General features: G+C 35.4%; 2 protein-coding genes and 1 non-coding gene across 3 annotated transcripts; all 3 read left to right on the top strand.

Moving 5' to 3' along the window:
- The first annotated feature begins 27,561 nt into the window (after positions 1–27,561).
- LOC112750100 (uncharacterized) lies at positions 27,562–31,725 on the top strand. The gene is made up of 7 exons (XM_025798645.2): positions 27,562–28,283; positions 28,983–29,123; positions 29,214–29,579; positions 29,781–30,023; positions 30,180–30,272; positions 30,989–31,189; positions 31,277–31,725. The coding sequence occupies exons 1-7, from the start codon at positions 27,957–27,959 to the stop codon at positions 31,487–31,489; spliced, it is 1,584 nt and encodes a 527-aa protein (XP_025654430.1). The 5' UTR covers positions 27,562–27,956; the 3' UTR covers positions 31,490–31,725.
- A 2,455-nt stretch (positions 31,726–34,180) lies between these two features.
- Positions 34,181–35,697, top strand: LOC112750099 (metalloendoproteinase 2-MMP). Its single transcript, XM_025798644.3, has one exon. It carries the CDS (start codon positions 34,368–34,370, stop codon positions 35,487–35,489), a length of 1,122 nt encoding a protein of 373 aa, XP_025654429.1. The 5' UTR covers positions 34,181–34,367; the 3' UTR covers positions 35,490–35,697.
- Positions 35,698–49,622: 13,925 nt separating this feature from the next.
- LOC112753581 (small nucleolar RNA R71) lies at positions 49,623–49,730 on the top strand. The gene has a single exon (XR_003177962.1). It is a non-coding gene; the product is annotated as a small nucleolar RNA R71 (small nucleolar RNA).
- The last annotated feature ends 22,359 nt before the right edge of the window (positions 49,731–72,089 follow it).

Here is a 72,089-nt window from a genome sequence, read left to right as displayed (position 1 = left end):
TTCAGAAATAAAGCCTCTAAGGCAACAAAGTCTAAAATAGAAAGGTGAGAGAAATTACTACAACAAGTAATCAAAATACAAGAGTGCATAAAATCCTCTGCTCCGTCACCATCTCGCAACTCACCGAGGTGGGTTACGACTTACATCTGAAAAATAACAACAACATATGGTATGAGAATCGGAGGTTCTCAGTATGGTAACAGTGCCCAATATATAAGATATAAGGTTTCGGGACACCAAAGTCAATCCTAGAACTTCACATTCCAGATATTCAAGCTTAACAAGAATAAATAACTTAAACCATAAACCATAAACAGAGTTATCTAAACTTAGGGGATTTCTAACTAATATCAAACCACACTGCTGTATCTCATAGCCTTCGCCAACCTAACCTCCGTGTGATCCCATCGCCACCGCCTTCTGATCCTCCTCAATACCAAACAAACACAAGTATACGTAAACAAGTAATTCACAGGTAATATACAAATACAACAAGTAAAACAGGAAGCAAGTAGGCATATTATACATTTAGACAAACTGCAAGTAATCAAAGCAAATAAGCACATAAGAGATGCATATGTTGAATGCCTATCCTATTGGCTCGTGATATCACTTGTCGGTCCATAAATGCCAACCCGACACATCCTTTCAGATGTCGCCTGATGAGCGGATATTTTATACGCTTTTTGGGGTTAATTTCATATAGTTTTTAGGATGTTTTAGTTAGTTTTTAGTTTAATTCTATTAGTTTTTAGGAAAAATTCATATTTCTGGACTTTACTATGAGTTGTGTGTTTTTCTGTGATTTCAGGTATTTTTCTGGCTGAAATTGAGGGAGCTGAGCAAAAATCTGATTCAGGCTGAAAAAGGACTGCTGATGCTGTTGAATTCTGACCTCCCTGCACTCAAAGTGGATTTTCTGGAGCTACAGAACTCGAAATGTCCAGGGCTTTCTAGAAATATATAATAGTCCATACTTTGCACGAGGATAGACGACGTAAAATGGCGTTCAACGCCAGTCCTCTGCCCAATTCTGGCGTCCAATGCCAGAAAAGGATCAAAAGTTGGAGTTCAACGCCAGAAATGGATCCAAACCTGGCGTTGAACGCCCAAAACAGCCTTAGGCACGTGAATTGCTTAAGTCTCAGCCCCAGCACACACCAAGTGGGCCCCAGAAGTGGATCTCTGCACCATCTGTTACAGTTTACTCATTTTCTGTAAACCTAGGCTACTAGTTTAGTATTTAAACAACTTTTAGAGAATTATTTTGTATCTCATGACATTTTAGATCTGAACTTTGTACTCTTTGACGACATGAGTCTCTAAACTCCATTGTTGGGGGTGAGGAGCTCTGCTGTGTCTCGATGAATTAATGCAAGTATTTCAGTTTTCTATTCAAACACGCTTGTTCCTATCTAAGATGTTCATTCGCGCTTAACTGTGATGAAGGTGATGATTCGTGACACTCATCACCATTCTCAACCCATGAACGTGTGCCTGAAACCACCTCCATTCTATATCAGATTGAATGAGTATCTCTTAGATCTCTCAATCAGAATCTTCGTGGTATAAGCTAGAATTGATGGCGGCATTCATGAGAATCCGGAAAGTCTAAACCTTGTCTGTGGTATTCCGAGTAGGATTCAAGGATTGAATGACTATGACGAGCTTCAAACTCCTGAAGGCTGGGCGTTAGTGACAAACGCAAAGGAATCAAGGGATTCTATTCCAACCGGATCGAGAACCAACCGGTGATTAGCCGTGCTGTGACAGAGCGCGTGAGCGTAGTTTTCACTGGAAGGATGGAAGGTAGCCATTGACAACGGTGATCCACCAACACACAGCTTGCCATAGGAGGACGTGCGTGCGTGAACAAGAAGACAGAGGAAAGCAGAGATTCAGAAGACAAAGCATCTCCAAAACTCCAACATATTCTCCATTACTGCATAACAAGTAACCTTTAATCCATGCTCTCTTGTTTATTTGCAATTCACTTGATAAACATAATTGACTTCCTGACTAAGATTTACAAGATAACCATAGATTGCTTCAAACCAACAATCTCCGTGGGATTCGACCCTTACTCACGTGAGGTATTACTTGGACGACCCAATGCACTTGCTGGTCAGTGATACGAGTTGTGAAAAGTGTGATTCACAATTTGTGCACCAAGTTTTTGGCGCCGTTGCCGGGGATTGTTCGTGTTTGGACAACTAACGGTTTATTTTGTTGCTTAGATTAGGAAAAATTTTTCTTTTTTTGGTTTAGAGTCTTTTATTATTTATCCCTTGTTAAGACACTTTAAATTTATAGCTCAATTAGTTAGAACGTGGTGTTTATGTTCATGGTAATTGGCTATCATATTTTTAAAATCTTTTTCAAAAATATTTTTTTCTATTAAATCCTGTGCCAAACTTTAAGTTTGGTATTTTCTTATTGATTTTTCAAAAAAAAAAATTTTGAAAATTTATTTTGGTTTTCTAAAAAAATTTTAAGTTTGGTGTTCTTCCTTTGTGTTCTTGTGTTCTTGTGAGTCTTCAAAGTGTTCTTGAGTTTTCCTTGTGTCTTGATCTTAAAATTTTTAAGTTTGGTGTTCCTTGGTGTTTTCCCCCCAAAAATTTTCGAAAATAAGGAACCTCAGATCTAAAAATTTTAAATCCTGTGTTATCTTATTGTTTTTCTCTCTCCTTTAAAAATTCAGATTTTTATTTCAAAGTTTAAAACCTTTTTCAAAAATCATCATATCTTTTTCAAAATCTCCTAACCACTTTCTCTCTCCTCACTTTTTCGAAAATCTTTTACTCATTTTTATTTATTTTATTTTGATTTATTTTATTTTCGAAATAAATTAATAAATAAATAAATAAAATATTTTTTCTATTTTACATCATCTCCCTTTCTCCATCATGGACCTAAGCGGAAATGAACAGTCCAGGAGGACTCTGGGGTCATATTCTAACCCCTCTACTGCTTCATATGGGAGTAGTATCTGCATACCCTCCATTGGAGTCAGTAGCTTTGAGTTGAATCATCAGCTCATTATCATGGTGCAGCAAAGCTGCCAGTATTCCGGTCTTCCACAGGAAGAACCTACAGAGTTTCTGGCACAATTTTTACAAATTGCTGACACAGTACATGATAAGAAAATTGATCAGGATGTCTACAGACTATTACTGTTTCCATTTGCTGTAAAAGATCAAGCTAAGAGGTGGTTAAATAACCAACCTAAGGCCAGCATAAAGACATGGAAACAGCTGACAGAAAAATTCCTGAATCAATATTTCCCTCCAAAAAGGATGACACAGCTAAGGCTGGACATCCAAGGCTTCAAGCAAGGAGATAATGAATCTCTTTATGATGCCTGGGAGAGATACAGAGAGATGCTACGAAAATGCCCCTCTGAAATGTTCTCAGAGTGGGTTCAGTTAGACATCTTCTACTATGGGCTTGCAGAAGGAGCTCAGATGTCTCTAGATTACTCAGCTGGTGGATCTATCCACATGAGAAAGACAATTTAAGAGGCTCAAGAGCTCATTGATACAGTTGCCAGGAATCAGCATCTGTATCTAAGCAGTGACCCTTCCATGAAAGAAGAGGTTAAAACAGCAACTGCTGAACTCAGTCCTGTAGAACAAGCTGCTGAATTCAATCAGCAATTGGACTTCCTAACAAGGCAGTTAGCCGAATTCAAAGATAGACTACAAGAGACAAGGATGGCTAATATACATATGGAAGAACAGTTTAAGCAAACAAAGCAGCAGCTGTCAAGGCAAATAACAGAAGAATGCCAAGCAGTTCAATTAAGAAGTGGGAAGACATTAAATATCTCACCTCAAGGCAGCAAAAAGTCAAGAAATGAGCAACCCACCAAAGATTCACCTGAGGACAGTAAGAGCCCAGGAAAAATTAATTCTGGTGCTAAAACGCCAGAAAATTGGTGGAAGGCTGGCGCTGAACGCCCAGACCATGCCCACAACTGGCGTTCAACGCCAGAAACAAGGCAGGATTGGCGTTCAATGCCAGAAATGGGCAAGAATCTGGCGTTGAATGCCCAAAATGGGCAGGATCCGGTGCTGAACGCCCAAAATAGGCACTTTTCTGGCGTTCAGACGCCAGGAACAGACAGGGAGCTGGCGTCTAACGTCACTCCAGCTTCTGACTCTGGCACTCAATTGCTAGTGAGGGATCAGACACACACAAATGCTGATAACAACCCCTCTAAAAAGGCTTCTTCAACCACTTCTGTAGGCAATAAACCTGCAGCAACTAAGGTTGAAGAATATAAAGCCAAGATACCTTATCCTCAAAAACTCCGGAAAGAGGAGCAGGATAAGCAATTTGCTCGCTTTGCAGATTATCTCAGGACTCTTGAAATAAAGATTCCATTTGCAGAGGCACTTGAGCAAATACCTTCTTATGCCAAGTTCATGAAAGAGATCTTGAGTCATAAGAAGGATTGGAGAGAAACAGAAAGAGTTCTCCTCACTGAAGAATGCAGTGCAGTCATTCTAAAAAGCTTTCCTGAAAAGCTTAAAGACCCCGGGAGCTTTCTGATACCATGCATATTGGAAGATAATTGTACCAAGACAACTTTATGCGATCTCGAGGCAAGCATCAACCTAATACCTGTATCCACTATCAGAAAGCTTGGTTTAACTAAAGAAGTTAAACCAACCCGGATATGTCTTCAACTTGCTGATGGCTCCACTAAATACCCATCAGGCGTGATTGAAGACATGATTGTCAGGGTTGGGCCATTCGCCTTTCCCACTGACTTTGTTGTGCTGGAAATGGAGGAGCACAAGAGTGCTACTCTCATTCTAGGAAGACCCTTCCTAGAAACTGGACGATCCCTTATTGACGTCCAACAGGGGGAAATAACCCTGAGAGTCAATGATGATGAGTTCAAGTTGAACGCTGTCAAAGCCATGCAGCATCCAGACACATCAACAGACTGCATGAAAGTTGATCTTATTGACTCCTTGGTAGAAGAGATCAACATGGCTGAGAGTCTCGAATCAGAGTTGGAAGACATCTTTAAAGATGTTCATCCTGATTTGGAGGATTCAGAGGACATGAAAGAGCCTCTGAAATTTCTTCTGAAAGAGGAAAAACCTCCTAAACCCGAGCTCAAGCCATTACCACCATCCTTGAAATATGCATTTCTAGGAGAAGGTGATACTTTTCCAGTGATCATAAGCTCTGCTTTAAATTCACAGGAAGAGGAAACACTTATTCAAGTGCTAAGGACACACAAGACAACTCTTGGGTGGTCCATAGGTGACCTTAAGGGAATAAGCCCAGCTAGATGCATGCACAAAATCCTATTGGAGGATAATGCCAAGCCAGTGGTTCAACCACAAAGGCGGCTAAATCCAGCCATGAAGGAAGTGGTGCAGAAAGAGGTCACCAAATTACTAGAGGCTGGAATTATTTATCCTATTTCTGATAGCCCCTGGGTGAGCCCTGTCCAAGTCGTCCCAAAAAAGGGAGGCATGACAGTGATTCATAATGAAAAGAATGAACTGGTTCCTACAAGAACAGTTACAGGATGGCGCATGTGTATTGACTACAGAAAACTCAATACAGCCACCAGAAAGGATCATTTTCCTTTACCATTCATAGACCAGATGCTAGAAAGACTGGCAGGTCATGAGTATTACTGCTTTTTGGACGGCTACTCAGGCTATAACCAGATTGCAGTAGATCCCCAGGATCAAGAGAAAACAGCATTCACATGTCCATCTGGAGTGTTTGCTTATAGAAGGATGCCATTTGGGCTGTGTAATGCGCCTGCAACCTTCCAGAGATGCATGCTCTCTATTTTCTCTGATATGGTGGAAATATTTCTGGAAGTTTTCATGGATGACTTCTCAGTATATGGAGACTCATTTAGCTCCTGTCTTGATCACCTGAAACTTGTTCTGAAAAGATGCCAAGAGACCAACCTAGTTTTAAACTGGGAAAAATGTCACTTCATGGTGACTGAAGGGATTGTCCTTGGGCATAAAATCTCAAACAAGGGAATAGAGGTGGATCAAGCAAAAATAGAGGTAATTGAAAAATTACCACCACCTGCCAATGTTAAGGCAATCAGAAGCTTTCTGGGGCATGCAGGATTCTATAGAAGGTTTATAAAGGATTTTTCAAAAATCGCAAAACCTCTAAGCAATCTGCTAGCTGCTGACACGCCATTTGTGTTTGACACAGAGTGTCTGCAGGCGTTTAAAACGCTGAAAGCTAAGCTGGTCACAGCACCAGTCATATCTGCACCAGATTGGACATTACCATTTGAGCTAATGTGTGATGCCAGTGATCATGCCATTGGTGCAGTATTGGGACAGAGGAATGACAAGCTTCTGCATGTCATTTATTATGCCAGTCGCGTTCTAAATGATGCCCAAAAAAATTACATAACCACAGAAAAAGAATTACTTGCAGTGGTTTACGCCATTGACAAGTTCAGATCATACTTAGTAGGATCAAAAGTGATTGTGTATACTGACCATGCTGCTCTTAAATATCTACTCACAAAGCAGGATTCAAAACCCAGGCTCATCAGATGGGTATTGCTTCTGCAAGAGTTTGATATAGAAATAAGAGACAAAAAAGGGACAGAGAACCAAGTGGCTGATCATCTGTCCCGGATAGAGCCAGTGGAAGGGACGTCCCTCCCCTTTCTTGAGATCTCTGAGACGTTTCCTGATGAGCATTTATTTGCCATTCAGGAAGCACCATGGTTTGTCGATATTGCAAACTATAAAGCTGCAAGGTTCATACCCAAGGAGTACAACAGGATACAAAAGAAGAAATTAATTACAGATGCAAAGTATTACTTGTGGGATGAACCCTATCTCTTTAAGAGATGTGCAGACGGAATAATCCGTAGGTGTGTGCCTAGAGAAGAGGCACAGAGGATCCTATGGCATTGCCATGGATCTCAATATGGAGGCCATTTCGGAGGTGAGCGAACAGCCACCAAGGTCCTCCAATGTGACTTCTATTGGCCCACACTCTATAAAGATTCCCGAGAGTTTGTACGTAACTGTGACAGTTGCCAAAGAGCTGGCAATCTGCCTCATGGTTACGCCATGCCTCAACAAGGGATCTTGGAAATTGAGTTGTTTGACGTATGGGGAATTGACTTCATGGGACCTTTCCCACCATCATACTCAAACACGTATATTCTGGTGGCAGTTGACTATGTATCAAAATGGGTTGAGGCTATTGCCACACCCACCAATGATACTAAAATAGTCCTGAAGTTCCTCCAGAAACATATCTTTAGCAGGTTTGGTGTCCCTAGAGTACTAATCAGTGATGGGGGCACTCACTTCTGCAATAAACAGCTTTACTCTGCCATGGTTCGGTATGAAATTCGCCACAAGGTGGCCACTCTATATCATCCACAAACCAATGGGCAAGCTGAAGTCTCTAATAGAGAATTAAAGAGAATCCTGGAACGGACAGTAAAAACCCGTAGAAAGGATTGGGCACGGAGCTTGGATGATGCTCTGTGGGCTTACAGGACAGCATTCAAGACCCCTATAGGGACCTCTCCATACCAACTGGTGTATGGTAAGGCATGTCACCTGCCCGTGGAACTGGAACATAAGGCCTACTGGGCAACCAGATTCCTAAACTTTGATGCCAAATTAGCAGGAGAAAAAAGATTGCTCCAGCTAAATGAGCTAGAAGAGTTCAGATTCACAGCTTTCGAAAATGCCAAGCTTTATAAAGAGAAATAAAAAAAGTGGCATGACAGAAAGCTGTCATCTAGAATCTTTGAACCAGGACAGAAGGTTCTGCTGTTCAACTCTAGACTTAGGCTATTCCCCGGGAAATTGAAATCCCGGTGGAGGAGACCATACGTGATTACAAGCGTATCACCATATGGTTATGTAGAGCTTCAAGATATTGACTCTGACAAGAAGTTCATTGTTAATGGACAGAGAATCAAGCACTATCTTGAAGGCAATGTTGAGCAAGAGTGCTCAAGGTTGAAGCTAGATTAAAAGCTCAGTAAGGTCCAGCTAAGGACATTAAAGAAGCGCTTGTTGGGAGGCAACCCAATTTTTATTTATTTATTTTCATGGTTTTTCATGTTTTATTAGGTTCATGATCATGTGGAGTCACAAAATAAATATTAAAAATTGAAAACGGAATCAAAAAACAGCAGAAAAAAAAATCACACCCTGGAGGAAGCACCTGTCTGGCGTTCAACGCCAGAACAGAGCATGGTTCTGGCGCTGAACGCCCAAAATGGGCAACATCCTGGCGCTGAACGCCCAGAACAAGCATGGTTCTGGCGTTCAACGCCAGAAATGGCTAGTAAATGGGCGTTGAACGCCCAAAATGGGCACCAACCTGGCGCTGAACGTCCAGAGTTGTGTGCAAGGGCATTTTGCATGCCTAAATTGGTGCAGGGATGTAAATACCTTGACACCTCAAGATCTGTGGACCCCACAGGATCATTTCAAGATCTGTAGACCCCACAGGATCCCCACCTTCCCTCCTCATAATCCTAGTTTTTTTTTCCACATCTCCTTCTTCATCTATTCCTTCTTCTTTTGCTCGAGGGCGAGCAAAATTCTAAGTTTGGTGTGGTAAAACAATTATGTGCAGGATCTATAGCTCAGTGGTAGAACATGTGGCTGCAAATCAAGATATCCCTGAGATACCTCAGGGGATGCACTTCCCTTCACATAATTATTGGAAGCAACTGAGGATAGAAATACCAAAAATCACTAGGAATCAAGCCACAAAGGCAAGGAAGAGACATAAAAGAGCTCAAGAACATCACTGGTGCCTCAAGAAGGAAATGCCATCATCACTAAGGTGGACTCGTTCCTTGTTCTTACTTTCTCTGTTTTTTGTTTTCTCTATGTTAAGTGCTTATCTATGTTTGTGTCTTCATTACATGATCATTAGTAGTAATTAGTGTCTATTTTGATTTTATCCCCAATTAAGTTATAGTCTATTTTTCTCATCATCAGCAAACATGAATAAAATAGTAGATCTTTTGAATAAGAGGTAATAAAATTTTGAGTTTTTAATAAGAAAAATTCTAATTAGTAACATGTGGTGGCAATGCTTTCTGTCTTCTGAATGAATGCTTGAACAGTGCATATGTCTTTTGAATTTGTTGTTTAAGACTGTTAAATATGTTGGCTCTTGAAAGAATGATGAACATGAGACATGTTATTGATAATCTGAAAAATCATAAAAATGATTCTTGAAGCAAGAAAAAGCAGCAAAGAACAAAGCTTGCAGAAAAAAAAAATATATATATAATAAAATAGGCGAAAAAAAATAGAAAGAAAAAGAAAAAGCAAGCAGAAAAAGCCAAAAGCTCTTAAAAACCAAGAGGCAAGAGCAAAAAGCCAATAACCCTTAAAACCAAAAGGCAAGGGCAAATAAAAAGGATCCCAAGGCTTTGAGCATCAGTGGAGAGGAGGGCCTAAAGGAATAAAATCCTGGTCTAAGCGGCTAAACCAAGCTGTCCCTAACCATGTGCTTGTGGCGTGTAGGTGTCAAGTGAGAACTTGAGACTGAGCGGTTAAAGTCAAGGTCCAAAGCAAAAAGAAGAGTGTGCTTAAGAACCCTGGACACCTCTAATTGGGGGCTTTAGCAAAGCTGAGCCACAATCTGAAAAGGTTCACCCAATTATGTGTCTGTGGCATTTATGTATCCGGTGGTAATACTGGAAAACAAAGTGCTTAGGGCCACGGCCAAGACTCATAAAATAGCTGTGTTCAAGAATCATCACACTGAAATAGGAGAATCAATAACACTATCTGAATTCTAAGTTTCTATAGATGCCAATCACTCTGAGCTTCAATGGATAAAGTGAGATGCCAAAACTGTTCAGAAGCAAAAAGCTACTAGTCCTGCTCATCTAATTAGAATCTGAGCTTCACTCAAAAACTCTGAGATATTATTGCTTCTCAACTTATTAGTCTTCTATTTTATTTGTCTAGTTGCTTGAGGACAAGCAACAGTTTTAGTTTGGTGTTGTGATGAGCGGATATTTTATACGCTTTTTGGGGTTAATTTCATATAGTTTTTAGGATGTTTTAGTTAGTTTTTAGTTTAATTCTATTAGTTTTTAGGAAAAATTTATATTTCTGGACTTTACTATGAGTTGTGTGTTTTTCTGTGATTTCAGGTATTTTTCTGGCTGAAATTGAGGGAGCTGAGCAAAAATCTGATTCAGGCTGAAAAAGGACTGCTGATGCTGTTGGATTCTGACCTCCCTGCACTCAAAGTGAATTTTATGGAGCTACAGAACTCAAAATGGCGCGCTTTCAATTGCGTTGGAAAGTAGACATTCAGGGCTTTCCAGAAATATATAATAGTCCATACTTTGCACGAGGATAGATGATGTAAACTGGCGTTCAACTCCAGTCCTCAGACCAATTCAGGCGTCCAGCGCCAGAAAAGGATCAAAAGTTGGAGTTCAACGCCAGAAATGGATCCAAACCTGGCGTTGAACACCCAAAACAGCCTTAGGCACGTGAATTGCTTAAGTCTCAGCCCCAGCACACACCAAGTGGGCCCCAGAAGTGGATATCTGCACCATCTGTTACAGTTTACTCATTTTCTGTAAACCTAGGCTACTAGTTTAGTATTTAAACAACTTTTAGAGAATTATTTTGTATCTCATGACATTTTAGATTTGAACTTTGTATTCTTTGACGGCATGAGTCTCTAAACTCCATTGTTGGGGGTGAGGAGCTCTGCTGTGTCTCGATGAATTAATGCAAGTATTTCTGTTTTCTATTCAAACACGCTTGTTCCTATCTAAGATGTTCATTCGCGCTTAACTGTGATGAAGGTGATGATTCGTGACACTCATCACCATTCTCAACCCATGAACGTGTGCCTGAAAACCACCTCCGTTCTATATCAGATTGAATGAGTATCTCTTAGATCTCTCAATCAGAATCTTCGTGGTATAAGCTAGAATTGATGGCGGTATTCATGAGAATCCGGAAAGTCTAAACCTTGTCTGTGGTATTCCGAGTAGGATTCAAGGATTGAATGACTGTGACGAGCTTCAAACTCCTGAAGGCTGGGCGTTAGTGACAAACGCAAAGGAATCAAGGGATTCTATTCCAACCGGATCGAGAACCAACCGGTGATTAGCCGTGCTGTGACAGAGCGCGTGAGCGTAGTTTTCACTGGAAGGATAGAAGGTAGCCATTGACAACGGTGATTCACCAACACACAACTTGCCATAGGAGGACGTGCGTGCGTGAACAAGAAGACAGAGGAAAGCAGAGATTCAGAAGACAAAGCATCTCCAAAACTCCAACATATTCTCCATTACTGCATAACAAGTAACCTTTAATCCATGCTCTCTTGTTTATTTGCAATTCACTTGATAAACATAATTGACTTCCTGACTAAGATTTACAAGATAACCATAGATTGCTTCAAACCAACAATCTCCGTGGGATTCGACCCTTACTCACGTGAGGTATTACTTGGACGACCCAGTGCACTTGCTGGTCAGTGGTACGAGTTGTGAAAAGTGTGATTCACAATTTGTGCACCATCGCCTTTCTGCCACGTCCGAGGATATAGCACTTGGCACGCTTTTGTATTATTCCGAGGTGCATGCTCCAAGGATATAGTGCCTGGCACACTCTTGCGGCAGATAAGGAAAACAACAACAACATATGTCTTATCATAAATCGTTCCAAGGATATAGTGCCTGGCACACTATCATTCCAAGTCCTGGCACACTTTCCACATCCAACAAGTCCATCAACCTCAAATCATCATCAGTCATCACCATTTTCTCATCTCAATCCACTTTCAATTCTCAAGTCTCAATATTCCAAGGATATAGTGCCTATCACACTCTCCTTCAATATCCATCAAGCTCATCATAACCATCATCAGTTCTTAATTCCACAAGTTATCATCCACTCACAAGTTCTCAAGCCATTGCCAATAAAACACTTCGCTAGTTCACCCATAACTTCAGAAACTTAAGTCTCCGTCTTCTAAACTCATACAGAAAATTACCAATTTAGCTCACTAAACCCATCTCTATTAGCCTTAAGATCTAATTACTAGTTAGCAATCTCTATTAGCCATTGCCCTGGGCAGTCTGGCACGCTTCCTGAGGCAGTGCGTGACGAAAGAAAAATGTCAGTAAAGATTTTCACAAAAATATCACATTGCAAGTATAGTTCTAAACCGACAATTAAACCTCAATCAATATTTAAATTGTTTGTCACTTAAGCAAACCTAATAAAATTAACCGAAGTATTTAAACATCGGGTCGTCTCTCAAGGAATTGCGGGGAAGTGTTTATTATTGGTTGTGAAAAAGTATATTTTTGGGTTTTGTGATAAGAGACAAGTAACGTAAATAACAAGGAAATAAAATTACAACTAAGAAAAGTTCTAACAAGGATTGAGAATTGGAATTTCTATCCTTATTATCATCATCAATTGTGATTAGAAGTGTCAATTTAGCCCAAACCTTAGGGCTGGCCCTCAACCCTCCAAAAAAATTTTAGCCCACAGCCCTAAAAATTATAAAATGATATTTTGTAAGTCCAACCTTAATTCAGCCCTGCCAACAAAAAAGCAAAACAGGGCTGGCCCTATAAGCCCTCCAAGCCCTAAATCTAACCTTCTCCTCCCTGAGAGGCTGAGACCCTGACCAGAGAATGCGTTGAAAGGGTGAAATTGTGAAAGGATTTGCGTTGAAATGGTGAACTGTGAAAGGATCTGCGTTCTACACTTCTACCTACGAAATCCGTGGCTACTTCTCCTCGCTCACGCGGAATCAGAGATTCAGAGGTGTGTTTCTTTGTTTTCTATCCCTCTCTGAGTTTCTTCTTTGTTTGTTTGCAATTGCATCACCCATTTTAATTCTGTTGACTGTTGTTAATTGATTTCAAAATAGTTGAACTATGAATTATAGACTGTGAACTATGAACTTGTTTTTAATTTTTTCCCAAAAGGAGATTATGGAATTGAGAATCAAAGTTGAGTTTTAGTTACCATTTTTCAATAATCTGCTATTTGATTCCTACATAAGCAATTATTCTGATTTTAAACTTGTTTAATGTGATTTTGGTATTGTTGCTTAGCATGATTAACTGTTGGATTGTTTAGCTTCTGTCTATTCCATATTTTCTTTCTATGATGTTTTTGATTCATTATCTTCATATTTGAATGAGTTTCATGAGAATGGGTAATGGCATAATAAATCAAACGAAATTTTTAAATTGTTGATAACTAATTACTTGGATTGTTGATAACTAATTAGAAATTTTTAAATTGTAGAACTGGTATTGTTTTGAAAAATAAGTATTTGCAAATTGCAACTTCAACCGAGCATATATTGATTTCTGTGCACTTTGTTATGCAGAGTAGCCTCTCTGCTTCATTACATAAATTCCACAAACTGAACTATTTTGTCTCTTGTTAGTTGTTACTACTTCACAGTGAAGTTCCTTGATTGTTGATAGTATATTTTTGTCATTACTAATTGACTTTGTTAACAACTTGCATTGATGTCTTTCATGTTTAATTTTCTCGTTATCTTTTATCTTTCATTACCACCACAAACTTCCTTGTTTTTAGTTTTCTAAGTAAATCAGTTGCATAAGTGATAAGTGACATGTATGTATTATTCCTAATTCTAATAGTGATGATAAATCATACTCATGAGAGTGTGATATTGAATTGCCGTTCATTTAGGGGAAGACAAGAAAACTATTGATTGTGGGCTTGTGGCGGCTTCTGCAGACCCTTTCAAAGTTCAAAGCACATGCAGGAAGTCTGAGATATTCAAGTAATTTTTCCATACTTAGCTTCTAAAATGATGCTATTGAATGTAACTGCTGCATCTACAAATCTCTGTGCTTGGTTATCCTCCACAAACTTAACTCTCTCTGTCACACTCAAGGTTTTGACATCTTTGTCTCTAATATTTTAGTTTGCTAACTTGCATTCTATAGTTATACTTAGTCTTCTCTCTTTAATTTGTTTCATATCATTGACTCCATCAAGTAAACTTACTTTGGCTTATATAAGAAGAGAGTTCAGATTTTTTTGGTGCTTTAATTCTTTAAGAATTGAAATAATAAATTTATAGGTCCAAGAAAAATTACAATGCTAAACACGATTTATCAATTTCATACTATTAAAAGCTTTCAATCCGGCAGATAAAGTTCACTGTTATAATTTTTTTGGGATTTGTAAAAGGCACTCAGTTTGATTTAGTGGTAACATGATCTTGCTAGGTTGGAGAATTTTGCTTCAGGGCTTGAACTAATAAGCCAAAAGGTCTGAGGTTTTAATATTTGGAAAACACTGGTTTCTTGTTGACTATTCAATGCACTTTCTTGGTTTTAAATTACAGTAACGTAACATTGTTTTGTCTTTTGACCTCCCTTTCTATATGTGACTTTCTTTAAGATTCTTATTGTCTATTTTCCACCACTTGTTCCATATGTGACTTATGACTTTCTTTAAGATTCTTATTGTCTATTTTCCACCACTTGTTCCATATGTGACTTTCTTTAAGATTCTATCTTCATTTATTTAATTAAAGGCTTCTTGGTCTAAATTTAAGAAATAACTTTATCTTTTTAACAAAAAAATAAAAGGGCAGCTGATCACAAAGTTATATTGTTAAAGGATTCCGAAATTTTCTATTATGACATCTTTTGATTTTAAATTATAAGAAATTTGTGATTTGATGCTTATGTAGTGTAGACTGATTTTGCAGTCTATAATTTTGTTGGTGTGAAATTGAGATTATGCTTTTGATACTTGTGTCTGCTGGTGGGATGATACTTTTTTCGGCCTATGTTTCAGCTTCTCTTGCTTTTCCATTCCTAAATCCTAATACATGCTTTGCTTGTTTGATTGATTGTTACTGTTTTCTCTTCAATTACTTCTTATTGAAACTTCAGAGATGAATAATTAATATGAATTAATGAATGTTGTTGTTGTTGCTATAGAATTTTAATATACATTATTTGGATATGATTAGGAAATTTATAAACATGGATGATGAGATTGTTTCTGAGACTCCTGTTCAAGCTTCTGGTAGTATTGATTCTGGTAAAAAATTTAATGTTTGGAGATTTTTTAAGAAGATTGGAAAAGACATAGATGGTATTGAAAAGGCTGAATGCAATTTTTGTCATCGTGAATACAAAATTGGAAAAAATCCAAAAACTAAGAATGGTTACGGGACTTCTCATCTAAGTCGTCACATAGTTTCTTGTAAATCTATACCTCTCAATATTAGATTTGATGATGATATAGAGAGTCTGGCAACCAAAATTGATCAGCATGTTCATAGAAAAAAACTCGCTCAAGCTATAGCAAAACATGATCTTGCGTTCAGCTTTGTTGAGTATGAGGGTATTAGAGATTGGATTAATTACATTAGTCCAACGATTATAATGCCTTCTAGAAACACTTTAGTTTCAGATCTTCAAATGATTTATTCAACAGAGAAAGAGAAATTGAGGCAGAAGATGTCTAGGATACCTAATAGAATTTGTTTGACATCTGATGTGTGGACAGCATCTACCACTGAAGGATATATTTGTCTGACAGCTCATTTTGTTGATGAGAATTGGCGACTAGTGAGTAAGATTTTGAATTTTTGTCGAATGATTCCTCCCCATACTGGAACCGATATGGAAGCAGTCTTATTTAACTCTTTGAAGCAATGGGGTATTGATAAGAAAGTATTCTCTATTACTTTAGATAATGCTTCTGCAAATGACAACATGCAAAACATCTTAAAAACTCATCTACGTAAGCAGAATAGTTTGCTTTGCGATGGAGAATATTTTCATGTGCGTTGCTCCGCTCACATTTTAAATTTGATTGTGCAAGAAGGGTTAAAGGTGGCTGCTGGAGCTTTATTTAAAATCAGAGAGAGTGTGAAGTATGTGAAAGCTTCTGATGGGAGAATGATGAAATTTAAAGATTGTGTGCAGCAAGCAGAAATTGAAGAAGGTGTTGGTCTAAAATCAGACATTCCAACTCGATGGAATTCTACATATATGATGTTGGAAAGTGCAATTAAATTTGAAAAAGCGTTTGACATCCTTAGTGTTGTAGATGGAGCTTATAAAGATTGTCCGACAAATGAAGAATGGAGCTTAGCAAAAAAAATGTGTGAATTTTTAGAGCCATTTTATGAAACTACAAACCTCATTTCGGGTTCATCATATCCAACATCAAATTTGTATTTTATGCAAGTTTGGAAAATTGAATGTCTTTTGGAAAATAATGAAAATTGTGATGATGTTGTTATTATGAACATGGCTTTCAGAATGAAGATGAAGTTTGATAAATATTGGAAGGATTATAGCACTGTCTTAGCTTTTGGGGCAATTCTTGATCCTCGATTAAAGTTAAAGTTCTTGAGGTTTTGTTACAAAAAACTAGATCCTTCAACCTTTGAATTGAAGGCAAATAAAGTATTGGAGAAATTTAAAAGGTTGTATGGAGAGTACATAAATACTTTTGGTGGTTCAACAATTTCTCAAAGTAGTAATCAATCTCCTATGTCACCTGAAGAAGGAAGGCTTACAAAGAAGAGCAAAATAGTGATGAAGGTATTTAATTTTAATATAGTATTATTTTTCTCCTATTATGTTTATTCGTTACTTAAATAATCTTTATACTATATCTTTTAGGAGTTCAGAGAATTTGACTGTGAAACCCAAACTTCCAAGGATAAAGATGAATTAGAGATTTATCTAAAAGAAGGTTTGATTCACACCAATGAAGATGATTTGAAGTATGATGTGCTGAATTTTTGGAAGATTAATGAGGATAGGTTTCCCACTCTGTCAGTTATGGCCAGAGATGTTTTAAGTATTCCCATCACTACGGTAGCATATGAGTCTGCATTCAGTATTGGTGGACGTGTTTTAACAAAATATCGAAGTTCCACTCTTCATGAGCATGTCCAAATGCTTATTTGCACAAGGAGTTGGTTACGTGGATTTGTTCCAAATCATGATGGTAAATATTTATACTATTTTTTTCAAATAATATTTTAAATTGAATTTCTAACTGTTTTTTAATTGGTTGATTTTAGATGATGAAATTGGTGAAATTCATGAAGAAGAAGAAGTGTCAACAGCAACGATGCATCCCCCTCAACATTCATGATTTTAGATGATGAATTTTTGTATAAACTTTATTTTAATTTTTTAGAGACATTCTTGATGGTAAATTCTAGAGAGTAAGAAAAAGGGTGATGAGATAGTAAATGTCATGTTTGATTTCTTGATATATATAGTTAAAAGTTGGATTTAATATGATCAATGTACATTATTAACATTTATTTTTCAAGCATAAAAATAAAGGGATAAAACAAATTAATGACTTTTAATAAGTTTTATGTGTGTTGTTGAAATAGAGAATGTAAAAAAAAAAAAAAAAAAAAATTAGGTAACCCATGGGTTGGCCCTAGGGCTTTTGGCCCATGAGGGTTTTTGGCCCTGAGGGCTTTTTAAAAATTTGACCCTATTAGTTAAAGGGCTTTTTATTCTTCTGGCCCTATAAAGTAGGGCCAAAGCCCTATAGGGCCAAACATATTGACACCACTAATTGTGATGGTAATTACCTTTTTCTCTCACTTAGTTAACCTCTAACAATGAAGGAAAGTCAAGTGAGCAAAATCAACTTAAGTTCACAAGTTCTAATCAAAGACTAGATTTAGTGAAGCCTAAGCCAACTAGCAATTTTCAATCACCAATCAACAAAAGAATTTTGATAACTCAAGAGTCTCTAATTTTTTTTTTTTGGTGACTTAGAGTCTCTAATTGATCAATCCAAGTTAAGAACATAAAAAATATAATTTAAAATCCAACAAAATATTTTATCAAACACTTGGAAGGTACAAAATAAAGGCATAGAAAAGTAACAAGGAATATTAAATCTAAACACCCAATTGAAACAAATTAACAATGACAACTGAAGAAAGCAATAACAATATGAATATATAATTTGTATTAACAAAGATCCAAAGCATCAAGAGTGCATAAAAATAAGGATAACAAAGTGAAGGAAATAACAAGTAGAATTGAAGAACAAAGGTGCTAGAACAATAACTTGCAAGGAATTGTAAATAAAAACATAAATTAAATCTAAATCTAAGAAGAAATTGGAGTAGAAACCCTAAAACCTAGAGAGAGGAGAGAGTCTCTCTCTCTCTAGAAAACTACATCTAAACCTAACTAATGTGAATGAAAGTATGAATGATTGATTCTTCCCTCCAGCCTCACTCTGCAGCCTCTAATCAGTATTTTCAGGTCTGAAACTAGGTCAAAAACAGCCCAAAAATCGCCCCAGCGAGTTTTGTTAAGTGCAGCACGTGACGCTCTGTCATGCGTATGAGTCAGCCATGCGTACACGTCGCTGAACAATTCCTGGTCACGCGTACGCGTCATCCACGCGTACGCATCGCTTGCCTCTTGCACTGGTCACACTGATCCTGCGACGCGCGCATGGGCGACGCGTACGTGTCGCCTAACTGTAAGGCAACTATGACAATTGCATATCATTTTGAAGCCCCAGATGTTAGCTTTCCAACGCAACTGGAACCGCTTCATTCGGATATTTGTAGCTCAAGTTATGATCGATTTAGTACGAAGAGGTCAAGATTGACAGCTTAGCAATTCCTTCAATTTCTTGTGTTCCTTCCACTTTTGCATGCTTTCTTTCCATCCTTTAAGTCATTCCTACCCTATAAACCCTGAAAATACTTAACAAACATATCACGACATCGAATGGTAATAAGAGAGGATTAAAATTAGCAAATTTAAGGCCAAAGAAGCATGTTTTCAATCATAGCACAAAATTAGGAAGGAAAATGTAAAACATGCGAATTCTATGAATAAGTGTGAGAATAATGGATAAAATCCACTCAATTCAGTACAAAATAAACCGTAAAATAGCGGTTTATTAGTGCGCCAGCGGCGTGGCACGCTTCCTGAGGCGATGACGTGGTAGTGTCGTGGCATGTTTCCCGAGGCGATGACGTGGTGTCTGTGTGATGCGCTTCCCGAGGCGATGACGCTGCTGTAAAATGAAGAAAAATAATTTTTCAGCAAAACAAGGATTGTGCGTACACACACCCCTATCGTACGTACGCACACATTGAAAAAAGTACATCCGCGTACGCATACAATACGTCCGCATACGCATACACGAATTTTGGCCCATCTCGCGTACGCATTCATAGGGCCGCGTATGCATGAGGGCCTGGCAGAGACGCATGCCTGCGTATGGGGTTCTCGCGTATGCATGCCATCCCAGATTTGCAAAATTCTATATAGTTGCAAAAATCAATTTTAAACACAAAACTTTAAACATTCGTAACTTCCTCTACAAAAATCCATTTTTCTCAAATTTTATATCAATTTAAAGCTCTTTAAATCATTTTTAATTTAAAACAATTTCTAACCGATTTCAAAAATTGAGGCTCAAGTTATGATCCGCCAATTTCACCAAAAATCAAGTTTTACACAAAAACATCAAAGTTCTCTAGATTCCAAATTCCAAACCAACCCAAACAAAAAAACCTACTCAAATCCATCACAAAACACTACCACATACTACACTTTACCATTCCATTGCATTTAATCAACTCAACCTCCATTTCACTCAATCTTTTCACCATAATTCAACAAAACTGCAAACTTCCAAACAAAGACATCAATATCAACAATTTTACACAATTCAATCAATCTAAATATCATTCATCCTATCTCATCTTCAATCCTCACAATTATCATTATTCAACCCCATATCAATACTCAACATCATTCATTAACAACAACTTCATAATCTCATCAAAATCATCACATTCATCAAAATCATTATACATCATCAATCCAACAATCATCAACAACCATTTCAATCATATCCTATGGTCCACTAGCCTAAGTGTCCAGAAATATTACATATTACATAAAGAAAACCGAGATTATACCTTGGCCGATTTCTCAAAAAAAAAAAAGCACAAACACCCAAAGTTTGATTCCAACAAAATCAACAAGACTCAAGCACCAACACCACATCCAAAACTCACCAACTATCAAGCTATCACATATAACATTTCAAGAATCAACACTATGGCTAACCAAAATATCAAACCACAAGAGTTTGAAGAGACTTACCTTATCCAACAAGATTAGGGGCAAAATCCAACAATATTCCAATGCTAGATCACCCCTAAACAAACAAAATCACAAAATCTACTCAAGAACTAGAACAAAAAATGCAAAAATGCTAGGGCAGGAAATTGGAGCTCGAGTTTAGAGTTCTCACCTACAAATCTTAGTTAGAAATGACGGGCTCGACGAGAGCTTCGTGTGACAGCAAACAACTCGTCAATCAGAACTCCGTATCTCAAGATATAAGCAAAACAAGGTTTGAGTGAATAGTGAAACCCCAAACCCTTCTCTTCTCTCTTCTCACGCCCCTATCTCTCTTTTTTATGAAAAATGAGGCTATATGCCTCTTAATGAACAGATATATATGTTGGATTTGGGCCCAACTTGGGCCCGGTCCAACCCGTTAGCATTTTTAGCTCGTTTGACCCACTTTGGGCCAAAACTTTTAGAATTAGTGCCTCGATTTTCAATTCTAAATTATTTTTGTCCTTTGAAAACAATAAATTCAATTTTCAAAAATCTTATTTTTCTCAATGCATTGTACCGGACAGATTGGAGTCAGTACTACCGGCTTAAGCATCGGTACGCCTTTTTACAAAAATCTTTCGCAAAAGATACATTTTTCAACTCAAAAAAATTCATTGAAATCAAATTTCACCTTTTTATTTTCAAAATAACATTTCCATATTTTTGAATCAACTCCGGACAGTTAAAAATTATTATTTTCTTAAAATGGTTATACGTAAAAATTTCGGTTTTTACGACTAATAGGGGAACCTATATGTCTCACTTATATAAAGTTTAGAGACTTTGAATGTAATAAAAAAATTTTGGAGGACCAGAACGATCGACACAAAATTTCTTGAGAACCTATTTGATTATATATTCATAGAAAATAGTGAATACTTTTTTTGACAAAATAAATAGTAAATACTTCAACTTTAGAGAATTCTTCCATAGAAAAAGAATCTTCACGATTTTCATGGCCCAAGATGCCAAGAACTTGGACGTTAAAAAATTTGAATAAATTAGTTAAGATCAAAAGTCTTTTTTATAAAATAATATTTTTTAATAATTATATTATATTAAAAATAATATAATTTGAATTAGTAATTTTATCCTTTTTAAAGTGTTTTCTTTTTCTTTTTTTTTCTCTTTTTATTTTCTTTCTACAACCACAAAAATCCAAATACAGTTAAAACCCTATTCTTCTCTACCATTATTTAACAATTTTTTGTAAAAAACTAAACAAATTAATAAAAATTTAAAGCTATAAATCACCATCATCTTCAACATTCAAAGAAAAATGATCACAAGCATGATATGATGCACTATTTTTCTTACAATCACTTTGCAACTTGATCAATCACATCATTTATAGGTTCTAAGACAGCAATCTAATTGTAACTTTGTACTGTCTTCGACATCTATTTTTCCTTTTGACAACTTTCAGGCCTACTTAAGGAATAACATAAACGCAGCTTTAACAACTTTAGAAAATATTTGTAATTTATCATATTGTGTGTCATAAAATAAACTTAATTACTTCTACAACATTGCATTACTGTGATGTTTCGCCTAGTTAAGAGATAGGTTTTGAAAATAAAAAATAATAAAAAGGTTTTGACTTAGGTGAAAAAAGATATATTAGAGAGGAAAAAGATATATTAGTGACTCTGGTGGTCTAAATAAAAAAAAAACTAAAAAATAAAATGATAAAATTACATTAGTATCTTTATTTTTCTTTTTTTGTTTGGCCAATGTTATGGTGAGGAAGCAATTTTTTTTCCTCATCTGTTGAACGTACGTAGGTAAACAATAAGGTAGTGTTTGGTTGATGTCCATGTCTCAATGAGACATGAACACGATGACATATGTCTGCTGTTTGGTTTGGTGAGACAGATTTTTGATGGACACGGGAGGACACGGATGGACACGGAGACACTAAATTTGTGTACCTCTAATTTGATGAGACACTGAGACACAACTTGTGAGATACTAATTTTTTACTCTTTTACCCTTATTCAATTTTTAAAATTTGTCCTCTTATCTCTTCAAATATTTCTTTTTTTACTTCCTCTTTTAGATTTTACAACCAAATTTGTTCTTCCGTTTTTTTCAAAAAAAATTATACATTTAATTTTTTATTTATTTAAATTTTAATTAATCTTTGATAAATTTTAGGCTTTGATTTTCTATTTTTTTTTCAAAAAAAACTGTATATTTAATATTTGAATGATAATTTGAGATGATATTAGAAGAAAAAAATACGAAAAGAAATAAAAATTTAATGGTAATGACATGTAGCGTTTGAGGTGATGGATGTGCAGTGGTGTTGATAAAATTGTAGTTAAATGAAGGGTAATTCAATCTTTTTCAAATATTTGTGTCTTGTTCATTATTTTTACCAAACACAATATATAGACACAAATATTTTATGTCTATGTCTTTAATGTCTGTGTCTTTGTGTCTATGTCTCATTCTATACATCAACCAAACGGAGCCTAAATGAACGCGTGTGGTGTGTGTCTTGACGGAGGAGACAAGATCTGCAAACTATCAATATCTATGTTGCGTGTTAATAAAAAAGGATTAATTAAGTGAAACTGATTAATAGTTAATGTTGTTAATTAAGGGCGTTGACTTTTTTTTACTGGACTTCGAATGTTTTTGTTATTTGGTTGATCTCCAACTGATTGTTGCTGGTTTTGGTGAATGTGATCATTTATTTGTTTCATATGAAAATTAGGCTTGGAAAAAAAATAACTGAATATAAATTAAAAATATGGATTTAGTTTGATAAAAAAAATTTCACACAGAACAATGTAGGAAATGTTATTGAAATTAAAAATTAAATAGATTGAATTTAAATTAATAATTTAATGGGATTCAATTTGATAAAAATAAACGTACTACTATTATTTTTGTCATATAATTAATTATGTTCATTCGTAAATAATTATTTATTTTTGTTTTGGAAATAATTATTTTTTGTAATATATATAAGAAAAAAAATCAAATTTTTTATCTTTATGATAATACAAATAGAGAATTTTTATTATGTTAACATGACGCTCATATATTAAATTTAAAAATTATTTACTTAGGTGTTGTCACTAGAAATCTTTAAAATTTTATTTATAAATTATAAATTATTTTTTTTAGATTGTCACTTTTTGAATTTTTAAATATGCTTTATTAGGTTATTAGATATTTAGTTTTTAATATTATTAAACTAATTTAAAAAAATTATTTATAAATTATTTACGTAAATTGTTATTTTTTTTTTTAAATTATAGTTATATTTTATTTTTATTATATAATTATTACTCTTTTATTAAAAAAAAAAATAAATTATAATTTTTGAAGAAACTAAGTTCACATAATAACTAATATGGATTTAAACCAACGTATCATTATGCACAAACTTCTGGAATCGTTAAGTATCTTATAATGGTGAATTATACTGTAAAGATATAAGTTTACAAATTTTTTTATGGGATGAAAGAGAAATTAAAAAAGGTAGGACTCACATTTTGAATAACAATAAAATAATAAAAAATAATTATAAAAAGAATTTATTTTCTCTCTCTATACCACTTCAATCTGTATAGTAGAGTGCATTTCCTATAATATGAATTTAGTATTGTGAGTTTTGACACTCTCAATGCTCCTGAATTTGATTACACCTAATTGGTTGGTAAGTTTATTGTTTTAGAAAAAATAAATTCATTGATAAATTTATTTATTTCATCGATTTTTTCTTAGCAAACTTATTGACAACAAACTCTTTTTATCATTTTAAGTTATTTGCTTAGGTTGTTACTTTTTTAAATTCTAAGTTATTTGTATTTTATTCTTTTAAATTATTATTTATTATTTATTTAGGTTGTTATTTTTTAATTTTAAGTTATTTGCTTAGGTTATTTTGCTTAGGTTGTTATTTTTTAAAGGTTTAATTACTTTGTTGATCCCTATAGGTTATCATTGATGTTTTATAAATTTTTTTTTTACTTTTCAAAAGACACAAATCTACAAAATTTTATAAAATGTCAATGATATTTTTTTTAAAATTAATTTATAAAATTTTTTAGATTTGTGTCTTTTGAAAAGTAAAAAAAAAAATATAGTAGAGTAAAACTTACTTGAAACCAAATAATATAGTGTAACACACATCTTTGATCAATATTAAAAAAATTAGCCTAATTATGTACATAAAATCCTAAAAAATACAGTTCTATCTTTTTTAATTAAGTTAGCTTTAAAATACCAATAATGCTTTTTCATGTGCTGCTTTTAATCTAAAATCCTAGAAAAAAATTGATTTAAAATGTTATAATGTTATTATATTGGCACAACACTTTATTTTTGTATGATAAATACAAGTACATTTTTATACAAAGTATTTAAAGTATATAAAAATGTACTCCTATTATAAAAAAATATTTAAAAAGTCATTAATTTTTATATGTTATTAAAATTTAATAAATACAAATACATTTTTATATGTTATTTTTAATTCAATGTACTAATAGGAGTTAAAATTAATTTATATTTAATAATTTTATACTAAAGTTAATTTACTATAATCTTAATTTATACTTCTTTTAGTATATATTTTTTATATTATATAGTATTTTTTTTAGTATCTTATTGTACAATGTGTAATTAGCCATTTGATTCCAAATGTGAGTAATTGGAATCAATTTGATTCGAACTACTCTAGGCCACGTGCTCCAAGTAATTCGAGTTAATATAACTCGAACTATACATGCAAAATTCGATACAATTTGATTCGAACTAGGTTCGAATATTGCTTGGGAGTAATTCGATGTGATTCAATTCGAATTACGTGTAAATATAATTCGAATTTTATTAATTCGAATTATATAAAAGTCATATTTGGTGGAATGGTGTATCAGAATTCATTTTGGCTGAATTACGTAAATTGTTTCCTCCCATGGCTTAATAACGTTTTTTATCCCCCCATACTATCTAGAATAACCATCTTCCCAAAAACTTAAACTGATTTTCGGGTTCACCAAGGATCGAACTATAGAAAAAGGTAACACTAATGATTATATCTCTAATACTCTCTAAACCTCCATTGTACGTATTGTACAAATATTCCATTGACTCCTCATACTTTCCCTAATATTATTACTAATTATTTTTTTCTTTCCTATATTGCAAGAACAAAGAATGAATAACAATTTTTCAACTCTCCCAAAAACAAGGAATAATTTCCAGTTCAGTGGAATTGTATTCAAAATCCAAACCAGTTTCCAATTTTAGTGACATTAAAAGAAACATATTGAGAAACTATATTTTATAGAGTAACTAAGACATATGAACGAAGCTTGCATATCTAAGCTATTTCCTGGCACTTTGGCCCTTAATAATGACTTTTGTTCCTCGTAAAAAAATTTGTTCGTCCTAAAATTTGTACTTAATATTCATTTTTGGTTTTTGAAATTCATGCAATTATTTAATTTGGTCTTTAAAATTTAAAATTATCTATATTAATCCTCCAGATTTAAGTTTGGGCACCAATATGGTCATTCGACTCTTTCCAGCGATGACTAGGCAAACGGACTGTTGATATAGCACCCTTTCTTCGATGCTGGATGATAAGTAAATGACGTCGTTTACCCTTGGCGTCCAAACAAGTCAGAACTGAAGAATAGTGGAGGTAGAGAAGAAGAAGAATACTTTATTTTGGGTCTCCATAGTTTCTTCTCCCTTCACATACAACGCGACGACATTTTTGATTTATTTGGGTGTTAACGATAAATGACGTCGTTTACTCATCATCTAACGTGGTAGGGAGGATGTCATCTCAGTATTAGTGTCCGGACTTAAATATAGAGGATTAGTATAGGTCATTTTAAATTTCAAGGACCAAAATAGATAATTGCGTAAATTTCACCAAAATAAGGATTTAGTCTAAAATTTGAGCGAAGCTTTTATTGTTGTTGTTGGGGGGTGGTGGGCACTGGACAATAAAAAGTGTGAAGAGTCTCCAGAGAGAGAAAGGGGGAGAGAGAGGGAGAGAAAAAGAGAAGAGATTAATATAAGCGAAAAAATATATTTAAAAAAAAAGATAGGATAAAAATGTAAAACCAAAATTTGATGAAAATTAAATTACTAATTAATATTATTATAGTTTTTATTATATAAAATAATCACTTAATCTAAACCGTTCATTTCTATTTTTAATAGTTTGAATGAAAGATTGTATTTAGACCGTTAAAATTTTAAAAATATTTTTTCCATCCAAAAATTCTCCTAATAAGAAAGTTGATCTTAGACCATCTCGAGTAGAAAATTCATCCCATTTTTTATTTATAATCCATCTGTCATAAAAAGTAACTCCACATAAGCTTTTGCGTCCTAAACAGTAAATAGAGGAACTAACTTTAGTCTCTGTTGTGGTCCCACTTAATTAATTAATTAAAATACTTAATTAATTTTTTCAATTATATAAATTAAATTTATAAATTTAAAAATAATTCACTATTAAAAGATATTAATATTAAATAAATTCATATATAACAATAATACACAATATATAATTCGGGATTACACTAAATTATAAAATTACTTAATACAAAGAAAAACATAATTAAACTCTATAGTTGACGACAAACATTGTAAAATTGCCATATGTGTTCAATCAAGTCCTCTTTCAATTGTCTATGTTGCTGCCTATTTTAAAGTTGGACATTTTTTTACAACGACTAATTTAATATAATAATATAAATAATATTCAATATTAATTATGACATAAATAATTAATATAAATTATTAATTAAATAAAAATATTAATATTTAATATAATTAATTATTATAATAATTATTAAATTAATTATTATTTAATTAATTAACATTTTATATAATTATTTATTTTTTATATAACTTGTCAAATGACAAGTGTTGATTGGATAATCAGAGACTCTTTCTTCTTGAAATTAGTGAGAGAACTCACTTTCTTCCCACTTCAACGCTCCAATTCTTCTTTCTCTTTCACAAAACAGTAACCGGGCTCAAATTTCCTTCCCGTTGGAGATGCTGTTTGGTAAATAGTGAAAACATTGGTCTTTTTACCAGGATTCATCAATACGGATAGATGATGATCAAGTGTGTATGGTCATAGTTCAAAGAAGATATAGTGGTGACCTTGCTAAAAAAAAAAAATATGTCATTATTATTATTTTTTTTAGTGTCTAATGCCATTAGTTTGATATGATATCACTTTTTTTCTCTCACGAGAAAAAAGAAAAAGGTAATTTAGAAATTCTTTTTAAAAGAAAAAAGAAATAACAAAAGAGTAATTTGACGTAATTTAAAATTGTTTACGACGAAGGACCATTAAGATCCAATATTCTAGTTGGTTCATTGAAGACAAAGGCTTCGACTTCTCTTTAAACACTTGAATCACGTTGTCTTTTACTTGTGGATTTTATTAGAATTTAGAATCCAGTTTTGTACTTAACGAACTGGCAACATCATCATCCTTTTCATGCCACGTGTCGTGATGAGTCCCACCAACACCGCATGCTATCACAATAATTCACCAAAACTTCCACACTTCCAAGTTCCAACCACTCCCGCCTCACACCACCACTCTCCCACGTCGTCGTCTCCATCCTTCACGGCGTAACAACCCAACTTCCCAAATCCCCAACCCCTGGAATGGATCAAAACCCCTAAAATCCATCAAAACCCAGTTTCTTGCGAAATTCCCAAAATATCCCCATCCAAATTCATGTCTCCCCCTCCTTCTTCTTCTCCACTCCGTTTCTTCTTTCTTCTTTTGTGGATTCTAGGGTTTTCGAACTTCGGCAGCGCTCTCAAGGTTCCCTTCAGAGTCAAAGATGTGCTCCCAGTTCTCCCTCACGGGATATCGTGGCCTGTTCTTAACAATTTCCACAGTGCCGTCGATTTGCTCCCTTCTTTCGTTGGATCGGTGAGTCCCACCAACGGTTCTATTCAGTGGAAAGGTGCTTGCTTTTTTGATAATGAAGCGAAACTGGAGTTCACCACAGGTGACAGGGATGATTCTGATTTGGGGGGTGGCGTTCTCTATCTCAAGGTTTGACTTTCTCTCTCTCGATTTTTATTATTATTTTTAACTTGCTTTGATCATTATTAATCATAATTGGTAGTGATTACTGAACTTGTGAAGTGGAGTTTGTGTTAGTTAGGTTGAACTGTGTTTGATTATGAATTCATTGACGTAATTCAATTGAGAATATTGGTCGTTTTTGTGGTTCCCAACTATAAGTAGAAAAGTATAACTTTTTTGAATCAGTATGTAATCATAATCATAATCATTCTGTTAAAGCAAAAACTAGGCCTTTTTTAATTCATACTTCATATTTCTGTTCTAATTTACTCACAGTGTGATCCATTTCAATAGTTGTTGACTGGTTGAGTAGTGAACCACTGAACTTTTTCTTTTTCAACTGATTCTTTTCCCCATGGGAACGTAAGTGAACTGGTATTACTTTGCCATGAAATTGTTTGTGTTATTTAACCGCTATAACCTAGATGCCTTTTGCATAAATTCAGTATATACACCCAGTTTTTCATCTCTCTTTCTCACTTTTGGTTTACGGGATAGTTGTCTAGTTGATAGGATGGTTCTGGTATTGGAAGCTGGGAAGCTACGGATTGATAGATTAATTTGGAATATAAGCATCTATCTATCTACTGTTTTCCCCTCTTCTGCCCACTTTATATTATGGGATTGTTTTGTTCGTATATTGAAAAGATTTTTGGCCTTTCGCAGACAGCAGCTGCACACAGCTGGACCTGTATGGACCTCTATGTTTTCGCGACACCATACAGGATAACATGGGACTACTACTTCTCTGCTCGAGAACATACCTTGAAGTTTGATTCATGGGAAGAGCCTGCAGAGTTGGAATATGTATTTTCCTGGTTCCCTACTATGTTTGAAATTTCTTATACTTTTTAATCCCAAACTATAGGAAGTTAACATTTTCACTGAATTGATCAGGTAAAGCAGCATGGGGTTTCTGTGTTTCTCATGCCATCGGGGATGCTGGGGACACTGCTTTCTTTAATTGATGTTTTGCCTCTATTCTCCAACACTGCATGGGGTCAAAATGCCAACTTAGAGTTCCTAAGGAAACACATGGGAGCTACATTCGAGAAACGCGATCAGCCTTGGCGTGCAACGATTGATCCTGCAGATGTTCATTCTGGAGACTTTTTAGCTGTATCAAAGATCCGTGGTAGGTGGGGAGGTTTTGAGACCTTAGAAAAGTGGGTAACTGGTGCTTTTGCCGGTCATACTGCAGTTTGCTTGAAGGATGAAATGGGCAATTTATGGGTTGGTGAATCAGGGCATGAGAATGAAAAGGTATAGAATGTGGAGGACTTTAGATCTGTTCAACTGAATGCACTCACACAATTATATTTATACTTGATAGTATTCTGATCTTATTTGTTTTCCTAAAAATATGTTCATATCATCACTAGTGTCTGACCGCCAACTTTTTACCATTGATTATGTTAACACAATTGCTGATTATCTTATCTGGATGTCTGTCTCTGGCTACAGGGTGAAGAAATTATAGTGGTTATTCCATGGCTTGAATGGTGGGAATCAGCTCTCAAAGATGATTCTAACCCACAGATAGCATTGCTTCCACTTCATCCAGAGCTGCGTGCCAAATTCAACACCACTGCAGCATGGGAGTATGCTCGAAGCATGTCTGGCAAGCCATATGGTTATCATAATATGATATTTAGTTGGATTGACACAGTAGCTGACAACTATCCACCACCTCTTGATGCTCACTTGGTATTAATCTTTTCATTGCATTTTTCAGTCTTAAGAATTATCGTAATGAAATTGAACCAGCAATTATGTGAAGTGCATGCTGATTTACCTAGAGGTGACTGTATTATATAATGTAAAAGCAGTGAAATCTTGTTTCTGATGACTTGTTCTGTGCAGGTAATTTCTGTCATGTCTATGTGGACTAGAATGCAGCCAGCTTATGCTGCAAATATGTGGAATGAAGCACTGAATAAGCGGCTAGGGACTGAGGTATATCTTGATGCTGTTTGAAGTTTGAACCATTGGTGTGATAAAGAGTATCCATTTGCTTTGAATATATTTTGGGAGTCAAATTGGACTCATAATTTTCATACATGAATACGTGGATGTAAGTTGTATGTGTGTGTGTCTGCAATCGCATGTTTCTTTCACTTTTACAGCTAATAAGTCACGGGCAAAACAAGTTGACATCACTTGGGATAAGGTTCTGATTGGTTTCTGTTTTAATTTCCTATCGTAATTTTTAGTATTTCCTTTTTTTAGGAAGAAAACTAAAAACAGCCTGAAAATAGAAAAACACTGAAAGTTTTGAAACAGAAAATGAAAACAAAATGCAAACAGGCCCTTAGTTTGCCGATGACATCAAAGTATAACTGATGCTGTTCTATAATTTGATGATCATGGTGAAAAGAAGGGTTACAATATATTAATAAGAACTCTTCATACATGCCCTTCCTTTCTCATTGCATGCAAATTTGATCTATAAGGACTATCCTGCTTGAAATGCTTCACTCTGTTTCATTATTGAAGTGGAATTTGTCAGTTTAGGAATTTCGTGATATAGTTTAGTGATGTGTACAATATGCTGGCATAATTTCATTTCTTGAATGATACTGTATTGCATTGAGAATAAAATCTTTGAATAGTTCCTCATGATAAAATCCTTTTATTTATTGTTAATGCAATCTTATTGTATTTGCTTTCAGGGCTTGGATTTGCATGACATTCTACTCGAGACTGAGAAGCGTGGGATAGCATTTGATCAATTACTTACCATTCCAGAACAAGATGAATGGGTGTACAGCGATGGCAAGTCAACAACATGTGTTGCCTTTATTCTTTCGATGTATAAAGAGGCTGGGATTTTCAGCCCCTTTTCTAGCTCCATTCAAGTAACTGAATTCACTGTAAGTCATACCACCTTAGTGATTAGAGGACTCCTGGTCATCATAATTGCTTGCTGGCTTATTAGTTTCATATTGTTTTTTCATTAGATTCGGGATGCATACATGCTTAAGATTTTCGAGGATAACCAAACACGCCTTCCAAGATGGTGCAACAATGAGAATGACAAGCTCCCATTCTGCCAGATTCTGGGTGAATATAGGATGGAATTACCTGGCTATAACACATTGGAACCGTATTCCAATATGAATGAGAATTGTCCTTCACTTCCTCCAATTTATGATAGACCCTCACAATGTTAGGTACATCTCTTCTCCATGTCATTTCTATTACTTAGATTTTCTTGTTATCCGCAATTTAAGACTATTGGTAGTTGCTATTCTCGAATTGTTTATAAACTTTGAAAAAAAGGATTGTGTATCTTACCCCTTTTTTTAAACTGTAGCATTGTATATACGACTTTATTTTGGTGGGTGTGCCGTGTGGTTTGATGTAATCTTCAATCAAATACTAGGACGATAATTGTGTTTCCTGAAAATCCTGATATATTTTACTATATTAATTTGAGTATCCCAAAAGTAATTTGCTTTACCAATAGTGGAAATTTAGAGGATGAAACATTCAGTTAATCGTATCATCTAAGGTGGTTCAAAACTATTTTAAGAGGTTGTAAAGTTTGGTGAGAGTAAAATGTTTATGACTATTCAACTTAACTGTATCAAGCATCAACTGAAAATTATGCTCGTTATTTTTAACTCTTTGCTTTTATATATTTTTGGTAGTATTATATACCGTATCTTGGTACTATCCAAAAAAAAGAAAAAAACTTCTAAATTTACTTCTCAAGTATTTAAAACCAAAATTAATTTATTTTTTCAACTTCAATTCCTCCAAGATAGTTATCTAAATTACTTGAAAAGGAATTTTCGAAATTTTATATTAACTATGCACACAATCCTTATCGAAAACCTTTCTATGATCTGTCCTTGATGTGCACATATTTTTTTTATTTTATCATATATTCCTCACCCTCCCCCCCCCCCCCCCCTTTCTTTTTTTTTTTTTCTATTTTTTGAGGGGTATTTACTTTGGTTTTGTTTTGAGACCCCTCTACAGCAGACTTTAGATTTTAGAGCAATGAATCCAACGCTTGCTGCATCCTCGGGAAGTCGGGGTGTAAGTGTGTTTATGGTAATGGTAGCAACTGTAATAATGTTTTGGTATGATATTGTTCAACAAAAAGAAATAGTTCTGCTTCATAAGAAGGAAAACTTCAAATTGCGCCAACGCTAGTTTGACCATATTTTATTGCAGTACGAAAAATGTATTGCTACGAAACTTTCGGAACCTAATAACCCACACGTAAGACATGATGCATATACATGTAGCCAAAACCGTGAGGAGGACAACGTTGAAAATATTGGACACTTACGTTAAACGTACGGTAGAGAGCAGGCTTCCATTGATGACATATGATTATGATTCCGTTCCACCATTATACGAATTCTTAGTTCAAAATTCTAGCTAAGATTTACTTGTAACAAACCAACGCTTAACAAATGCATGACACAGAGACTAGTCATTTATATAGGTCACCAAATATGTAAATAGGAACAAGAAAAAAAAAATCAAAATGTAAGTACATAAATCGTACGTACATAAAAAGGATATATATGACCAGAAAAATATCGAGATAGAATTCAAACTTCATAGGTGAAATAGAAGCTGGGTTAGTTCACGATGTCATGATGTCTCTTCTTTACCTTAAGTTCATAACTTGAATTGACGGGTACTCAATTTGAAATTACGAGTTGATGGACATATTTTATATACGTTGATAAACTTATCGATAGGCTTGGCTTAATTTCGGTCAACGAGGGCCACGTAACCATTAACAACCCCCGTAGCTTTCGGACTTTCTCAGTCCTCCTTCACCCCCTTCTCATCATTCACTGATTGGCTGTTTATAATTTATATTATTTATGAGTTACGTAAACTTTTGTTTTTTCAATAGTTTATTTAAAAGATATTTTTTAAAAATGGCAGCAGTTATTTGATAAATTAAAAAAAAAAAAACCTTTAGTAAATATGCTATAAAAATTGTTTGGTGAAATTACTTTTAACGTTTAAAATGATTTTAATATACATAAATATAATAAATAATATATATATATATATATATATATATATATATATATATATATATATTTTAAGTTATGTTAGATTATGAACATTAAAAAACAGTTTTTTTAAACAAAAAGTAGAAGTATATAAAAAATTTTTATTTGCCAAATATACAGTAAAATATTATATTTTTCAAAAGTGGAAACATTTCTCCAAACATTTTACTAAATCAGACTTAAAAACTATATTTATTGAAAAATAACTCAATGTATAACTTTAAAAAATTAAGATATATATATACAAAAATATTATATATGCACGAAAAATTAATTATTATTTATATATTCAACTAAAAAAAAATCACCATATATATTATTTTATATATTTTTAATTTGAAACATTTTTTTTTCTTTTGTTATTTATATCAGTGCCATTGTAATCCACTTATATTTTTCTATCCAAATAGAAGTGACATACAAGAAAAAAAAAAAAAAAAAGTAAATCAATAGAAGCATCTATAATACTATTGTCGTCCGTTTTGGGTCTTGTGAAGTTTGTGAGCAAAAAAGAAAGAAAGAAATGGACATTATCAAAGTCAAACAAGGCCACCCTTGTTTTATTCGTAGTTCTATATAGCCAGCAGCATAATTGGTACGTATAGTATTGGTAAATTCAATGATAATAGCAAAGTGTCTTTATCCCCTATACTTTATTAAGAGGGTCTTTTTCTCCATGGGATAACAGCAAATGCAAAACACAATGCCAATTGTCAAACGGCGACGTTTCCAAGAGCGACCAATCTTCCGGGTACTTACCTTACCTATTTGCCCAACCGCGGGAATCAATAGAACTTTTCAAAGCCGCATCAAAAATCAAACAAAAAACAAAAGCAACAATAATTAGACGAAGACTTCAAAGTTTACATCCCTCTCATGTGAAAATTGACATCGTCAGCTCTTTGCTTATTCCTACTTGGTATAAAAATGGAAACTCAAACTATATCTTCACATTACACTAACTCCATTTTCATTTTCTCACTAATTACCAAACACTAAAATGAACAATCAACACATCTTACTTTCTTTATTGATCACTCTCTTTTTCCATAACACTCTCTTTCCAGTCTCGGCTCGTATGTTCCCAGATCCATCATCTATTCCGGGGTGGCTCTCCAGCCACGCGCCGCCTGGCGTTTGGGACTCGTACCGGAACTTCACCGGCTGCCAGCGTGGCAAAACATATGAAGGCCTATCCAAAATCAAAGACTACTTCCACCACTTCGGGTACATCCCCAACGCACCGCCGTCCAACTTCACTGACGACTTCGACGACGCGCTGGAGGCTGCCGTCAAAATCTACCAGAAGAATTTCAACCTCAACGTCACCGGCGAGCTCGACGACGCAACTCTTAGCCAGATCGTCCGGCCACGGTGCGGCGTCGCCGACATCATCAACGGCACGACGACAATGAACTCGGGCAAGTCCGACACCAACACGACCGCCACAAGCAGCACGAAGCTGAAATTCCACACCGTCGGACACTACACGTTCTTCGACGGGAAGCCGCGGTGGCCGGAGGGAACGACGGAGTTGACCTACGCGTTCGATCCAGGCAACAACCTCGAAGACGTCGTTAAGAACGTTTTCGCCAGAGCTTTTTCGCGTTGGTCGGAGGTAACGACGATAAACTTCACTGAAACGACGTCGTTTTCAGACGCCGACGTGAAGATAGGGTTTTACACGGGGAACCACGGAGACGGAGAACCGTTCGACGGCGTTCTTGGAACATTGGCGCACGCGTTCTCTCCAACGGACGGGAGGTTCCACCTTGACGGTGCGGAGGACTGGGTTGCCTCCGGCGATGTGACGACGGCGTCGCTGTCGACGGCGGTGGATCTTGAATCTGTTGCGGTGCATGAAATAGGGCACTTGTTAGGGTTGGGTCACACTTCTGTGAAAGAAGCTATAATGTACCCTACGATAACTGCGAAAACGAGGAAGGTGAAGCTTATGGATGATGACATTGCTGGTGTTCAGAACCTTTATGGTTCAAATCCTCACTATACTGATACGACTACCACTTCTTCGCGTGAGACCAGCAATGGCGGAAGGCACGTGGGGTCCATGTGGGGTTTGGTGATTCTATTGGTCGTTGGGGTTGCACATTTGGTTTTGTAATTTGTAGACACACCTATTTTTGTATTTTTATTTTTAAATTAGTTAGGTAGGTGTAGGGTAGAGTTTAAGTATTTAACTATTTATACGGGTATACAGATTCGCATACAGTTTTTTTTAGCTGGTATACACAGACTATACTTGCCTTTGTATGATTGACATATACTCCACATTCTTTGTGTGAATTTATATGTTGTTCTCTTGACAAAAATTGTTATCATTTGTTTTCTTTTTTTTCGGTATTGAGTTGGGATTTTTTTTTCCGGCTCCCCGCGGTATACCTTGTGAACATATCTAAAGTAGAATTCAAATTTTTTATATTTAGTTAAACAAACTAATAAACTAATTATTAAGTTTGGTGGATATTATAATAAAAACTTTATGATTATCCTCGTGTGAAAATATTTTTTTTTAATTTTTGGATAATAAATTATATGATTAGATTTCAATATTTATAAAAATATTATTTTTATTTAAAATATAACTAAATAAATAGATCACACTTTTAAACAAAACATCTTCATAAAAAAATATTTTTGTCAACTTCATTTGAGTATTTTCATTAAGTTTATTTTGGACTCTTCTCAGTTCTCACCGAAAGCCATGCTTTTATACTTTTCCATTGTTTCCCTGGAATATAAGTGAGGTAACCTTTGGAAAAGGTTTAGCTATCAATATATATTTTGTGTAAGTCTGGAACCGTACCATAAGAAACATTACTCAAACATATACAAGAGAGAGAGAGATCTTCCGCTCCATTTAGTGGGAACTCAGGATCTTTGGGATAGATATGATTACTAATAACCCGCAAAAGGCACCATCGCATGAATGCATGCAGTATAACCACACAAGTAAAGTAACTGGTTCTTCATCTTGTTCGATCAGTTGTGATAACTGACCTTTGTCCTTGAAGTACAATTAACTGTGATCTCATTGCCCTTAGATTCCAATATTTCTCCTTCAATCCAAGCTTCATCAAGGTCCTCAATCCAAATATGAGATCCAACTATGAAATTTAGTTGAGCAATTTGTACATTCAATAAGAAATGTGTTTGTACAAGTGACCAATACATTAGAAAGAAACTAACACAATGACAAGTTGTAGATAATTACCATTGTTAAAGGAATGCTAGGTTTGAGGTTGAATTGATCAAACAAGCTACAATACAAGAAAAAGTAATATTTGTAACAAAAAAAAATTATTACAAAAAATCAAAATTTTAAAACAAAAGAATTTTGTAATAAAAAAAGAGTCGTTGCAGTATGTTTCGTTGCAAAAAATTTTTGTAACAAAAAATTAAAACTGTTACAATTCAAAATAATATTTGTAACAAATTTTTTTGATACAAAAAACCAAACGTCATTACAAAAGTGATAACAAATTTTGATCTTCAAAATATTTTTGGTAACAATATATTTTTTTCGTATCATAAAATTTTGTTACAAAATGTAACTTGATTTTGTAACATTTTTTTAATTAACTGATGTATTAACTATTTTATTGAGCAAGTCAATATTTATATAATGTAAAAATATACATAATTCAAATATGCTTCATTTAACTAAAATTGTTTTAAAACAAAATAACATTAATGAATGCATTGATTAGTTCTACAAATTATATTTCTTACACAAGTTCAACCAAAAGTTAAAAGTCTAACATAGATTAGTGTCTCTATGAATCAAAATATTCTTGAGCCCTCAAAGGTAGCATGTTGTCACCATTTTAGCACTCATATAAATAAGAAAACCAAAACAAAAAATTAGAAACAAGATATAACACCAATTATAATTTTTTTTCCATTAACTTTTATCCAAAATGTTTAGAAAAATTTTGGCAGAATCTTCCCTAAAATTTAGATATTTTCACCATCTACGGTTCTATAAAAAATAACCAATTCACTACTTATTTCTCAGCCAATACACAACCAAATTTATCAAACCAAATAATAGGACATTTGGCATTTCTCAACCATGACACAAGTAAAATGTAATAAATAGATCCATATACAAATTAAACTATAATAATAATATATGAATCATTTAGGAATATGTATTAAAATCATAAGCAATTTTAGGAGTACCTTTAATTGTCTATTTTTTTCATTATCAAAGCGCCCTATGAAAGAGTTCACAACAGCTTGTTGAGCTTCCAATTGAGCTTTCACTCGAGCTAATTCTTCCTCTTCCCGTGTTCGTTGCTCTTCAAGTTTTTCTTTGAGCACATCTATTTTCTTTGTTAGCTCCTTACAGTCTTGCATTGCCTCTTAAAGTTGTGTTTGAATCCTTAACTTAGATTTTCAAGCCTTTATACCATAATTTGCACCACTTTTCTCACCTCTCACAAGTAAAAAAGCTTCATTTGGAGTGATAGAATTTTCAGAATCGCAGGATTCATTGATCATACAGCTAATATCATCCTACACAATCCAATTTGTGATTCGAAAATGAAAATAAAATTTAACTTCCATGCAACAATAAAAGGAAAAGGTTAGTAATGTTACATCAATTTGTTTAGCTTTTTCATGGACCCATTCTCTGTTATTCTTTTGATGAGTAATTTATCACAATTCTTGAATGTCAGGCTTGACACCAATTCTAGGATGGTGCTGCAAATTTTTTAAAGTTTAAAATATCACATATAGTTAAGTGTAAACGTGAGATAGCAAAAAATATAACACCAAATTAAAGACGTCAAGACTATTCACATGATCACGTCTAACAACTTGAAATATTCTTCTACCAGCAATATGTGGTACAACGTGATACTTTCTATTATCTTTGTTTCTTAAAATTTTACCAAACTCACAAAAGACAAAAGGAGTTAAGTTATAATTATATCATTGACCTAAAATAGCAAAATAACATAAGAACACCTTAATAGTTGTCACAATAAAAAATTCAAATCTGAAAAGAAGAACTTCCAAAGTAGCACACCAAATTCTCCTATGTCTCTGGAAGAACATTATTCGATGGATTTTGAAGGCGCTCCTCATCAGCTTGATACAACTCATAGTGTTCACACAATCTTGAGCACCAACTTCGATAACAAATATTAGCCTTAGCTAAAATCATTTTGCGTATTACTTGCACAAATAAAGATTTAATATACATAATAGCCAAAAATATAAATATGTATTACCAAAACAATGTCACATATTTTTTGCTTGACATCATCTCTAACTTGGCTCCATTTCTCTACATCCAAAGGAGCATTTTGTCTTGTAACAATACCTACTACGGATGCAAAAAGATCAGCATGGATGCCATTAGGAGCTAAGTTGTCCAAAGAGATTAGCGATTCTAATTTTTCATTTGTCTTTGTTTTCAACACCCTATTTGTTGCAATCCCACGCTAAGGTCCCTTTTTACCAATACGCAATGAAACAGGAGCAGTGGCTAGTGTTGAAATAGGGGCTGCCGGTGACGAAATGGGGGTTGCCGGGGCTGGGGCAGGGTTGCCGAGGCTGGAGCAGGGGCTTCTGGGGCTAGAGTAGGGGCTGTCGGGCTTGGAGAAGAGGCTGGTGTTGTAGAACTACTAGATGCAGTAGCCCTTGTCAGCCTTCGTGAGGCCATTATGTAACACAATCTACAATAAAATTCATAGAGATAACATTAAAGAAATGAAATACTAAAATATCTACATCATTTAATACACAATTATATAAAGAAAAGCACATCAATAAAAGTGGACATGATTAAAATATATTATACTTTTCAAAAAAATTAAACAAATGGAGCAAAGAGTGAATAACTTAGCAATTGTAAATATGATGTGAATTCCTAAAGTTTAACAACTTTAAACTCAATCACCATTCTATGCAAAAAGTGGATAACTTAGCAATTGCAAATATCTTGTGAATCCCAAAATAAAACTACTAAGAAGTCAATCACTATCATTTGGATCATCATCATCATCATCATCATCATCATCATCATCATCATCTTCTTCTTCTTCTTCTTCTTCTTCTTCTTCTTCTTCTTCTTCTTCTATGTCACCTCTGTCCAATTACATCAACAAATTGATATCATCCGAAGATGGTACTTGATTAAAGCTTCCCATTTCAGCTTGTTGGTATGCCTCTTCTTACAATGATATCTTGCTCACGCACATCATATATATTGTGAGGCTTTACTCGTATCACAGTTGATGAACCCATATTTCATGAGTTCTTTTGTGCTTAATTAGAGTGATTTATACAATCCTTCACCTACTTATTCACATTAATTGCATGGTTTTACTTTCCCTTCCTTATTATGTGATGTAAATGAAAAACATATTTTCTAAACTTTAAAATTAATTATTTTAATTACCTTTATTTCCATTCGATGCCGTGATTAGTGTGTTGAGTAGCTTCAGATTTTCTAAGGCAGAATGACTTAAAGGATGAAAAAGGAAACATACTAAAATGGAAGGAGGAAGCAAAACGGAGCTTTAAGGAAACTGGTACCCACGCGATCGCATGGATGACGCGATCGCGTGCCAAGCACGAATCAGCAGCGACGCGGCCGCATGACTGACGCGACCGCGTGGCAAGGAAAATCTCCAAATGACGCGACCGCGTGACCCACGCGGACGCGTGACAGAGGCCACGCACCAGAAATTGCAGAAAACACTCATAGCGGATTCTGAAGCCTTTTTTGGCCCAAAACCAAGTGCAGAACACATAGACTAGAGGTTATAAAGTGTGGGAATGCTTTCATTCAAAGAGAGCTCGCATACTCTTACTTTTCAATGATTTAGATTTAGTTGAGAGGGAGATCTTCTCTCTCTCTTTTAGGATTTAGGATTTCTTCTTGTTTTAAGAGTAACTCTGAATCCTAGGTTTAATGTTCTTTTATTTTAGTTTTACTTTTATTTATTTATTCCAATATTTGAATTGATTATTATAATTTGATTTACGAAGTATTCCATGTTGCAGACAGTTATTTGAATTAATGATAATTGAGGTATTTTCAGTTTATGATTGTTTTCTTTGATTTAAGTTACCATTGCTTCCCATCTAAGGACCTTTTTATTATTCCAGCAATTTTACTCTTTTTTCCCTTTTTGGTTCTGGTTAAGAATTTAGTAACTCAACAGTTATTAGACTCAACATAATTGATAATCGTTATCTTGCTAATTGAGCTGAACTTAAATAATCCCAACCTTTTCTTAGGAAATAATTAGGATTCAAAAGTCAATTTAATTAGTCCCTTGACTTTCCTTTGCCCTGGTAAAGGTTGACCAAGTGGAGTTTAGATTCAACTTTCATTATTGTTGAGAGAGATAACTAAGTTGGACCTCTAATTTCTCTACCTTGCTAAAAGTTGCTTTACGGTTATTATTTATTTTTAATTGCCATTTGATTCACTCGTCATTTAAATTACTTGCTTCTCACCTTCTAAACCCCGATTACAACCTTTATAACCAATAATAAGAACATACTTCCTCGCAGTTCCTTGAGAAGACGACCCGAGGTTTGAATACTCGGTTAACAATTTTTAAGGGGTTTGTTACTTGTGACACCCAAAACGTTTGTACGAGAGAATTTTTGAAGGTTTAGAAACTATACTTGCAACGAGGATTTATCCGCAATTTTCTAGACCACGCAAAAGTTCTAACGTCAAAATGGCGCCTGGAATCATGCATAGCATTCATGTTAATCACTGCATCCTGCATTTTTCAGTTAAAAAAAAAATTTTGGGTTGCACGACGCGACCGCATGCCCCATGCGATCGCGTCATATCGCGAAAAACACCACCCATGTGACCGCGTGACCCACGCGGCCGCGTGATATATATATATATATCGGCGTAAGGATCCAACGAACAGAAAGTTAGGCTGGAATCGTGCGGCCCTTGTGCGTTTCGCACAAATTGGCCCACGCGATCGCATGCCCCATGCGATCGCGTCACTTGCACAATACCAATCCCACGCGACCGCGTGAGCGACGCGATCGCGTCGCATGGATTGCACATCACCCCAAAAGGAAACAGAGAGTTGCGCTAAAACGGCGCTGGAGTCGTGCGTTTAGAATAAATTCCAGCGACGCGATCGCGCGACCCACGCGATCGCGTCACCCTTCTTTCCCCCTCTCATGCGATCGCGCACCCCACGCGATCGCGTCACTCCCATTTTCGTCCCAACCACGCGACCGCGTGCCCCACGCGGCCGCGTGGATTCGAAAATATAACCCCCCAGCCCGCGAACCCTATCAGTCGCGAGCCCCCACCCCCAACCCTCTTCTCCCTCTCTGCTCCCTCTCCCTCCAACCACCACCCAGCACCACCCAGTTGCCACCACCGGCCACCCAGACGCCAACGCCACCCCGTACGCCGCCGCCCCAACCCCTCCCCCCTTCTTCTCCCTTCCTCCTCTCTCCTCCCCTCTCCACCACTGCCTCCGCAACCACCGCCCCCCCACCGCCGGCCACCCAGCCGCGCCCCCTCTCTCTCCACCACCCAACCGCACCCCCCTCCTTCTATCCTCAACCCAAAACCCTCGCTGCCACTGCCCCCATCAGCCGCCACCGCGTCGCCGTGCACCACCACCGCGCCGGACGTCGCCGCAGCCTCCTTTTTCCCTGTTCCACCCCTTCCGCTTACCAGGTTCCGCAACACGCAACCCTTTTTATCCGTTCGTCACTTTTCTGTATTTTTTTATTCCGTTTATGTTCATGATTAGGATAGCTAGACTTGCATGTTGTAGTGGATTTTTAGGTTGTTAGGTAGCTTAGGCTGTGGTTAGTGGATCTAGGTCTGTTTACTTGCACTGTTCTTACTTCTGTTTTATCCTATGTGCAAATATGTTGCTGCTATAATCATGTTTCATATGCTGCTTTCTCGTATGTTGCTGCTGTTTACATTGAGTTTTTATGTTTATTTTATATCTATGTACATGCAGCTTGATTCTTTAATTCATATGAACTGATATGATTGCTGTTTATTTTCCGGGACAATCCAATTTTAGCCGGAATGCTGCCCAAATTTTTTTGAAAATTGTTTTCATTCTTGTTTTGGTTTGGCAACTCTGTTTTACTCTGTTTTCCCCGAACCATTTCATGAATGCTAGGGCCACTTTCTTATCCTCTTTGATTTCCTGGTTCATAAACTGCTTGTTCAATTATGAGTACTTCTATTCTTACCTGTGAATCCTTGTTATATGGAATTTTTCTATGCCACTTACTTTCCTAACTCACTAATTCTAATTTACTAATTTCTTTTTACCATACTAACCCTTTTGATCTCTTTTCTGATTATTTTCACTTTCCTCTAACTTTCTCACTATGGCATATTGATTTTTTTTTTCATTTAACATAAATTCAATCACATTTCAATTACTCATTTTCCTTTCCTATTTCCCCCTTACCGCTTTGAGTTTCCTTTGTTTAAATTGCCTATTTGCTTTCCTATTTTATCCAATTCCTGGTTTTCTGTTTTTCAGGATGTCTGCCTCACAGAGGAAAGGTAAAGGCAAACGCAAGAGAGGAGATTCCTCCCAGTCCATCATTGTTCTAATGCACGATTCATCATGGCGGGAGAAGAACTTCACACAGCAGGAGAAAGCTAACCAGCTGCTTCCTGCAAATGATCCTATAAAATTTGCAAACCGGTACTGTGAGCTAAAGTACCCGACTTTTGCAAACTCCAGAAATCTATACCTAGAACGTACCTTGAAGATTGCAGAAGCCCTCCAGCAGTACACTACTGAGCAAATCAAGCAAAGGGGCTGGTTCTTTCTGGAGAGACCACTGACAGAGGTCAATGCATCTTGGGTCCGGGAATTCTATTGCAACTACTACCTTACTACCCTAGATGCAGTGAACCTGAGGGGAAAGCAAATTCTGGTCACTGAGGAGGTCATAGAGACCATTCTCCAGCTCCCAGCCAAGTCCGATCAGCCAGATGATTTTGCACAGGCTGAGGAGGACATGGGCCAGATGCGGTTTGATTGGGATGCTGTGAAGGCACGAATAGCTCTCGACCCTGCTGTTCCTTGGGAGATGGGTCAGAACACCACTATGCCTAGAGGGATCAAGAGAGTGTACTTGAATGATGAGGCTCGGCTTTGGCATCAGATCTTGAGTAATTTTGTGATGCCGAGTACTCACGAGACTGAGATCCCGGTTACCATGATCACCCTCCTCTGGTGTGTGCTGGAGGGTAAGGACCTGTACTTACCTCGTTTTATCCGGCATTATATGGCTAGGGTCCACGTCCGAGGCACCCTCCCCTTTCCTTATCTAGTTACACGACTAGGCCGTCAGGCTGATGTGCCTTGGGAGGATGCCGATGAGCGACCACCAGCAGCGGACTGCAGGAAGATCATTCCTCACAGCAGGAACTTCTTTTCTTTGGGCTACAGACCACCACCTGTCACTGCTACTGATGAGACAGCCCCTCCGTCTGCTGGACCCTCTTCATCCACATCTGCCCCAGCTGCCCCTGCTGCTACCACTGCACCTCCACCCGCCTCTGAGCCGGTTTATCGCCTCGTGCACCGTCTATTCCGCCAGCTTGATCAGATGGAGCGCCGTAATAGGCGCCGGTATGAGAGATTGGAGCGCCGCAGCAGGCGACGCTATTCCCATCTGAAGCTGATGATCAGACAGGGCGCCGACATCCTCTCCGAGCCCGACACACCATCAGAGCCATCAGAGGAGGAGGAGGATGAGCACGAGGAGGAGCCTCATTCCCAGGCGGAGACTCATCAGCAGGCAGGCACAGAGCACTGGTGCACGAAATTGTGATGTCCAGGCTCGAACAATCCCTGGTAATGGCTCCAAAGCTTGGTGCTTTGATCTTAATTCATAATTGTCACAACTTCGATACAACTAACCAGCAAGTGCACTGGGTCGTCCAAGTAATACCTTACGTGAGTAAGGGTCGAATCCCACGGAGATTGTTGGTATGAAGCAAGCTATGGTCACCTTGTAAATCTCAGTTAGGCGGATATAAAGTGATAATGTAGTTTTCGAATATTATATAATAAAATAGGGATAGAGATACTTATGTAATTCATTGGTAGGAATTTCAGATAAGCGAATGGAGATGCTTTTCGTTCCTCTGAACCTCTGCTTTCCTGCTATCTTCATCCAGTCAGTCTTACTCCTTTCCATGGCTGGCTTTATGCAAGGGCATCACCGTTGTCAGTGGCTACATCCCCTCCTCTCAGTGAATCATATGCTCACGCACCCTGTCACGGCACGGCTATTCATCTGTCGGTTCCCGATCATGCTGGAATAGGATTCACCCTCCTTTTGCGTCTGTCACTAACGCCCAGCACTCGCGAGTTTGAAGCTCGTCACAGTCATTCAATCATTGAATCCTACTTAGAATACCACAGACAAGGTTTAGACCTTCCGGATTCTCTTGAATGCCGCCATCATTCTAGCTTACGCCACGAAGATTCTGGTTAGGAGATCTAAGAGATACTCATTCTAGCTTAATTCATGTAGAACAGAAGTGTTTGTCAGGCACGCGTTCATAGGGGAGAATGGTGATGAGCGTCACACATAATCATCACCTTCATCACGTTCTTGGGAGCGAATGGATATCTTAGAAGCGAAATAAGAAGAATTGAATAGAAAACAGTAGTACTTTGCATTAATCTTTGAGGAACAGCAGAGCTCCACACCTTAATCTATGGAGTGTAGAAACTCTACCGTATGAAAATACATAAGTGAAGGTCCAGGCATGGCCGAGATGGCCAGCCCCCTAAAACGTGATCAAAGGATCATAAGGTAATCCAAAGATGTCAAATACAATAGTAAGAGGTCCTATTTATAATAAACTAGCTACTAGGGTTTACATGAGTAAGTAATTGATGCATAAATCCACTTCTGGGGCCCACTTGGTGTGTGCTTGGGCTGAGCCTGAGTGTTGCACGTGCAGAGGCCATTTGTGGAGTTGAACGCCAGTTTCTGTGCCAGTTTGGGCGTTCAACTCTGGTTTTGGACCCTTTTCTGGCGCTGGACGCCAGATTTGGGCAGAAGGCTGGCGTTGAACGCCAGTTTACGTCGTCAATTCTTGGCCAAAGTATGGACTATTATATATTGCTGGAAAGCCCTGGATGTCTACTTTCCAACGCAATTGGAAGCGCGCCATTTCGAGTTCTGTAGCTCCAGAAAATCCACTTTGAGTGCAGGGAGGTCAGAATCCAACAGCATCAGCAGTCCTTTTTCAACCTCTGAATCTGATTTCTGCTCAAGTCCCTCAATTTCAGCCAGAAAATACCTGAAATCACAGAAAAACACACAAACTCATAGTAAAGTCCAGAAATGTGAATTTAACATAAAAACTAATGAAAACATCCCTAAAAGTAACTAGATCCTACTAAAAACATACTAAAAACAATGTCAAAAAGCGTATAAATTATCCGCTCATCACAACACCAAACTTGAATTGTTGCTTGTCCCCAAGCAACTGAAAATCAAATAGGATAAAAAGAAGAGAATATACTATAAATTCTAAACTATCAATGAAACATAGCTTCAATCAAATGAGCGGGACTTATAGCTTGTTGCCTCTTGAATAGTTTTGGCATCTCACTTTATCCATTGAGGTTCAGAATGATTGGCATCTATAGGAACTCAGAGTTCAGATAGTGTTATTGATTCTCCTAGTTCAGTATGATGATTCTTGAACACAGCTTCTTTATGAGTCTTGGCCGTGGCCCTAAGCACTTTGTTTTCCAGTATTACCACCGGATACATAAATGCCACAGACACATAATTGGGTGAACCTTTTCAGATTGTGACTCAGCTTTGCTAAAGTCCCCAATTAGAGGTGTCCAGGGTTCTTAAGCACACTCTTGTTTTTGCTTTGGACCTTGACTTTAACCGCTCAGTCTCAAGTTTTCACTTGACACCTACACGCCACAAGCACATGGTTAGGGACAGCTTGGTTTAGCCGCTTAGACCAGGATTTTATTCCTTTAGGCCCTCCTACCCACTGATGCTCAAAGCCTTGGGATCCTTTTTATTTGCCCTTGCCTTTTGGTTTTAAGGGTTATTGGCTTTTTCTGCTTGCTTTTTCTTTTTCTTTCTATTTTTTTCTATATTTTTTTTTCTGCAAGCTTTGTTCTTTGCTGCTTTTTCTTGCTTCAAGAATCATTTTTATGATTTTTCAGATTATCAAATAACATGTCTCCTAGTCATCATTCTTTCAAGAGCCAACATATTTAACATTCTTAAACAACAACTTCAAAAGACATATGCACGGTTCAAGCATACATTCAGAAAACAAGAAGCATTGTCACCACATCAATATAATTAAACTAAGTTCAAGGATAAATTCGAAACTCATGTACTTCTTGTTCTTTTGAATTAAAACATTTTTCATTTAAGAGAGGTGATGGATTCATAGGACATTTATAACTTTAAGACAAAGTTACTAACTACTAATGATCATGTAATGAAGACACAAACATGGATAAGCACATAACATATAAAACGGAAAAAAAAACAGAGAAAGTAAGAACAAGGAATGAGTCCACCTTAGTGATGTCCTTGAGCTCTTTTATGTCTCCTCCTTGTCTTTGCTGCTCCTCCTTCATTGCTTTTAGATATTCTCTGATTTCATGAAGGATGATGGAGTGCTCTTGATGTTCCACCCTTAGTTGCTTCCAATAATTGTGTGGACGAAAATGTATCCCCTGAGGTATCTCAGGGATCTCTTGATTTGCAGTCAAATGTTCTACCACTGAGCTATAGACCCTTGATGGAAGCTTTTGTCTTCCCTTTCCTCTTTCTAGAGGTTTCTCTGGCCTTAGGTGCCATCAATGGTTATGGAAAAAACAAAAAAGCTATGCTTTTACCACACCAAACTTAGAATGTTGCTCGTCCTCGAGCAAAAGAAGAAAGAATAGAAGAATAAGAAGAAGATATGGAGGAGAGAGATGTTGAATTTTTGAAGGTAGTGGGTGTATGGATGTGAGTGGTAAATGGAAAAAAAGAAGAAGGGATGATCATGAATGGAAAGAGAGATGATGAGGTAGGTGGGGATCCTGTGGGGTCCACAGATCCTGAGGTGTCAAGGCATTTACATCCCTGCACCAATTTAGGCATGTAAAATGCCCTTGCACACAACTCTGGGCGTTCAGCGCCAGGTTGGTGCCCATTTTGGGCGTTCAACGCCCCTTCGCTGCCATTTCTGGCGTTGAACACTAGAACCATGCTTGTTCTGGGCGTTCAGCGCCAGGATGCTCCCATTCTGGGCGTTCAGCGCCAGAACTATGCTCTGTTCTGGCGTTTGAACGCCAGACAGATGCTCCTCCAGGGTGTGATTTTTCTTCTGCTGTTTTTGATTCCGTTTTCAATTTTTTATTTATTTTGTGACTCCACATGATCATGAACCTAAGAAAACATGAAAAACAATAATAATAAAGTTAGATAAATAAATATTGGGTTGCCTCCCAATAAGCGCTTCTTTAATGTCAATAGCTTGACAGTGGGCTCTCATGGAGCCTCACAAATGTGCAGAGCTTTGTTGAGACTCTCCAACACCAAACTTAGAGTTTGGATATGGGAGTTCAACACCAAACTTAGAGTTTGGTTGTGGCCTCCCAACACCAAACTTAGAGTTTGACTGTGGGGGCTCTGGTTGACTCTGCTTTGAGAGAAGCTTTTCAAGCTTCCTCTCCATGGTTGCAGAGGGAGATCCTTGAGTTTTGAATACAAGGGAGTTCTCATTCCATTGAAGGACTATTTCACCTCTGTCAACATCAATCACAGCTCTTGCTGTGGCCAGGAAAGGTCTTCCTAGGATGATGGATTCATCCTCTTCCTTTCCAGTATCCAGGACTATGAAATCAGTAGGTATGTAAAGGCCCTCAACCTTTACTAATACATCTTCTACTTGTCCATAAGCCTGTCTTCTTGAGCTGTCTGCCATCTCTAGTGAGATTTTAGCAGGTTGCACCCCATAGATTCCCAGTTTCTCTATTACAGAGAGGGGCATGAGGTTTATACCTGAACCAAGGTCACACAGAGCTTTAAAGATCATGGTGCCTATGGTACAAGGTAATATGAACTTTCCAGGATCCTGTCTCTTCTGAGGCAATGTCAGTTGATCCAGATCACTTAGTTCATTGATGAACAAGGGAGGTTCAACTTCCCAAGCATCAATGCCAAACAATTTGGCATTCAGCTTCATGATTGCACCAAGAAACTTGGCAGTTTGCTCTTCAGTGACATCCTCATTCTCTTCAGAAGAGGAATACTCATCAGAGCTCATGAAGGGCATAAGGAGGTTCAATGGAATCTCTATGATCTCTAGATGAGCCTCAGAGTCCTTTGGTTCCTCAGAGGGAAGCTCCTTATTGGTCACTGGACGTCCCAGGAGGTCTTCCTCCTTGGGATTCACGTCCTCTCCTCTCCTCACAGGTTCGGCCATGGCACTTATGTCAATGGCCTTGCACTCTCCTTTTGGATTCTCTTCTGTATTGTTTGGGAGAGTACTAGGAGGGATTTCAGTGATCCTTTTACTCAGCTGGCCCACTTGTGCTTCCAAATTTCTAATGGAAGACCTTGTTTCATTCATGAAACTTACAGTGGCCTTAGATAGATCAGAGACTAGATTTGCTAAATTAGAAGCATTTTGTTCAGAGTTCTCTGTCTGTTGCTGAGTTGATGATGGAAAAGGTTTGCTATTGCTAAACCTGTTTCTTCCACCATTATTAAAGCCTTGTTGGGGCTTTTGATCCTTCCATGAGAAATTTGGATGATTTCTCCATGTTGAGTTATAGGTGTTTCCATAAGGTTCACCTAAGTAATTTACCTCTGCTATTGCAGGGTTCTCAGGATCATAGGCTTCTTCTTCAGAAGATGCCTCTTGAGTACTGTTGGATGCAGCTTGCATTCCATGCAGACTCTGAGAAATCATATTGACTTGCTGAGTCAATATTTTGTTCTGAGCCAATATGGCATTCAGAGTATCAATTTCAAGAACTCCCTTCTTCATAGGCGTCCCATTATTCACAGGATTCCTTTCAGAAGTGTACATGAACTGGTTATTAGCAACCATGTCAATGAGTTCTTGAGCTTCTGCAGGCGTTTTCTTTAGGTGAATGGATCCACCTGCAGAGGTATCCAATGACATCTTAGATAACTCAGACAGACCATCATAGAATATATCCAGGATGGTCCATTCTGAAAGCATGTCAGAAGGACACCTTTTGGTCAACTGTTTGTATCTTTCCCAAGCTTCATAGAGGGATTCACCTTCTTTCTGCCTGAAGGTTTGAACATCAGCTCTAAGCTTGCTCAGCTTTTGAGGAGGAAAGTACTTGGCTAAGAAAGCCGTGACCAGCTTATCCCAAGAGTTCAGGCTGTCTTTAGGTTGAGAATCCAACCATAATCTAGCTCTGTCTCTTACAGCAAAAGGGAAAAGCATGAGCCTGTAGACTTCAGGATCTACTCCATTAGTCTTAACAGTATCACATATCTGCAAGAATTCAGTTAAGAACTGAAAAGGATCTTCAGATGGAAGTCCATGAAACTTGCAGTTCTGCTGCATCAGAGAAACTAATTGAGGTTTCATCTCAAAGTTGTTTGCTCCAATGGCAGGAATGGAGATGCTTCTTCCATGTAATTTGGAATTAGGTGCAGTGAAGTCACCAAGCATCCTCCTTTCATTATTATTATTTTCGGCTGCCATCTCCTCTGCCTGTTCGAAAATTTCTGAAAGGTTATCTCTGGATTGTTGTATTTTAACTTCTCTTAATTTTCTCTTCAGAGTCCTTTCAGGTTCTGGATCTGCTTCCACAATAATGTTCTTATCCTTGCTCCTGCTCATATGACAAAGAAGAAGGCACAGAAAAATAATAATAATAATAGAGATCCTTTATACCACAGTATAGGGATCCCTTTGTGAGTGGAAGAAAAGAGGGGGAGACAAAAAATGTGATGTAAAGGAAGAAACACAACTGTACCAACGGTAGAGATGTGAGATGAGATGTTAGGATATGAATGAATAAATAGAATAGGATGGGGGAGGTATAATTTTCGAAAATTATTTTGAAAAAGAGTTAGTGATTTTTGAAAAATGGTTTTTGAAAAATGTTAGAAAAAAAATTTTTTTTCGAAAATTTTTGAAATAAAAATAAAAATAATTAGTTAATTAAAAAGAAATTTTTGAAAAAGGGGGAGATATTTTCGAAAATTAGAGAGAGAGAGTTAGTTAGGTAGTTTTGAAAAAGTTAAGAAACAAACAAAAAGTTAGTTAGTTGGTTGAAACAAATTTTGAAAAGATAAGAAGTTAGGAAGTTAGAAAAGATATTTTGAAAAGATATTTTTGAAAAAGATAAGATAAGAAGATATTTTTGAAAAGATATGATAGGAATTAGTTTTTGAAAAATATTTGATTTTTAAAATCACAATTAATGACTTGATTCATAAGAAATCACAAGATATGATTCTAGAACTTAAAGTTTGAATCTTTCTTAACAAGCAAGTAACAAACTTCAAATTTTTGAATCAAAACATTAATTGATTATGTTATTTTCGAAAATTTGTGAAAAAAATTAAGAAAAAGATTTTTGAAAAATATTTTTGGAATTTTCGAAAATAACCAAAAATTTTGAAAAAGATTTGATTTTTGAAAAAGATTTTGAAAAAGATAAGATTTTCAAATTGAAAATTTGATTTGACTCATGAGAAACAATTTGATTTTTAAAATTTTTTTGAAAAAGTCAACTCAATTTTCGAATTTGATGAGAGAAAAAGGGAAAGATATTTTTTTATTTTTTGAATTTTTATGATGCAAGAGAAAAACACTAAAAGGATGCAATGCATGAACTTTTTAGATCAAAACAATGAATGCATGCAAGAATGCTATGACTGTCAAGATGAACACCAAGAACACTATGAATGTCATGATGAACATCAAGAACATAATTTTGAAAAAATTTTTAATGCAAAGAAAATATGCAAGACACCAAACTTAGAATTCTTTAATGCTGAGACACTAAGAATTCAAGAATGCATATGATAAACATGAAAAGACACAAAACAAAAAATCATCAAGATCAAACAAGAAGACTTACCAAGAACAACTTGAAGATCATGAAGAACACTATGAATGCATGATATTTTCGAAAAAATGCAAGATGCATATGCAAGTGACACCAAACTTATGATATGACTCAAGACTCAAACAAGAACACAAAAATATTTTTGATTTTTATGATTTTCTAATTTTTTTGGATTTTTATTTATATTTTTCGAAAATTTAAAAGAAAAAATAAGGATTCCAAAATTTTTAATATGAATTCCAGGAATCTTGCCATGTTTAGTCTAAAGCTTCAGTCCAGGAATTAGACATGGCTCACTAGCCAGCCAAGCTTTAAATGAAAGCTCCAGTCCAAAACACTAGACATGGCCAATGGCCAGCCAAGCTTTAGTCTTTAACACGAGAGTATATTGCTCTTTGATAACAAATTGCATGCCTCAGTCCAAAAGAATTTAGACATGGCTTTACAGCCAGCCAGGCTTCTCATGCTTCATGAAACACTAGAATTCATTCTTAAAAATTCTGAAGCCATAAAATAATTTATTTTTGAAAACACATTTTTATATTATTATTTTCGAAAACAGATGAGAAAATTTTAGAAAATATTTTTGAAAGAATTTTTTTTTTTTGAAAAGAAAACAAAAAAGAAAATTACCTAATCTGAGCAACAAGATGAACCATCAGTTGTCCAAACTCGAACAATCCCCAGCAACGGCGCCAAAAACTTGGTGCTGTTGCCGGATCAAAAGGGAATCTGGCACTGATGTTACCGGACCAAAAGCTTGCCGAAAACTCAAACAATCCCCGGCAATGGCGCCAAAAACTTGGTGCACGAAATTGTGATGTCCAGGCTCGAACAATCCTTGGTAATGGCTCCAAAGCTTGGTGCTTTGATCTTAATTCATAATTGTCACAACTTCGATACAACTAACCAGCAAGTGCACTGGGTCGTCCAAGTAATACCTTACGTGAGTAAGGGTCGAATCCCACGGAGATTGTTGGTATGAAGCAAGCTATGGTCACCTTGTAAATCTCAGTTAGGCGGATATAAAGTGATAATGTAGTTTTCGAATATTATATAATAAAATAGAGATAGAGATACTTATGTAATTCATTGGTAGGAATTTCAGATAAGCGAATGGAGATGCTTTTCGTTCCTCTGAACCTCTGCTTTCCTGCTATCTTCATCCAGTCAGTCTTACTCCTTTCCATGGCTGGCTTTATGCAAGGGCATCACCGTTGTCAGTGGCTACATCCCCTCCTCTCAGTGAATCATATGCTCACGCACCCTGTCACGGCACGGCTATTCATCTGTCGGTTCCCGATCATGCTGGAATAGGATTCACCCTCCTTTTGCGTCTGTCACTAACGCCCAGCACTCGCGAGTTTGAAGCTCGTCACAGTCATTCAATCATTGAATCCTACTTAGAATACCACAGACAAGGTTTAGACCTTCCGGATTCTCTTGAATGCCGCCATCATTCTAGCTTACGCCACGAAGATTCTGGTTAGGAGATCTAAGAGATACTCATTCTAGCTTAATTCATGTAGAACAGAAGTGTTTGTCAGGCACGCGTTCATAGGGGAGAATGGTGATGAGCGTCACACATAATCATCACCTTCATCACGTTCTTGGGAGCGAATGGATATCTTAGAAGCGAAATAAGAAGAATTGAATAGAAAACAGTAGTACTTTGCATTAATCTTTGAGGAACAGCAGAGCTCCACACCTTAATCTATGGAGTGTAGAAACTCTACCGTATGAAAATACATAAGTGAAGGTCCAGGCATGGCCGAGATGGCCAGCCCCCTAAAACGTGATCAAAGGATCATAAGGTAATCCAAAGATGTCAAATACAATAGTAAGATGTCCTATTTATAATAAACTAGCTACTAGAGTTTACATGAGTAAGTAATTGATGCATAAATCCACTTCTGGGGCCCACTTGGTGTGTGCTTGGGCTGAGCCTGAGTGTTGCACGTGCAGAGGCTATTTGTGGAGTTGAACGCCAGTTTCTGTGCCAGTTTGGGCGTTCAACTCTGGTTTTGGACCTTTTTCTGGCGCTGGACGCCAGATTTGGGCAGAAGGCTGGCGTTGAACGCCAGTTTACGTCGTCAATTCTTGGCCAAAGTATGGACTATTATATATTGCTGAAAAGCCCTGGATGTCGACTTTCCAACGCAATTGGAATCGCGCCATTTCGAGTTCTGTAGCTCCAGAAAATCCACTTTGAGTGCAGGGAGGTCAGAATCCAACAGCATCAGCAGTCCTTTTTCAACCTCTGAATCTGATTTCTGCTCAAGTCCCTCAATTTCAGCCAGAAAATACCTGAAATCACAGAAAAACACACAAACTCATAGTAAAGTCCAGAAATGTGAATTTAACATAAAAACTAATGAAAACATCCCTAAAAGTAACTAGATCCTACTAAAAACATACTAAAAACAATGTCAAAAAGCGTATAAATTATCCGCTCATCAAGCACGCACCACCACAGCAGGAGGCTCCACATCAGCTTGAGGCTACAGATCCGGAGATCCCGCTCCAGTCCGTCCCTCCTCTACAGCAGCCAGACTCTCAGCCCACCACCGCCACAGAGACCCCAGCTACCATCCCTACCAGTGATGACACTCCTTCACAACCAGCTTGATTGAGCATCGGGGACGATGCTTCATTTTAAGTATGGGGAGGTCGCCATCTCTGGCGTTTATTTTGGTGAACTACTACATACTTTTTCTTTTATTTTGGATATTTTTCTGTATTTTTCTCTTTTTTCTTTTATTGTTATTTTCTGAGTACTTATACATTGCTACTTGTGTATTTTACTCTATTTTCTACATTTTGCATATTTTTGTTCATATTTTAGCCATTTAGTTTATTTTAGTTATTTAGTTTAGTTTGCAATTCTGATTTATTAGTGGATTAATTAGTATAGTTTACCCTTTTTAGCATAAGATAGTATAGTTTAAATTGAAAAATATAAAAAGGAAGTAAGCTAGGAAATTGAACATATCAGATTTAAATCCACAAAACTTGTATATAGCATTACATGATGTAGTTAAGTTGACAACATTTCATCAAGGAGGAACATTAAAACTTTAAAAGCTACCCTAAATAATTTTTTTATGAGAATAATGGGAATTTTTAACTAAACCTGCATACAATATATAAATAATATATGATGCTTGAGTTAGAGAACACACAGCCTGTGAGTCTTGAGCTTAAATTGTATGGTTGCATTCAAACCATAATTTCATTTCTGTGTGTTACAATTCTTTTTATTCTGATGTTCTTTCCTTTGCTTTAATCTATATGTCCAGTTATAGAATATAGAATAGATACATACCAAGAGAATGATTGAGGCCATCGTTTGATTTCAACTCACTTACCCCAAATTAGCCTACCTTTTACCTCACCCTTGTTAGCCCCCTTGAGCCTTTTAAAACTCCTTTATTCTATTTAGCCAAATTACTAGCCTGAAGCAGAAAAACAAAGGAAAATCCCAAGTGAATCCTTGGTTAGCTTAAGATAGAAAATTATGAATAGAGTTAAATGTGGAAAACCTTTTGGGAACATGGGTAATAGAAACAAAAGGATAGAAAAAGTTAAAAGAATAAAAATAAAATCTGGGAAGCATGCTCATGAGAAAATCTAAGTGATTCAACTACCATGTGTATAAAAAAAAAAATTTTATTTTTCAGCATCTAAATAAAAGGGGATACAAAAGAAATTTCCCAATGCAAAATAAAAACAATGCACATGGAATAAAAATAAAAAAGTAAAAACATGAGCATGTAACAATAAGTGGGATAATATGGGAGAATAGGTAAAAGAAGTTTTGTCTTGCTAAATATGTATGTTAGGTGAGATCTTAGTCTAATTAAGGATTCGCTTATTAGCTCACTTAACCCTATACATAAATCCTTACCTTTACCTTGACCCCATTACAACCTCAATTAAAGACCTCATGACTTTTTGGTATGACTATATTCTATAATTGTTGATTGGTTAGATGAAAAACAAAGTTATAGAAAGTAAGAATAAACACTGAATGAACCCAATAAACACTGAGTGACGAGAGAGTAAACACAAAATCCAGTGAGGGTTCTATAACTCATCAACATATATCTGTGCTTAATTTACTAATTGTTTTGCAAGTTTGTACAATATTTTCTTTCCCATCTCATTTGCTAAAATGCTTTATTATTTAAGGGTTAGCTATATATATATATATATATGACTCCTTGAGAATGTGAATTAACATGACTACATGTAAGCTTTATATATGAGTAAATAAATTAGAGTTGCATGATGCATGACTCATTAGGTAGATGCATTTAGCATAGGTTGCATTTCATAACATTCCATCATCACTTTAACCTTAATTATTTACCTTGGATTTAGCATGAGGACATGCTAGTGTTTAAGTGTGGGGAGGTTGATAAACCCATATTTCATGAGTTCTTTTGTGCTTAATTAGAGTGATTTATACAATCCTTCACCTACTTATTCACATTAATTGCATGGTTTTACTTTCCCTTCCTTATTATGTGATGTAAATGAAAAATATGTTTTCTAAGCTTTAAAATTAATTATTTTAATTACCTTTATTTCCATTCGATGCCGTGATTAGTGTGTTGAGTAGTTTCAGATTTTCTAAGGCAGAATGACTTAAAGGATGAAAAAGGAAACATACTAAAATGGAAGGAGGAAGCAAAACGGAGCTTTAAGGAAACTGGTACCCACGCGATCGCATGGATGACACGATCGCGTGCCAAGCACGAATCAGCAGCGATGCGGCCGCATGACTGACGCGACCGCGTGGCAAGGAAAAGCTCCAAATGACGCGACCGTGTGACCCACGCGGACGCGTGACAGAGACCACGCACCAGAAATTACAGAAAACGCTCATAGCGGATTCTGAAGCCTTTTTTGGCCCAAAACCAAGTGCAGAACACATAGACTAGAGGTTATAAAGTGTGGGAATGCTTTCATTCAAAGAGAGCTCGCATATTTTTACTTTTCAATGATTTAGATTTAGTTGAGAGGGAGATCTTCTCTCTCTCTTTTAGGATTTAGGATTTCTTCTTGTTTTAAGAGTAACTCTGGATCCCAGGTTTAATGTTCTTTTATTTTAGTTTTACTTTTATTTATTTAATTTATTCCAACATTTGAATTGATTATTATAATTTGATTTACGAAGTATTCCATGTTGCAGACAGTTATTTGAATTAATGATAATTGAGGTATTTTCAGTTTATGATTGTTTTCTTTGATTTAAGTTACCATTGCTTCCCATCTAAGGACTTTTTTATTATTCCAACAATTTTACTCTTTTTTCCCTTTTTGGTTCTGGTTAAGAATTTAGTAACTCAACAGTTATTAGACTCAACATAATTGATAATCGTTATCTTGCTAATTGAGCTGAACTTAAATAATCCCAACCTTTTCTTAGGAAATAATTAGGATTCAAAAGTCAATTTAATTAGTCCCTTGACTTTCCTTTGCCCTGATAAAGGTTGACCAAGTGGAGTTTAGATTCAACTTTCATTATTGTTGAGAGAGATAACTAAGTTGGACCTCTAATTTCTCTACCTTGCTAAAAGTTGCTTTACGGTTATTATTTATTTTTAATTGTCATTTGATTCACTCGTCATTTAAATTACTTGCTTCTCCCCTTCTAAACCCCGATTACAACCTTTATAACCAATAATAAGAACATACTTCCTCGCAGTTCCTTGAGAAGACGACCCGAGGTTTGAATACTCGGTTAACAATTTTTAAGGGGTTTGTTACTTGTGACACCCAAAACGTTTGTACGAGAGGATTTTTGAAGGTTTAGAAACTATACTTGCAACGAGGATTTATCCGCAATTTTCTAGACCACGCAAAAGTTCTAACGTCAACAGTACACCAATTAGGCCTTTTAATTGCCTTTACATAGTATACTTATAATTTTTAAAGTGGACATGATTAAAATATATTATACTTTTCAAAAAAGTTAAACAAATAGAGCAAAGAGTGAATAACTTAACAATTGCAAATATGATGTGAATTTCTAAAGTTTAACTACTTTAAACTCAATCACCATCTTCTGCAAAAAGTGGATAACTTAGCAATTACAAATATTTTATGAACCCTAAAATAAAACTACTAAGAAGTCAATCACTATAATTTGAATCCTCCTCCTCCTCCTCCTCCTCCTCCTCCTCCTCCTCCTCCTCCTCCTCCTCCTCCTCCTCCTCCTCCTCCTCCTCCTCCTCCTCCTTCTTGATCTATAGACATAGGCACGCCCACACTTGATCCATCTATGTCACCTCTGCCCAATTCCATCAACAAATTGATATCACCCAAAGATGGTACTTGATTAAAGCTTCCCATTTCAGCTTGTTGGTATGCCTCTTCTTGCATGATATCTTGCTCAGGCACATCATATGTATTGCCTTTACGTAGTATACTTATGATAATATAAAATAATATTTATAATTTTTAAAAATTAATGAATACAAACAACATGTAAAAAATTTTAATTTTTGAAACAAAATAAAATTATTCTAAAAAAATTATATAAACAATTTTTTTATCCTCAAAGTGTTTAACATTTAAAAAAAAATTGTTATAAATATACTTACATTTTGTGACAAACAAATAACTTGTTACAAATAATGTTGAATTTTGTGATAAATTAATTTTTTGTTACAAAATCATTGGAGTTTTTAAAACAAAAAAATATTTTATTATAGAACAATTAGAGTTTTTGAATATAAAAAGATATTTTGTTACAAAATATTACGACTTTTTGCAACTTCTTTTTGTTTTGTTACAAAATATTATAATATTTCGTAACAAAACAACAATTCGTTACAAAAACTAACATAATTTGTAACAACAAAAGTTAGGTTGTTACAAAATATTAGCATGTTTTGTAACAACTTGTAATGTTACAAAATATTATTCTTCTGTAACAATCACCAATTATTATTATAAAAAATTAATTTGTTGTAATAATTTTAAATTTGATATAAAATTTTTGTTACTAATATTTTATTTTCTTGTAGTTAAGTGGTTCCATGTTCAGAATTGTTTTCACTAACTTGTAATTCTTGTTGGAGTGACCTCAAGAATAGCAGCATCATTGGGAACCTTGCGAATTACAAATACTAAAGTATTACTAAAAAGCATAAATTATAACGTTATTAATCAAAACATTATTAATAAGAATTTAGTACATATTAAAGTTTGTGTTTGTTTCAGATCATGATCTGCAATCTAGAAATTAATGACTAGTAATAAGCTAAAATGGACACCAGAAGCTATGCATAGCAAATATAAGAACTCCCTGGTGATGTATAGCAAACATCCACATGATTAAATTGTTTCAAAAGAGAAAAAAAAGTTAACTATATGATGAAAATTTATCCAAACAAGGAACACAAGCAGAGATTTATGGTTTTTAATAATTTTTAAATAATTACAAGCTCTATTCAAATCAAATACATAGCAGGGCAAATAAAATAGTCCACTTTTTCCAAAAATGTCTAAGAATTAGCAAAGTTTAAGTATAAATGAACAAAAGTCTCTACCTGAAAATGCATAACTATAGATTTTATAAGCCTTGTGTTGAACTGGAAGTAATAGAAGGCCTTCTCCTTCTGCACTTCCAAACACTCTTGCCAAATAAATAAATAAACAGGGAGTTTATAAACGAAATAGAATTAGTATTCATAATTTCATCTGAATCAGAAGTGAAAGCATGAAGCATCTGAGGTGTTCACCTTGTCGAGATCCTCACGACAATGCGAGAGGTTCTCGTAGTTCTTGTACTGCTTCAATCGAGTCTTGCGGTACTTATGTAGCTGTAGTTAAGCTTCTCCCATGGAATCCCTTGTATATCTTTCTCATGAAGCTTCAGCATAGCAACACGTAGGAGGAGACAGAGACCGGCGACACAGGAGGAGAAACAGAGCGTTACGAGTTTCAACCATAGAGGAAGGAGCGACATTTGAGGGCTTACGAGAGAGTGAGCACGACAGAGGCTTTGAGAGGAGGGAGCATTGACGGAGGAAGAGCTGAAGGAGAGAGCACCAACAAAGAGAGAGCCGACGGAGGGAGCAACGAAGGGAGAGCCGACGGAGGGAGCAGCGAAGCAGGGGTCGGAGGCGAGACGAAGCTCTGGGGTTAGGGTTACATTGGAGTTGCGATGAGGAAGCAGGGTTAGGGTTGGAGGTGCGATATGATGAAAAAGCTCTGGGACAATGAAGAGTGATGAAAAACGTTTAAGTGTAGGTGTTAATAGTGAAGTATTTTTGCTCAGTATATTAAACATACCCTATTGGCATGCTTTACAATTGTCACTATATGCCTACTCTATTGGCACGCTTTATAAGCGTACCCATTGCTCTCTATTGCCACTGCTCCTCTGCATTAGCGGTTTCCTCTGCCTTTACCACTACCACCAACCTTGCCGATCCCAGAAAGTTGTCGACTTAAGGGAGGAAGTGTAGAAGCTAACACAGGAGCTTCACCTACAAGAGGAGCAGTCTGAACAAAGGTACAACGACCTTTTATTGCACACGTGGGAAAAGCCGTTGCCATCAGCTCGGACCTGACGGAAAAGTTGGAGTAGCTAGATCATTTGCGAGAGTAAATAGAGGTGTACAACCAGCAGATGCACGCTGGAGGCAATGGCGCTGGCGCGCTGCATACCAGCGGCAGTACTACTGGTGGGGCACCGACATCAGCACCTACTCCGCTGCCTCAGTAGGGGAAGACGACAATGACGACGACGATGATTATCGGGGTCTGTAGGGTTTAGGGATTTAATTTTTTATATCTACTTCATTGTATTCTACTTCTGTAACATTTTATTATATTCAGATCATTTATTTTTAATAAAATAATTTATTAATTTCTAATAATTTTGAATTTTTGCCCTAATTTTATTAACAAGAGTTTTAATTTGATGACTACTAATTGTGACTTAATTGTGCTAAAAAAAACTACCATAGGATTTACCGGCAAATAAATTCGACGGTAATTTGGCGCCAAAATATGTGATATGACACCAAAATTACTGTCGGAATAATCTGACGGTAATCAACAACTCAATTTCAATAAATTTATTGAAAAAATTGACGAAAAGTTTGTTATTTATTAATGTCAGACAAAATAATCCGTCAATAAATAATTTCTAATTCCGTTTATACCGTTAAATTCAGAATACTAAATATTCCTAAATTTTTAGCCAATAAACATTATAAATACAGATGACAAACCCCTCTAAAATATGATCTTTAAATCTAATTCTTGTATCTGTTGAATCATGAATTAATTTGCTCGTCGAAGTCCTTGCAAGTACCGACTCCTCATCCGATTTCAAGGGGATGACTGATTAGTGGCTTCCCAACTCATCACCCATTCAATATTGTAATTCTTCATCAGACCATATGTATTTCATGTACATCACATTATTTCAGATTGAATACAAAACTATCTTCTTTCTATAATAGATTTATCCAAAACGTTTTTGACAAAAAAAAAAAAAAAAAAAAAAGAAAAGATTGCAGCTAATTAAAAATATTTGTGAGCTCTAGTCTTTGCTTGCTAAAACTAGTTGTAGACTTTTCTATGTACCAATTATTAAACATAGCTTGTTACCCAATAGCTTACTTATTTAAACTATAATTAGTTTATAAGTTGTTAAGTTGATTAAGTTAGGATTAGTAAAAACAATTGTAAGTTAAGAAATTAGTTATTCTGTTATTGTATATACATCAATAATCAACTATATGACTCTTGTTTTATGGGCTTAAAAATTTGATAAAACCTGGAACAGTTAGCAACCTGTTTATTACAATACCATCCTCTATATATATATATATACTAATACTAGATATTCAAATAATATTTATATTAATTAACATCACTATTTCTCAATATATATCTTGTAAGAGAGATGTATGAGTTGACTAAGCATAATTTTAACGTTAATTGATCTATTTTCTGGTGCGGTGCACTTCTGGGAAAGATTTTATTGTGTCAACTAGCTACCAAAATTCCCTGTTAAGTAAACACAAGAATTGGCTTCAACTTGTCATTTTATCGATTAAAATTAAAATATGTTGATTTCAATATGATTTATATTTAGAAACTCTAATATCAAAAAGCAGAGTGGTAATAATAACAAAATGAATATTATCGGGATGATGACATGATTTAAAACTTTTTATAGTTTATCGTGAAATTAGAACTAAATAGTCATATTTTTAATACATCTTCTTATACGTATGAATTTTTTAAATTTTTTTATTTATCTTAATATAAAATTCTTTTTTGCAAATTTTGTATATATAATTAAATTTTAGACTTTTGGTCATAAGAATTTTGGTATTATATTATAATTTTTTTTAAATTTAAAATAATAAAATAATATAAATAAATAATTATATTTCTATCATAATTTAAGTGCTTTTTTTTCTTTTTTTTTTTAAAAAAAAACTGTAATCACTTGATTTAAACAAATAAAATTAAATTAAATTAAAAAAAAAAGAAAATTTGTGTAACAAGTATGCTTTTCTTTCCTTTTCTCGGTGGCCTCCTCAACGTATAACATTTATTTTGTGAATTTTCTCGTTTTGCTTTTTCTTTTATGTCTAAATTAGTTATCAGTTAAAAGAAGCTAAAAATAATAATTTATAAAAATACTGGATATACACAAATAAAAATCAGTTACTATGCATTACGTAAGTACAAGAAAGGCGCCGAATAGCAGTGGTTTATTTTAAAAATTTTGAAAAACCAATTTTCACTTCAGTGGTTCTCCAATTGGCATTTTTTAGGGCGCAGAAATTAGTTGTGTGGTGATTTTCAGTAATTATTGGTATAACTGCCATTAATTTAATATATTACGTCATATTTTTTTTGGCGGTTTAAAAAATGTTGTTAAAACACTTTTTATTCTTAAACAACATTTTTTAAAAAGTGTTATTTAAAAAAAATATTACTAAAATATAAAAAAAGTATGATTTTAATTTTAGGTTTAATTACTCTGTTGATCCCTATAGTTTCGCAAAATTTTCAATTAGGTCTCTATACTTTTTTTCCTTTCAATTGGGTCCCTATACGTTAATTTTTTTTTTTAATTTAGTCCTTATTAACGTTAAACGTCAAAAAAATGTTAGTGAATTGTGAAATTACTTGTATACTTTTAGGGACCCAATTGAAAAAAAAAAAATATAGGAACCTAATTAAAAATTCGATAAAACTATAAATATTCAATAAAAGATATTCCTATAATTCCTATTCAATGATTCTACAACAAAAAAGATATTCCTATAATCCTTTTTATTTTGTCACTATCATTCTTTTGCTTATTTATATATAAATTATACTAAAAATACCTTCTTTTTTTTTAACTTTCAAAATATCTTATCTTAAGAACATACTAAAAAAAAGATTGGATAAAATGAAACAGAAATAATAGTAATAAATATATATAAAATGAATTGTGAAAATTATCCCCAAAAATATAACAAATCAAAATTTATACAATACAATAAGATAAAGAATTTATTAACGTAACTTTTTCTAAAGAAAGAATTGATACTTTTAATTAGATTAATAATTAAAAGTATTTGTAAAAAATAACAAATTTTGATAACCCATCAACTTTTTCCTAAACAAATATAAGCTTAATTAAAATGATGATTACCAATCATGTTAAGTAACACCAAATTTATTTAGTATTATCCATATTGAGTAATAACTAATAAACACAAGATTAATATAGTAGCAGTTATCAGTCTGCTAGTTATAATGATAAACACTCTTTCAATAAGAACTAAATCTAAAGTAGTCAGGGGTGTTTTATTATTTAGAACTGGAATGCAACAACATAGAAGTAGTCAGGGCTTTTTTTGCTTCTCATACACGAGAATAGCTTTGGTCTTGTTATTTCTAATTGTAAGACCATTTTAAACTGTTTTAGATATTTTCAGATAACACATGTTAAGAGAGATGAAAACTTGGTGGCCCACAAATTAGCTAATTTAGCTTTTACTCAACTAAACTTAATATGGCTGAAAGAGATACCTGCTGAAGTTTGTAATTTGGTTTACAAGGACATTCTAGGTCCTAATAGTTAATACAAAGCAACTTTCATGTCCAAAAAAAAAAACTAAATCAGAAGAAATTGACCACATCTTACGTACGAAATCACCTGAGTGGGGATAGTGCACTTTATTTACTTGAAATTTACAATTTAGAGACAAAATAGACAGATGAGAATGAGAACTAGGAAGGTGCCCAGAAACTTTGAACTTCGAAGTCGTTGATCATACTCATGTTGTTGACGGCATGATTCGATAGATGTGAATATGCGATGCCAGTATTTCCTTGTTGACGGCATGATTCTGCAATTACATGTGCTTTTATATTGTGCTGTGTAATATTATAATCTGTAAAATAACATACAAAATCTAATTCATGATTATTACTTTATTAAAAGAGCATAATTATATTATTGAAGTTGTAAGATACTTTTGCAATGAGTAGTGGAATTTTCATTCTCACAAAGGCACATAAAACTCTGTGTCTATGTATCAAATCCACAAGTTCCACCTCCTTTAGATGGATCCTGACAGAAAACTCATAGTAAAAGAACACTCTGGCATGGCAAGACACTCATATAAGATCTTAATTCTAGTTGTTAGTTAACAATAATGTATAGACTAAAATAAAAACTATTCTATTATATGATGATGAAAATATAACTAAAGATAAGGACATCAATCTACATAACACAATGGAAGGGCAATTAAATAGAACACATAAGCATGGGTTCAACAGTATATACCTCAACTTATATGGCACTAAATCCGAATCCAAAATTCCCTTCAACGGCAACAAGTAAATCGGAACAAGCCACTGCAGCTACAAGTTTGCCTTGGAAATAGATAGACCAAGGATTACTCACTGCAACAATAAACGCGGTTTTAGAACCATTGTCAAACGGAATAAACCGCAAATTTGCCTTGGAAATCTCTCACAACCTGGGCAGCAGGATAGGACCACGATATCTGAGAGTCCTGTATGCCTCTATGACAATGATCAATTAAACTCATAATCAATTAATAAAAGATAAAATACATAATCATAACTCATAATCAATTCAACTCTCTCAAAGGCATTTAATCAAACACCTTATCTCCAATCTCACATCTTTTCTTATTTCTAACATAATCAATTAATTATAGATAAAATACATAATCAGAACTCATAATAAAAATTTTTTAACACAATCAAAACTAATTTTAACAAACTAAGCTTCACAACTAGATCAATTGGTTCTCCTTGTCATTCAGGATGCTGGTTACCTAATCAAATAAAGTCAAATTACATACAAGCAGCAACCAAAAATAAGCATAAGCAAAATTAGAGGTATTTAACAATCAAGATTTCTCAACATTGTACCTGAAGCATTAGAATCAGGAGAGGATGCCGTTTGACTACTAGTTGTTTTAAGAATTATTACCCAACGCTGATAGAAACCCACATGTTCATTCTACTCGCGATCTTTGCAATTCAAACAAATGAAAGCCATCTGACTAGTTTCCTTCCCACATGCCACTTGGTCCCTTCATCTCCTCCGATCTAACAGTTGAAAAACTAAAACAAAATTCAATCATCACCTGTTGTTGCAGAACCAGTCCAGACAGCAAAACGGAGTCGAGGAGCGACAACTCGAGACAAGGCACCCGAGGCACGGTGAGGTAAGGCAGGACGAGGGGATGCAATAGGCAAGGCGGACGAGTGAAGCAGAACAGAGCACCCGTGGGCGACGCAGAGGGACGACGACGACGACATGGAAGACGGTAGCAGAGTGCGAGAGAGGAGAAATCCAATAGGGAAATTAGGAGAATAACTTAGGGATAGTTAGAGTTCTCTGATTTTGGGGGACAAAAGTATAAAGGGTATTTTTGGTATTTCAAAAAATAGAGATGTTTTTAATTAAATTTTTTAACCAAATTATGAGAATAATCGATTTTTTGATGGAATATTCTGTTATTTCAAACGGTTTTATGACGGTAGGGACTAAATTGAAAAAAAAATTAACGTATAGAGACCCAATTGAAAGGAAAAAAAGTATAAGGACCTAATTAAAAATTTCGCTAAACTATAGGGATCAACAGAATAATTAAACCTTAATTTTAATATGACTTACAATGTCACCATAACTACCATAGTATAATCATAGTAAAATCTACTTTATATTATATATGTATTATAAAGTGTTTGATTTAGTAGCATTTTTCGACAAACTGTTGATTAGCCCATGAGACTCTGCTGCATATTCATAAGCACCGACACAAATAGTATATCTTACCAATTTGTGGCGATTTTGGAAAGGACTGCTAATTTTTTGTTGCTATTTTTTGTCAGCGTTGTAGTATGTATAAATATATGTATTATTTAACTTATTTTTAATGTATGTTTTATATTTTATCATATATTTTATATAGCAACTAATTTTTTATATAACCTAATATAATTGAATAATTTATTAAAGCAAAACAAGATTGACATAAATAATTTATAATTTTAATATAATAATAAAAATACCATGTATATGTACATAAAAGATTAATCATCAAATTAGTCACTATGTATTTGTCTATGAATATATGTATTGTTTAACTCATTTTCAATGCATATTTTATATTTTAAAAAATTGTCGGTTCAAAATTTTCACAAAATAATTATGTTGATAATATAGATCTAAATCAACAATTAACCCTCAATCAAGATTTAATTTGCTTGTCACAAGTACAAATCAATAAAAATCGAGAGTATTTAAATCTCAGGTCGTCTCTCAAAGAAATTGCAGAAAAGTATGTATGCTATTGGTTATGAGAATTTTGGGGGTTTTTTTGGTATGATGAACAAGAAAGTAAATCAAACAAGGAAAATGACAATCAATTAATATAGAAAACCTTGGCTAAGGGTGAAAACTAGAAGTCCTATCCTCATTATCATCTTCCATTGTAATGGTAATTGTCTATTACTCCCACTTAGTTAACTTCTAACAATTGAAAGAAAGTCAAGTGAAGATAATTGGCTATAGTCCACAGATCCTAATCAAATTCTAGGGAATGACTAGCTTTAGTGGAATTCAAACCAACTAAAAACCTTTATTTACCAATCAATATTAGATTTTGACAATTCAAAAATCTCCAATTTCTCAACCCCAAAATTAAGGATGCTAAAATCTACTCTAAATTAAAATATATATTTTTATATATTTTTTATATGCAAACTTAATTTGGTAGCTCATTTTTGTTATACAAGGTAGCATAGTGGATATAATGATATAATAATAATTATATTAATGTTCACGTAAATAAAAAGCAATTCTACTAGGTAGACAATGGAGGTTTTTAACAACATGAACAATGGGCTGCACTCGCAAACCCAATAACATCTTTACTTATTTTTATCTTTACCAATCCAAAATCCAAGTTTCACCACAACCATTTTACCGCTGCAGCCCCTATGACAATGCTCATATCATTACCGCTTTCCCTGTGACGCCGCTCACTGTCGCCGACACGAAGCTTCTCAACGCCGCATTCGTCTATCATCACCGCAACGAAGCCACCTTCTCCTTTTCTATTCTCCTGCTGCCCCGAAGCACCTTTGCCCAGCATCCTCCCCAATGCTGCATTCTTGCCCAGCGTGGTCACTGCCGTAGCCTCGAACTAGCACCAATCGTCCTCCCTGCAATGCGTCTTCAATAGCCAAGCCCAACCCAGTCTGTCCCTGTGTTTGTATCGCGTTCATACCTATTTCTTTTTTCAAATCATATATTGGAGGGAGAAGAAATTGGGGGTTTTCTTTGAGTGGTGTTTAATAATGAACATCCACATCTTAGTAAAAAAAACCATCCGCATACATAGTAAAATGAATATCGTGCAGAACATGTGCATGTTGAATCAAGCAAATCAAGTAAAATATCAACGGTATACCCAAATAAATATCTACTTTAGAATGAAAAGAACTATCCACATACATAGTAAAATGAACATCTGACTTGGTTAATAAAAAAAAGTAACGAGAGCACTGGAATTGCCATACAACAACGACGACAATGGCATAGGATTGCAAGAGAGCGGTTGCGGCAAAATAAAAAAAAATTTAAATTATGATTAAATATAATTAATTTAAAATATAATTTTTAAAATTAAAATTAATTTTTTTTAATCAATTGTTTAAGTTATGTTGTTCAGAAGAAGTGTTGTTTCCTTAATCCTTATATTTTTCAATAAAAAAGTGGTCTGGCACGCTAGTTCACATACATATCAATAATCAATACACACACGCACGGGGCTAGCAAGCTACTACAACAGGAACATGCATGTAAATCCAAGTGAGAGAGTGATAATGAATCCCCAACTACTGGTCCCAACTCCAGTTGCATGAGTGGAATAAACTTGTTTGATTTGTTGTTTATCATCGTTTGAGAGCTGCACCTTCCTCTGGTTTTGAGGCAAAATATAAGGATACATAACCGATTCATTGTGAGAGGAATGTGAAAGCCCAAGAAGATGCTCTATCTGGTGCATCGCCACAGCACCCAAGTCAATCACCCCATCCTCTAGCGTTGACCTGTTAAGTTTAATGGTGTCATTGGGAAGTGCCCAGTACTTGGTACCATTTAAAACCATATACCCAACAGCAATATCACCATCGTTAGAAGCAAGTTCTATAACGCTACCCCCTACCACCTCATCACCCACCGTCTTGTTGTCGAAGATTTTGAATACAATCTTGATGTTTGCGTTATCATATCTGACACAGAATAATTATTAATTAGTTTGTTATTATCATTTCAACATCGTCGTTAAAATTTTATTTAGCTTAATTAGCTTGTTTAATTGATGGGAAAATATGAGGAGCCAATGGAATATTTATACAATGTGTACAATAGAAGTTTAGAGAGTATTAGAGATATAATCATTAGTGTTACCTTTTCCTATCAGCTGAAACTTTTGGGATGAGTGGTATCATGCATGGTATTAGAGCGCTAGATCCGAAAAGTCAAGAGTTCGAGTCTTGGTAAATTCCAAAATCAATTTAAGCTTTTGGGAAGATGTTTATTATCGTTAGTACTCGAATGGTTATTCTACATAGTATGGGAGATGTTCATTTTGTAACTCAATAACCCATTGTACATATTGTACAAATAGTCCATTGTCTCCCTAGTGGGATCCTTGATGGGAAAATATGAGGAGCCAATGGAATATTTTAAAAATAAACATATTTCAAAAATAATAAAAAAATCTGACCATTATAGTTTAAAATTATTTTATTTTATTAAAAATTATATTCTTTTATTTTTTTAATTACTGTTTGGATAACTGAATAATATTAAAAATAATAAACGTGTAATTTATAAATATTAAATTAAATAAAATATTTTTACATAATTTTATTTTGAGAAAGTCTATGGGCCAACACTTTTATTAAAATTTGGCCAACACTTAACCAGTAAAAGAAAAGTGAGTAATCTTACACCATTGGATGAAATCTCACACCATTAAAAATATCAATCATAAATTATTGATGACTACAAATCATAAAATTTGCTGCCCTAGTACTTCTCTTTTATTTTTAGTAATACCCTATCAAAAGATTTTTAGTACCTTGTATTTGTAAATGTTAGGTTCACCACCGTTGATATAGCTTCTGACCACCACTTGAACGAGTCTCTAAACACAGCGGTGAAGTTCTCTGGGACCTCGTTCTTGGGGTGAAAACCATAGGTGAGATTGGTGCAGTAAGAGAACCAGTTTCCTTTAGGCCACGACACGTTGTTGTTTGGGGAGAGAGTGTACGTCAAATTCACATCAGGAACGGCGCACCAGAGAAGCAAAAGCTGCTGGAGAGTGTCGTTGTTAAAATAACCGATGACAGGAAGATTGAAGAAGGTCTGATAGGATCTGATGGCAGAAACCATGTCGTTGTCCATTAGATCTGTGTAATTGTCGGAGTCTTGGATGTAACCATAGTCGTTGAGATACTGTTTGAGAAAATGGAAGCCCTCAATTTTCTCCGGTGGTGCATCTGGTGGTGGGAGAGGGAGATTAATGGTTTGGTGTGTCGAATTTTTCGAGGTTTCTTTTATTATTTCATGTATGAACTTCTTGATTATACTCTTGGCAAAAGGACTTTTGAACACTCTTCTTAAAAGAGCAGGTACTGATGACTGAGATACAGATTTGTCCACGAGGACAGTGAAGAAGAGGAAGAAGAGTAAGAGTGTGGGGAGACATGTTCTCATATTGATGGCCATTACTTCTTGGGGGTGAGGATTTGAGGAACTGTGAGCACACATAAGATGTATAACACAAGTAGCGAGAGAATAATATATATAGAGGAAGAAGATGAACAAATTCCCGTTCTTATTTCAGTATGGAACTTAATCTTCTTTTTTTTCATTTTAAAAGGAAGATTATTTAAAAAAAAATTGCAGGTAAATCAATTAATTAAATCAAAGGCCATTTAAATTTATGTGAATCACCCAAAGCAAAAAACGTATAATAAAGAGTTTAGCTTTATACTATAAATAGTAAGTTAACTATGTTTTATTAGAATTTAATGTAATTCTAGTTAAAGTATTTTTCGATTAAAATTATCTGTTTTAGGTGATTGTTGTATTCTAAAGTATTATGATTCTAAGAGAATTTTTTCAATATCATGAGGCCCCATCGCTGTATCACGAACATGAGAAGGCAGCATAGTATGCCATTAGATGATAGGATTATAGCAATCACAACGAGCAATGTACCACTATATTTACTGTACAAGTGGGTCCCGTCGACACTAACTAGAGGTTTGCAATGTCAGAAGGCCACGATACATGGTGGGAATGTCCAAAAAAGACAGTAAAAATAAGCATGCGACTTATCGACTTGCCCACCCACTCACACAATACTCGTACTCAACACTGCAATACTACCAGACATTGTCATCTGCACACCTAATTATAGGCAGTATGAAGGCCGAGATCACATGGTAATCAAGCCTCCTGTGATCACTGGATATCGAAGTGGCCAGATAAGTATGCGGTCCATTGTACCGTTTTACCTCCCAAATACCTCTGCGCTGGCAGAGACTGATACGAATTAACCATGTGCATCCGTTGTCAAATTCCTTATACTTTTCATGGTACTTGCAATAATTGGATTCCAACACTTTATACTCAACCCCACGATAGATACTATAAGTCTTCCCGTTTAGCATGGCCTCCTCTTTATCCTGAAACTGCTGACCGACTTAGAACTCAGTTAGTCCTCCTATTTTCTGTGTGTCTTTGGCCCCAAATCCGACAGGCACGCTAGGTACCCCTGCTGTCTCATGGTATCCAAGTCCAAAGTTGAAAAGTGTAGGAAGTACTGCTGAGTTTCTGAACTAGCTACTCCACCACCTCCAACTGGAGTACTCCTCGCTATGTCATCATCGCTATCATCGGCAATCGTGGCGGGCTCCACATCATCATCATCATCATCATCATCATCATCATGCAGTGCATCTTCCACACTATTCAGTGCTCCACCCTGTCGGGAATCCGGTACCACATCAGGAGTACTGGCCATCGCAATCACAACATCACCGAAGAGTCTAGTGTCACCTACTCCATCACGAGTGCGGTTTAGATCAGCAACGAAGGACGGGGAGGCAACCAAAACTGCCTCTGGCTTAATTACAGGCACAAAAGAAGAGGCACCAACGTCACTACAAGAAAAAGCAATATTTGTAACCAAAAAAATGTTACAAAAACTTGGAATTTTGAAACAAAAGGAATTTGTAACAAAAAAAGGACCGTTGCAGTATGTCCCGTTACAAAAAAATTTTGTAACAAAAAATGAAATTGTTACAATTTAAAGTAATATTTTATAACAAATTTTTTTGATACAAAAATCAAAATTCGTTACAAAAGTGGTAACAAATTTTAATCTTCAAAATATTTTTGGTGACAATATATTTTTTCCTATCATAAAATTTTGTTACAAAATATAACTTGATTTTGTAACATTTTGTTTTCTTTAGTTACAAAAGCACAATATTTATTTTGTAACAAATTTTTTTAATACAAATTACATACATAATTTACCAAATTATTGTTTTAATTAATTGATATATTAACTATTTTACTGAGCAAGCCAACATTTATATAATATGTAAAAATATAGATAATTCAAACAAGCTTCATTTAACTAAAATTATTTTAAAATAAAATAACATTAATATCTACATTGACTAGTTCTACAAATTATATTTTTTATACACATTCAACCAAAAGTTAAAAGTCTAACATAGATTAGTGTCTCTATGAATCAAAATATTCTTGAGTCTTTTAGGTAGCATGTTGTCATTATTTTAGCACTCCTGTAAATAAGAAAAATCGAAACAAAAAATTAGAAACAACATATAACACCAATTACAATTTTTTTTCATTAACTTTTATTCAAAATTTAAAAAAAAAAATTTGGCAGAATCTCCCCTAAAACTTGGATATTTCCACCATCTATGGTTCCATCAATAACAACCAA

The sequence above is a fragment of the Arachis hypogaea genome, chromosome 15 (genome assembly GCF_003086295.3).
Source record: "Arachis hypogaea cultivar Tifrunner chromosome 15, arahy.Tifrunner.gnm2.J5K5, whole genome shotgun sequence".
NCBI classification, from domain to species: Eukaryota; Viridiplantae; Streptophyta; class Magnoliopsida; order Fabales; family Fabaceae; genus Arachis; species Arachis hypogaea.
This window is presented reverse-complemented; position numbering and strand designations above follow the sequence as displayed.

Coding starts and splice junctions, on each gene's coding strand:
- LOC112750100 (XM_025798645.2), top strand. CDS start 27,957: ATGTCTCCCCCTCCTTCTTCTTCTCCACTCCGTTTCTTCTTTCTTCTT. Junction 29,124..29,213: donor AGCCTGCAGAGTTGGAATAT/GTATTTTCCTGG, acceptor TGAATTGATCAG/GTAAAGCAGCATGGGGTTTC. Junction 30,273..30,988: donor ATAAGCGGCTAGGGACTGAG/GTATATCTTGAT, acceptor ATTTGCTTTCAG/GGCTTGGATTTGCATGACAT.
- LOC112750099 (XM_025798644.3), top strand. CDS start 34,368: ATGAACAATCAACACATCTTACTTTCTTTATTGATCACTCTCTTTTTC.